The sequence below is a fragment of the Polypterus senegalus genome, chromosome 1 (assembly GCF_016835505.1).
Source record: "Polypterus senegalus isolate Bchr_013 chromosome 1, ASM1683550v1, whole genome shotgun sequence".
Classification (NCBI taxonomy): domain Eukaryota; kingdom Metazoa; phylum Chordata; class Cladistia; order Polypteriformes; family Polypteridae; genus Polypterus; species Polypterus senegalus.
In genome coordinates, this window is record NC_053154.1 from 255724386 (window position 1) to 255775647 (window position 51262).

The 51262-nt window shown below is 37.5% G+C and overlaps 2 protein-coding genes across 2 annotated transcripts; both read left to right on the forward strand.

Moving 5' to 3' along the window:
- The first annotated feature begins 19797 nt into the window (after positions 1–19797).
- Positions 19798–24144, forward strand: lrit1a (leucine-rich repeat, immunoglobulin-like and transmembrane domains 1a). Its single transcript, XM_039776559.1, has 4 exons — positions 19798–19919; positions 20989–21455; positions 22308–22613; positions 23085–24144. The coding sequence occupies exons 1-4, from the start codon at positions 19798–19800 to the stop codon at positions 24131–24133; spliced, it is 1944 nt and encodes a 647-aa protein (XP_039632493.1). The 3' UTR covers positions 24134–24144.
- Positions 24145–38360: 14216 nt separating this feature from the next.
- Positions 38361–40861, forward strand: lrit2 (leucine-rich repeat, immunoglobulin-like and transmembrane domains 2). Its single transcript, XM_039772337.1, has 3 exons — positions 38361–38428; positions 38818–39599; positions 40044–40861. Exons 2-3 carry the CDS (start codon positions 38831–38833, stop codon positions 40847–40849), a joined length of 1575 nt encoding a protein of 524 aa, XP_039628271.1. The 5' UTR covers positions 38361–38428; positions 38818–38830; the 3' UTR covers positions 40850–40861.
- Positions 40862–51262: the final 10401 nt, after the last annotated feature.

Consider the following 51262-nt stretch of genomic DNA (forward strand, 5'->3'; position numbering starts at 1 on the left):
GAAGTCTTCTACCACACAACACCATACTATTAATAATAATAACGCTAATTCTTGGATATTAATTTAAGACCTCTCCCCTTAAATAAACCATTAAAGCAAGCCATTTGTGAGTTTAGTCTATTGTAACAAACCATATTTAGGATTTTTATTTGACCTTTTTAAAGACCCCTTGGCATATTCTTCAGCTTTCTTTAGCTTTAAACCTGGATGATTAAAGTGTAAGCTGTGAATAAGTAACTTAAATATGCACTCATTCTAATGATGTAATTTGCTGATCTATCAATAACATGTCAATTTCAAAGTATTGCTAGTGAAATACCCCTAAATGTTGCAATAAATAGAGAACTACTAGCTGATAACAATAATCCTGTATATAATAGGAGTGGGGATGTAGTCCTATAGTTCATTTTAAAAAAATCTAAGGAAACAAACCTGCACATGCAGTCCCTAATAAATTTCATTTTATAAAATACATGCCAAGAAATAGTTAAGTTTTACGAATCAGTGACCATTAGAATACATTAAAGTGGCCAATTGATGGAGAAAAGAGCAACTTGGAATAATGCAATAATAGCACACAGTTTAAGCTCTAATCCCTGTTTATTCAGCATTGTCTTTTGGGTATGCAGGCTAAATGTCTCAGGGCCAACTAGATTTTTCTGGTATTAGGAGTTCTCAGATTTGTATTTTTTATGTGTTGTTTTTCTATTGAAGTGTTCTATTAATTGCAGAGTAGGTGATAATAGGTGAAATCTTAATGTTCCAGTAAAATGTCCAATAATGCAAGGAAGACTGTCTGTGAAGTTTTCTTCTGAAACTGCTGCACTGGCTGCTTGCCAGATGGCCTTATTGATTGAGTGCAATGTGTGAATCTAGGCAACAAAACAAGACTGTAACAAAGGAGAACACTTTAAATAGCCATCGCTCCCCGAACACCATTCATCTTAAAAGAAAGACCAAAGGCTGACAAGAATAGGTGATAGATGCCATTAAGGATTTTTATTTTATTGACAGTTTAAAAAATTTAAATAGTGTAATGAAACAGTCTACTCTTGAAATTAAGTATATGCTGGAATGGGCTGTGTGACCTCTGATAGCAGAACTGCTCTAACAAGGCTATTAGACCAACTTTTTTACATTTTTACGATACTTTTAAGATGTTTTTTTTTCTAATAGATTGTTCTCGCCATACATCTTTATTTGTTATTTGTGTGATTTAAGAAACAAGACAGGTAACTTCCTTGAGGAGCTGCAATGTGTAATGTTAAACACACAAGACTCGCTAAGTTTTTGGACTTTGTTCTGTATTTCTCTTTCATTGTTCTGCTTTATGAAGTGTGTTTTATTTAAAATAACCCAATGATTTTTTTTATAAACTGTACAGATCAAAGTATCAGGGTTCTCTTTGGTAATATCTAGGCACTGCTCTATTTAGAACAAAGGTCATGCTTCTAAAGGAAAATATTTCCAAAGGCCTGCTAAATGTTAACATGGAGTCAGTCATTTTTTTTTAACCTTTTATGTACTTTTGACTGAATAAATACTATCAGTTAGCTACACTAGGTCATTAGAAAATTTGTTGATTAGTTAAATATTAATACCCCGTCTTTATAACTGATGTGTACTATGGCTTTAAAAATGATATCAGGACTGCCTGGTACAGGTGGCATTTTAATATACCACTCTTCTTGTTAACATGATTATTAATAAAATTGTGCTGGGAATCACATGCCAAAGTTGCAGTGAATTATCTTTGGAACATTAGTTATGTTCTGGTTTTGTAATAGTTTAATTATCCAAAGATTATTATCGTTATTATTTACCATTATTGTACAAAACTATTTTGTTTCTTTGTTTTGATTTGGGTGCCATTATTTGACAAAATGTTAGTTGACGGCCACAGCCATACTGTTGTGAGGAATGGCACCCGATTTTAAGCCTGAGAATGACACCAACATGACATGTGACATCACACTGCAGACTGTTGAAGAATGTGTCATCTCATCTCATTTCTATATTATTTGATAAAAAAAACTACTAAAAACCTTTTGTTCAGTTAGCAACTTTGTGTTGGTTGGGGACTCAGAATCACCCTAAAAAGTTAGGATTTCTTTGCTTTGAATATTTTCACTGTGATTTTTTTGGATTACATAATGGCTTTATACCTTCCAATTTCTGTTGTTCTAGTTTTTTGACTTAGTTCATGTTTATTGTCACCTGTTCTTTGTGTGCCCCTTGCAACCTAACGCCATCTCCTTGTCTTTGTGTTTTTTGTTCTCTTTTTTTCTTCTTCCAGTTGTCCATCTGGCCACTAATAGAGGCTTATTTCTTTTATGGGTCTTTGTTGGAACAGACAAGAGATACTATCAGGACAAAAACAGTAAGCCTAATCAAAATGATTGCACATGTCTCAATAATGTTATTCCGCATTTATAGTTTAGAGCCTGCATCTGCCAAAATAATATAACTTGCCTTTTTATAAAGCAAAATCTTACCTTAATGAGATTTCACCAGCATACATCAAAGCTCATTAAAGGATGACAGAAAACAAAGAATTACAAACTACAAAAAATCTAAACTGTGAACCTAAATAAATGCATTCCTTATCCTATAAATAATAATTTGTAAATTGCAAAAACAGTGGATATAATTCTGTAGAAATGACATAAATCTAAGAATTAAACTGCAAAAAGAGAGAGCCAGAGTAAAGACATGTAATGCTACTTTATGGTGAACATTTTACATTTGGGCAAAAGTTCAAATGCCCAGTTTCATCAGTATACTTAAAAATAAATAGGGACATTCACAAATAAATGTTCATTTGTGTTGGCATGTAGATACTGTGATTGTATCTTATTTAGTGTTTTACACTTTTTGAAAATTTTGTAATTTTTCTCCTCTTCCTTTCACCACAATTAAGCTAATACGGCCTTCAGTAACCCAAGGATTTCTATTTAAACACGCTGTTCTTGCTGAGCACCTAGCCATCCATTGCTTTTGCTGTTTGGCTATCCTCTTGTGTTTCCCTGTGTACTTTTTGTAAGTTTTCTTGGTACTTGAATATTTTAATTTTGCTCTTGTGGTTTTTGTCTCTTTTATCCTTTTCCTGATTTTTTTCCCCTTGCTTTTTGCAGACAAGGTTATTATTGTTGTTCATTTGCTTGTTTCGTTTTAGCATTGAGCAGTTATTTATAAAATTCATTTTTGTTTTAGAATTTTGGTATTCATTTTGACTTGTGTTATTTTATGAATACATAAACCAACAGCTTGGTCTTTATGTTCACTCTTAGGAATTGAAAATGAGTGAGTGGTATGTGGAGATTTAGAACTCTGTGGTGTTTCACATCTCTTGATTGACCAAGAAGGTTGTGATAATGAAAAACTCATTGAGAGTCTAGTGTAACATTTTTTTCTGATGGTGACAGCTGAAAAAGCTAATTATGTGGAAGAGTGATGTATTTTATAATATTGCCTAGGTGCTTTTTAGAGTTCTCTTCTAGGCCCATATTAACCCATATATGAAGTTTATATTTTGTGTAGACAGATGCACTGCCAAATTAAATTATAACAGAAGTATTTGGGATGCTTTCGATGTTTGTGCAACAACCCTGTACCAATAATGTGTCATACAGGACAATTTTTTAAGAAAATGAAAGGATCTTTTAAAAACATTTTATTAAATGATTTCAGTTTTCATTCCATTGTAAATGGAGGATTCAAGTACAACCTAGAAATTTGGATAATGCTTCTGTATTGAAGTGACGCAGTTATTTAGAGATTTTTAGTTAGAGAGGTGTATCTTATGAAATTCTTTAACATTTAAAACATTTTCAGGTAGAAATGTTCAAGACTCACCCACTGACATGCTAATCCTCCTCCATTTAATGGATCATATTGAACATTGGAAGTGTCATCAGGAAACTTCAGCTTTATACATGGAACTGTGCGCAGGGTCAGGCACTCTGAGTAATTTCTGCCCAACCACACAGCCTTTTACTGTTCTTTAAATCAGAGACATATAATTCAAATTTATCTATAGAAGTGCATTTTAGAGCAGTTCTTGTAATTCTGTATTAAGGTTAAAACTAAACTGGTGCAGTGGTTATAGCTTCTGCTTTTTGGGTTCATTGTCCTAGCTTTGATTACTGTACCCAATACTCTATTTGCCAGTGCTGATTTTGTAAGTTGTTCTTTTATCAATCCAAGTTTTCCTTTGGAACTCCAGTTTTCCTCCCCCAAAAGGTTAAATTACAATTTCATATTGTTTGCATGCATGGGTACTATGATGGCCTTTCCAGGGCTGTTATTAGTCTTCTACACAAGGTAGTCAGGGTTAAGCTCCAGCCCTTTGAGACCTTGAATTGGATTCATATGGTTTGAAAATGGTATTTATTGTTATGTTAACTATATAAGAAACATTACCTGGATGCACTAGGACACATCATCAGTGATGTATCCTGAGGTCATCAGGCATTTTGGGTCTCGCAACATCATACACCCTCACTCAGGCGACCCAGCCGGGGTTGATCAATCCCCAACTTTTATCCCAATAGCAATCCACAGATCAGCCCTCTTCACCGAAAGCCACCTTGAGGCTTTCTCTGCGGCTTCACTTGCAGATTTAATGGCCCTCTCCTTGGCAGCTCTTGTTATGCCCAACCGTGTGAGGACTCTGCAAAGTGAGCGTCCTGCAAATCCTCTGCAGCCAATCTCTATGGGCTCATAGAGTACCCTCCAGCCTCTGTCCCTGCACTCCTCCACCAGCTTCTGGTACTTGGCGCGTTTCCTCTCTCTAGCTTCCTCGATACGTTATGTTAAAATTTGTGAAATAATGTAAGCTCACTGTAGTCCTGGGCCAGTTCTAGACAGGCATATATGAGGTGGCAGACAGAAATGTGAAGGGGGCACATAGTGGCGATGGAGGTGGGAAAGGAGTGGGGGTGCTCTGGATAACTGTTTTTGTCATGTAATTGGATTGCACTTTGTCAGGCCTCTACCCTAAGACCTGTCCAACTTGGATGTCCCACCTGAATACTAAGCTTCTGCTGATGTAACTCTTAGGGTCACTGAGGCACACAAACCCCCTGACCACGATAAGGTGGCAATCCCTCAGGAGGAAAACTGAAAAATTAAACAATAAAAAATAAAATACAATATTCCTCATCAGATTATAACAACTAAAAACATGACATTTACCTTAATTGGATGGCCTATATCAAATATATTCAAACCCAACAATAACACTTCTCACTATTGCCAATATTAACAAAACTAAAAAGGGTAGGCCAAGTTATAAAAAATAAAAAAAAAATCAATTTACCAAAATGTATCTTAATTAGATTGCTTAATTCTCAAATAAATTTGCAAAATAAAGTAAGAATAAAATAAGACCTCTCAATATAGCCAATATTTACAAAACTAAAAAGGGTTGGCATAGTAATTAAAAAACAAAACAATTCACCATGTCTTTTCCTACAATTCTCAAACTAATTTGTAGAACATAACAGATTTAGAACAGAACCTTTTAACTTTTTTCTTCTTTTTTTGTCTTGTCTTTAAGCTTGTTTGTTTTGCAAGCAACTGAACATCTCCACTCTCCTTTCTCCTCAATCCACTCTACAACAACAATCTCCTGTTTCCCTTTGCAAAAACCCCTACAAATTCATCATATCCAAGTTATTTGTTATGAACTTCTCATGGGCCAAGATCACCAAATTCCTCTTTCTTTTATGTAACATGGTGTGACGATAGGGGGTCAGGACCCGTGACAAAGTGGAGAAGGAACTGTCACACGATGCTGAAGACACACCAATTACCAGGGCTGTTACATATAATTTATTCAACTCAGGAAAGGCTTCCTTGTACTCCTGCAGGAGTTTACACACAGTGGAGAGGTCTGTTTCCTTTGAACGGTTTTGCCACAAGAACTTCATTCTTCAGACTTTTCAGAGACTGATGGGGGGAAATGGTAGGGTCACCAGAGTCTGTATGGCTCAAAGTTGAGAGCACAACACTTTGACCCAGGTGTTTGCTCATTGTTCTCCTTCTCTTTGTTGGATGTGACTCATCCTCACTAGGAGATGACACTCCCTAACAGTCATCCTCACGGATGTTTTTTAAGGAGTCCAGTGCTGCACTAACAACTTCAGAAGCACTGCACAGATCAACTGACTGAGACTGTAGAATAGCATTTGCTGGTTTCAAGACACCAAGCACCCGCACTAGGAACTTTCCAATCTCAAAGAAGTGATGCCTCTTAATTTGGCATAGCAGGCCTGATGCCTCGGTGCACAGGTCAACTGCAGCATCATCATCCTCTCTCATCTCAGATAGGATACTAAGGATTTGTTCTTGATTGTCCACAGTGCACCTTGTCACCTCATAGTGGCTTGTCCATCTGATGTCAAGCAGGCTTTTTAGACAATGTGCATCATGTTCATTGAGCACATAGTGGTTGTGAAAAAAGTTGTAGAGTGAACTAGATAGGCTAAAAAATCTTTTTGCACACGGCTCACATATCTGTCAAGCCTCTTTTGGAGCAGAGCTTGTACACCACCTCTAACCCCACTCATCACAGAAGCCCCATCATAACACTGGCTAAGTGTATTGTCAGCACTGTAGCCAGCATCAGAAATGTGTAACAGCATCTCAGAGGTGATGTACTCTACATCAAGTTGTTGCAAGTCAAGCAACCCAATAAGATGCTCCTCTGGCATGGAATTTCTGACAAACCGTATTATCACAGACACATTTTCCACATTGCACCTATCCCTGGTCCCATCACTTTTGAGGCAAAACCCTGCAGAATCAGCACTTTCATATTTTTTCCTAACCTCTCCAAGCACCATGTCAGCCAGTGTTTGGATAATTTCATTCTGGATATCCTTAGATGTGTATTTTGCATTTTTTGGGATACCCTTAGCTATTTTTGCTAGCTTCTCATCCTTCTCTAAGGTATATTCCATCAGTTTTAGAAAAATACATGAAGCAATGTCATCATCATTACCCACTGCATCATGTCTCAAGGTTTCTGCAGTCCCACGGAGCCCCAACGCATTTACACAGAGAAACCTTACAGCACCACCAATACTCTTGACATAGTAATGTTTTTTTTTTCTAAGTTGTCTTTTACCAACCAACATTGAATCCACAGTCCCCCTTGTGGCCTCTCCGCTTTTATGCTCAGTCCAGATGGTTCAAGCATGCACAAGGTTGTGGCTGGACACATGCCTCTGTAGCCCCTTGTCTCGGGCAAGTGCTGCTTTCCAGTTGTTAAAACCAGTTAAGGTAAAAACTACATCCCTCTCATTAACAGTGCTGCCATATTTCCGACAGGGGAAACAGAAGCATACGTCCCGCACAACAGAGTACTCCAGCCATGGTCGTGTGCGGTACCAGGCAGGATTGAATGATCTTAAAATTGTACCGCCAAATACACGTTTGGGGTAACTTCCCAGCATTGGCTGGGATGGTGTATTGCCATTTAAGTCACTGAGTAGCTGAGCAGGTTTTTTTGGGGCAGCAATTGTTGGCAGAGGTACATGAGAAGCAGTGCCTGTTGATGCCACAGGAGTTGACATGCTAGCTGCTGTCCCTGATGTACCAGCAGCAGCATCATTGCTACTGCTATTCGTACAGGCAGGAGGAGTGCAGGCTCAAAGCCTCCCGCTGTTGAGCAGCCTTGCCTACTGAGAAACCTGACACCGGGTCATTTGCATACTAACAGTGATTGGATGTTTAGCTGGGGGGAGGGTGAGTGGGGGATCTCTGTCGAGTGCTGTGTGAGCTGCGCACAAACAGAGCACAGAGGGAAAGATCGAACAAGCGGTGAAACCTATCATCTCATTTGTGCTTTTTCTAGTGGATTTTTCAACTACTGTAGTAAATCTTGTCCATATTCAGTTTGTGGGTTATCTATTATTTTCTTTCTCAACTTCTAAAAGTTTGATTTAAGGGGGCTTTGCCCCCTCTAGCCCCAGCGTAGAGCCGGCCCTGCTGGATTCTAAATACAGCAAGATGTAGAAGAGAGCAATGTTTACTACAGTATATCTTCTACAGTAAAGAAAATAAAGAAGGGTCAAGTACAGAATCAGGGCAGATTTCATGTGCTGGAGAACTGTGTGCTGAGGTTATTCCAATTATTGGAGACCTAAACTCAGTAAGGCACTTCTGAGTGTGTGGACTGAGATAGGTGTGGCGACCATAAAATATGTGGGACTTTCAATTATGGTGGAAAAATAACAATAAATGCTGGTGCTAGCTCTCCTGCAGGGATTTTAACTATAAAGGAAGAACAGAACTATTTTATGGCAGGTCTGCTTCTGGAAAATAAATCATAATGTGAAGGAGAAGAAGAAGAATGGGAGAACAGTACAAATAGGCCCAGAGGTGCAGGTCCATAAATGTGCTTCCGACTAGTATTGAAGTTTCTTTGAATGCTGGAGTCGAATTCATTAAGTACACAGGTGGGAGGGGATGCATTCATTGGAAAGTCATGTGGACAAAGGTAGAACATGCAGCCTGCACACAGGTAGTGATAAAAGCTGCCATTTTAATCCTGGACTTGGGATCTATGAAGTGTCTGCTTTAACCACTACACCAATATGCCACTGCAGTTTGTGGTTATTTATTTCATAACTGTTAGAATGTGGCTTTCTGGCTAAAACTTGCATATGCTGGTGCCATAAATATGCAGTCATGTTTCTAACAATTTCATTTCACCCCTATGTCCCTGAGAGCTGACAGAAAGACACTATGCAGTCCTTATGCATTTGCACCAGTCTACATTGGCAGGTTTCTTATTTCTGATAATTTGATTTTAAGTTTGGGTCAGTTAGGAGGAAACATGAAATCAGATGTTGATTTGCTTTCCCAAGGAGTTCTGTGAAACAATATGGCAGGCAGGCATTTAACATTGTGATATAGCAGTGATTTAGAATTTTTCTATCTCTGGTAGCTCACATTAGGAGCTACTTATATATGAGGAGATAATATCTTGAGTTGGGATAGTTAAAGTCAACTAATGATGATGAGAGTAGGGTCTGAGTATTTATTTTCAGTATCTGATACAATGGTTGCACCTTGGTATATATTTATGTGAAGAAACTTATACAATTGAGAATATCTTGATTGTGCCTCACTGGTACTCCATAAATTAGATATGTCTGTTAACTTTTATGAAAACCTGTATCTTCTCACCATCTCATTAATTAGGGCAATATTGACTCTAGACAGTTCAGAAAATAGCCATCCAAGGTGTTTATTTCAATATATTGTTGAGTGGACTGGCATTCTTTCCCAAGTAGGTGCCTGCATTGTGCTCATTGCACAGGTTCTTTGTATTTTTCCACAGCCATCATTCACTAATACTGCTTTAATATTTTAGTAGGCTCTTTGCACATTTGCCTGCTTTGTTCACCTGTCCTGCATCTTTTTGACTGTATGTCAATTTTGCCATGTATAATGCATTCAGATGTCACAGTTGCCTTCAATTCAAATTCCAGGTATACCACTATGATCTGTCTGTGTCTTAGATATCCTGTCATTTTTTTTAAAGTTGGGAATTAAACATTAATATGATAATATTTGCATTGCTGGTAAAGGAACCTTTGCATCCGAATTCCCTGAAATGAAATAAACTGACTCAAACATTTGTTGGATGGATGGACATTTATTTTACTGTACATTTATTTATATACATATTAGCTCCCCAGTTACAGTCAGATTTTACTTTAAAATACAGCTCATGTAGCTGCTTGATTTTATTTCCTGGGGAATCAGGTCAGGGGCGGCATGGTGGCGCAGTGGGTAGCGCTGCTGCCTCGCAGTTAGGAGACCTAGGTTCGCTTCCTGGGTCCTCCCTGTATGGAGTTTGCATATTCTCCCAGTGTCTGCATGGGTTTCCTCCCAAAGACGATTCTAAATTGGCCCTAGTGTGTGCTGTTTGTGTGTCCTGTGGTGGGTTGGCACCCTGCCCGGGATTAGTTCCTGAGTTGGCTGGGATTGACTCCAGCAGACCCCTGTGTTTGGATTCAGTGGGTTGGATAATGGATGGAATCAGGTCATCTATCCCCATAACAAAAATTTGCATATTACATTTTTTGGCATATTTAAACTAATTCTGCATGAGTGAGAGTGTGTGTGCACGAGTGAACCATTGATGTTCCATGCTCTGTCCCGGGTTGGCTCTTGTTCTGTGCCTAACCTGCCAGGATGGGCTCCAGCACCCTGTGCTTGGATTACAGTATAAGCGGTTACTTGTGCATTTTAAATTTTCAAATCCTTATAACTTCTTTGAGGCTTGTGCACTGCTACATATCAAATCTAAATTCAGATTTGAACAGGCACGTCTTTTAAAGTGAGTATACTTTCACTTGCTGAAATATAGGTTCTTTTCTTTTGAAGGTATTGTTAGTCCAAAATCATGCAGATACACTTGCACGTAGGCTGCAGAGATGAAATCACATGAAGATTAAAGAAAAAAAGGTTCTTAGCTTTAACTTGCAGCAAAGAGCTTTGATGAAAACACATTAATATCATCCAACAGGAAGGTGAAGGAAATCAAACCAATGGGTTTGTCACACACATGTGAGTAGGAGGAAGCTGTATGGACCAAGTGAGGGTAATTCCATGCCAGGCCAGGGGGTGACGGGGTGCGCTAAACCTTCTTCTGTTATCTCTATAGACCAGACACGGGAAAACCTGTCTGACTCATCCCTGAAGATGTCACTTTCGGTTCTGGTGCCTAGAAGAGCGTCACTTCTGATTATGACGTAAGAAGGAGGCCATTTCCAGTTCACATACATCACTTCCAGTCTTGCCATTTAAAGCCGCGATCTTACAAACTATTTGACAGTTCTTACTTAGACTCCATCGAAGACACTATTGTCTTATTTTCGAAACCCATCGCAGCCAGTATTATTATATTGGTGGCTGCCCCAAACCTTTTTAAGTGTGTTGAGTCTGATCATTTTCACAGGTTGAACTGATGGATGTAGCCATGGTATTGATGAAAATGAAAAGGTTCTGCATAGTAGTGTACACAGAGTGATGGGCAGATTTCATGAGACTATTTTGCATACCAGCTGGAAAAAAAAAGTAGCTTGGACTGTTGGTAACACACTGTATAGAGATACAGGAACAATTATGGAAGGAGGATTCTAGAGGTGAAATTTTAATTTCCATGTAGATTCATACGTCCCACTGGTATCTCCTCAAGGACCCTATAATCAGGAAATTGACTTGATGGATCCTATTTATTGTGTGTTCATGAATTAACGTCCGAGTCATTTCTTGTTGGTAGACATAAAACCATCTATTCTTTGAAACTTTTTTTCAAACTAATTCACCTTTTCACATGCAGAGAGAAATATCCTTAACCTCAAACTAGTAAATTGCCCTTGGCCTGTTGTATTAGAGACTTTTGCTTGATGATGTTGATGCGCTTTGTTCACAAGTGTTTGTCTTCAGAAGTAAAATCAAGTTTAAAACTTAAACTAAATCCTTTTTTCATTCTAATGTTAAACTGTTTTGTCCTCCAGCACCTGTTTTGTAGTGTGTGTGAGTGTTTTTGGGGTAGCATTTGACTGAAAGAAAAATAATCTAGTTTTCATGGTGTTTGAGTGCCCTACAAAATGCAGTATGCAGGCTTTTTCAGTGTGGTTTCATTTTGTGCATGGAAGTTTCAGCTCGGCCAGTTCTATTTTCATAAACTTGATGAAAAAGCCGGGTGAAAGACTCGTGAGGAGTATCTGTGTATCTCTCTCTTTCTCATTTGTGAAAATCCACACATGATCTGTTAATAGCAGCAATACATTTGTAAGATTTTCTAAAGTGGTTTGCAGACAGAATAACACAAGCAAATTCTGTCTTTGTAGTTCTTCCTAGAACAGCAACATTGTCGAAACATAGGCTGCCTCTGAAATTATAAGAAAATAATATACATTGCAACCAGTGAAGGGTATTTAACAATACTGGACACAAACTCTATTATTAAAGTAACCATCCTCCAAGTCATGATATGCATGTCATAAGTAGTGATGATTTGCTAAATAAATTGAGTTTCACTTCTAGCTAAATTCAAGCTTTTCACAGAAAAAGAAATTAATTTATTTTTCATGCATTAATATGTGCACATCTGCCTGTTATACCATTTAAATGAAGATCTTGAGTGACAAATAACATAACTGGTAGTGTGTATATCCTCAGCTAGGACAGGGCAGTTGTTAGGGAATGTTGGGGATGGTGAGTGTTGGCATTGCTGACTTTTCATATACTGAGTTTTCCTATGGAGAACAGACAGAAATGTGTACAACAGGTCATTTTACTGGGTCTTCATGTGGAAAATATGCAGCCTGACACATTTTTAAACACTTGCTGTATTTGTTCATGCTGAACTGAACAAAAGGCTCGAGTTTAACTGTGAGTTATGGATTATACGCTTTACGGGGCTACGGAAAAACATATGTAGGTAAACATGTGACAGAGGCTTTCAGGAACACTATTCTTTTCCTTCCATCCAAAAAAAAAAAAAAAACTTAAAAACTCAAAAAAACTCTTTAGTGAGTTTTAAGTGTTAAAACAACAAAATCACGTGCAGAATAAATGTTAGTGTCATTTTTGTTAAATTGTATGCAAATCAAAACCTGCCATTTCATTCAGCTCTTTAATAAGTAAAAATTATTTTTTCCAGTTGAAGTAGGTAGTGAAGATGACCTTTTCATTAAACAAAAAAGTTCCAGTTTAGTTCCTTTATAGCAAGTGAGCTTTTAATTCTTGTTTCATTAAGAAATGTAGTGCCTTCTACACTTATATTCTATGGGTAAGTACCCTCTTATGCCATATATTGCCTTTGGCTCCTGTGGTAGAGTTTCTTCTCTTGAGGTACCTATACATTTTCACATTTACATGTATTTGCTTAGCAGTCACTTTTATCCAAAATATCTTCCAAGAGGTCACTATAAATGAGGAAACATCAAATCGAGGGGACTGTTTATGAACAAGTTTAACAGGACAAAGTTATGAAATTGATCACTATAAGTGAAGAACTCCTCTAAACCAAACAGAAGACAAAACCAGTTTCTTTTGTTACTTACAAAAACCTATTGAAGCTATTATCATTTAAACGAATAAGAACAAGAAACAAATTACTGTAGAAACAAACTGCCCATCTGTGGTCTTGTCCATCCTTTATAGGGCTTCAATGACATTTTATTTGAAAAAGTAGCACTCCAGTAACTGACCTTACTGGGCATGTCAGACTCCTTTAGACAGCCGGTGATCTTATGAGTCATGGCCTTTTCTTGAGGTGTTTCTGCTTCTCTCCTGAAAAGAGAGAGCGAAAACATGCTTGGAGGCATTCTGAGGTCCTCATCTTTATAGCCAGAGTTTTTTTTCTAAATTCTCACTTGGTCCTTACTGGTCCTTGGTTCAAAACAGACCAAGGTATGACAATAGGTATGAAATCCAACGTCTACCTGTATGTCAGTCTGCTTTTCGTAAGATAACTACTTAATGGATTTAAATCTGTTTTTTTTTTTTTTCTTTAATTTCCTTGAACATTCTGGTTCATTTTAGACTTCTGCCATCGCGCAAAGTATCATTATTTGTTTGCAGGAGTGATTTATTGGCACCATTCTGAGGCTGTGGGCCGAGGTGGGGGGAGGCGTGACGTCAGGAGTGGGGAGCGGGGCAGGGCCCTCCTCACTCACGCACCAGCCTCGGACTATACCTTGCCTCTGCTTAGCTAGCAAACGGGAGAACTACTTAATGGATTTAGATCATTTTTTTTTTTCTATAATTTGCTTGAACATTCCAGTTGATTTTTGTGACATCTCTCATCATGTCATAGTTCACTTGCAGGGGTGATATATGCACATTAATCCGAGAGAGAGGTTGCAGGGCAGGGCCCTCCTCACTCATGCTCCAGCCTCAGTTCGAGTTGGTCTACCTCCGGCCACGTTTTGGAACGTACCTTGCCTCCACTTAGCTAGCAATACCTGTTTGTTCATTGATTTTTGAAATTTGTCCTCTTTCACTACTATGTGGGCAGAGCTAAGAGAGACAGCTAGTTTTTAATAAATAATAGAATATCACTACATTTGTGGTGAATTATCACTTTAATTTTACACTTTGATAGTGGTTTTGCCTCACAACACTAAGCCCGAAATTCAAATAACTTTTACATGGAGTTTGGATGGATGGATGGATGGAGCTTGTATGTTTATTTTTCTAGGTGCATTGTGGACTATAAATTTGTCTAATAGTATCTTGGAAAAGATTGCATCCCTCAACAGGATTCCGTCTTACTCATGTTCTTTCAAGGATATTATTCAGATCCCCACAATTCCCTTCAGACGAGTGGATTGTAGGTTTTCTCACTGAACTCATCTTAAGAGCTCTCCTGGTTGCAATGTTTTGTTTATATATTTCAGCCACGTGAGCCAGGCTGTCTTATACATGAATTGTTCCTTACAACCTACATTACTTCCAAATAGCTCTGTCTCAATCCCTCTAATTGAAAAGAAAAAAAAAATCACCCGAGGATTAGTGTGAATGCACATCTGGGTTTGCTAGGCTGGCTTCTTCCCAGATTTCATTCTTACTTTTCAGCTGTGTACATATTAAACAGAAAAAAACATAGTCTGCCCTTTTTTGTGTAACAACTGTCAGTTACATTATTTAAAAAAAAAATGAACGTATATTTGAATACATAAAGAGGAATGCAGCTGTAGAAGCATTACATGAGGGGCAGTCATGTACAGTGAGAGTTTTACAGTAGACGTAATGTTTAATTTGAGTATTTGGAAAAAAACACCCTGAAATACCTCATGTACTATATTGTTGGTATTGTTTAAATGTTATCACACATAACAATGCTGAATTTTCCACTTCAATTTCACTACTGTTTTCACTGTAGTATCTTAATTTGATTTTAACAATCACTCATACTATTTTTCTGAATTTTGTGTTAATAAAGAGCACAGGCAGCTTGCACCACAGAAATTTTCAGTGTTTTTATTTTTGTTATATCCTAACCAAATAATCAATTCAAAGACACACCTTAAATAACAAGGCATTAAAACTGTTTAGTGGAGTAATGGTATGATGAAATAAAATCTACTGAAAAATGTAACAACTAAAATATGCATGAAGCTCACTTACTAACATCCATCCTTCTTTCACTCTTCTCTTTGATTTGTCTGATTAGCCCTCTCTTCAGAATGCAGATCAGCGTTTCTCAAACCTTAAGTATTTGCGACCCGAGTTTTCATAACAGTTTTACTTGCGCCCCCCCTAATGTTTTTTTGAAACCCTAATAAAATGTATTCCTATATGTTTTGCTGCCGATATACCGCTACAAGTTTTATTATACCTACATAACTTTTATCGACATTTATCTAACTCTATATTTATGTTTCTAGTATCAGAATGTAGTTTAAGTTAATTTGTTTTGGTTTTCAGTAGATGTATTTTTCATATTTTCGATTCTTGTTTTCTTTTTTCACATCTTTGCACCCCCTTTTTTGTTACTTCGTGCCCCACAGGTTGAGAACCGCCGATGTACATTGATCTAAAAGAGAAAAGAATCTCAGACAAGCCATACTTACCCACATGTCCTTATCCAGTGTACTCTGTTCGGTGCTCTTTTTGTCCTTCACTTGAAATTAGAAAGACAAGAAGGATCCTAAAGTTTTAACAGTAGAACCATGGAAGTAAAAAGAAATGGGATAATGATCAAAGTATTGGCATCTATTTCCTGTTCTACACACATATGCTGTACATGAAGTTATACGTTTTTTTTTTTTTAATATTTCCACATGACACACTCAACATTTTGTCATTACATTTCCTAAAACAGATTGGCCTGACATGTTTTAGGTTATGTAACAAGATGCAATTTGGAGATTGGAAATGTAGAGTTTCCTACATCAGATCCCTATCATGGATTTGAAACTAGAAGGGAAATGGAAATTAAATAAATATATATGATATTTTAATTATCTATGCAATGATAGTTTTTACATTCGTATAGACTCCACTACAGTGGCAAATTTTAATTGCACAAAATATTGTTTTGGGAATCTTCTTAGTAGAGAAATCCAAACATCTCTTTCATATGATTTAGAACTTTGGGTCGCTGTTGGTAGTAGTAGTTTGCAATTGTTAGCCTTTAGATTGACAGGACAGAAGCACTGCACACTAAAATGCAAACTAATACTGATCCCATACGTATGGGCACAAGGATAACATGGGTGCTTTGAAGCAAGTTCTTGTCTGTATGCCCTTATAAATCAGTATAAGTCATCATTTCTATATATACTCGGCAAAAAAAGAAACGTCCTCCGACTTTCAACTGTTTTTACTTTCAGTAAACTTAATGTGTAAATATTTGTATGAACAGTAAAAGAGTCAACACCATAAGACATAAACTAAAAATGTTTCACAATGTGTCCCTGAATGAAGGGAGGCTCAAAATCAAAAGTACCAGTCAGTATCTGGTGTGGCCACCAGCTGCTTGAAGTACTGCAGTGTATCTCCTCCTCATGGACTGGACCAGATTTGTCAGTTCTTGCTGTGAGATGTTACCCCACTCTTCCACCAAGGCACCTGCAAGTTCCTGGACATTTCTGGGGGGAATGGCCCTAGCCCTCACCCTGCGATCCAACAGGTCCCAGATGTGCTCAATTCCTTCGACGATAAACACGAATCCGTCCATCACCCCTGGTGAGACAAAACCGTGACTCATCAGTGAAGAGCAGTTTTTGCCACTCCTGTCTGGTCCAGCGAAGGTGGGTTTGTGCCCATAGGCGGCTTTGTTGCTGGTGATGTCTGGTAAGGACCTGCCTTACAACAGGCCTACAAGCCCTCAGTCCAGCCTCTCTCAGCCTATTGCGGACAGTTTGAGCACTGATGGAGGGATTGTGTGTTCCTGGTGTGACTCGGGCAGTTATTGTGGCCATCCTGTGCCTGTCACGCAGGTGTGATATTCAGATGTACCGATCCTGTGCAGGTGTTGTTACACGTGGTCTTCCACTGCGAGGATGATCAGCTGTCCTTCCTGTCTCCCTGTAGCGCTGTCTTAGGCGTCTCACAGTGCGGACATGGCAATTTATTGCCCTAGCCACATCAGCAGTCCTCATGCCTCCCTGCAGCATGCCTAATGCACGTTCACGCAGATGAGCAGGGACCCTGGGCATCTTTCTTTGGGTGTTTTTCACAGTCGGTAGACAAGTCTCTTTAGTGTCCTGCGTTTTTAGAACTGTGACCTTAAATGCCTACTTTCTGTAAGCTGTTAAGGTCTGAACGACCATTCCACAGGTGCATGTTAATTAATTGATTATGGTTAATTTAACATGCATGGAAAACATTGTTTAAACCCTTTACAATGAAGATCTGTAAAGTTATTTGGATTTTTAAAACATTATTGTTGAAATACACAGTCCTGAAAAAGGGACGTTTCTTCTTTTGCTGAGTATATGTGTAACTGGAAAAACTCAGCTAATACCACTGACTAGGAGGCACATTTGCTAGATTAAAAAATAGCAAAAATGTCACCTCAGCAAATAATTCACAGAAGACACAAGTCAAGGGTTCAATACCTTTGGTCAGCAAAGTAATATTTGTAGCTTTTTGTGGTTTAGATGTATGTGTATAGTGAACATGTCTATGATAAGTGGAACAGTGACCACTGAGACTATCATTAGTAGCCATCTGTACAATACTTCATGCCACAGCTGAAAGTGTACACAAGTTGGACTTAGGAGAAGGAAGCAATTTAAGGGGAACTGTAGAGATCAGACATTTGTTAAAGGGTAAGCATTATGGCCACAAAATCAAGCAGCTTTGCCTCCTGGAGAATATACTATGGAGCCTGGAGATAACAGATGTTAAAAATAAAATTTTGTCTGTTTAAATATGTTAGAAAACAAGAAGCACAAGTTGTTCCATTTCATAATTGTCATAATTAATTTACTATTTTTTTTAAACAAAGCAGGAGACTCACCTGCAATTAACAAGAAACATGCAATATTTACAGCTTTCTTAGAAAACATATGTGATTATCTGTTGTGATGGACAGATGGGGATCTTGCCCGGACGGTACGCCCTTTTTAGAAGAAGATCGGGGGAATGGGCATACTGCCAGGAATACCTTCCCCGGGACACGAGAGGGCAGCCCCCTTGGTTTACATTGGGGCCACGGAATTGGAGCTTAGAAGCTCAACCCGGTGTGGGCCACCACCAGGGGGCACCTGGACAGCTCCAGAGTCTGGACATGCAGCACATTCGCCACACCCGGAAGTGCTGCCAGAAGAGGAGCAGGGTTTTGGTGCAGCACTTCTTCCACACCCGGAAGTGCTACCGGATGTTAATAAAGGGGCACATGGAGCACTTCTGGGTGCACTATAAAGGAGGCCATCCCACTCCACTCATGAGCCAGAGTCGGCAGGAGGAAGACAAAGCTTTGGGAAGGAAGTAGTAGAGGAGAGACGGCAAGAGAAGGACTGAATACTGTTGGGAGCACTGTGTTGTGTGCAGGGTGCTGGAGTAAATAAATGTGTGTGTTTTGGACATATGCTGTCTGTCTGTCTGTGCCCAGGGCCTGATCTTCTACACTGTCCATAATTGAACACAGTTAATTCAGTTCAGGGGCTGTGGTATGTCTAACTTTGGACACAAGGCCAGGACTAATCCCAGAGTGCTAGTCCATCACATTGCACACTTATTCACACCATCACCTTGCTGATGAACCTAAATAAAAAACTATTTCTTCAAAGAGAAAACAACACAGACAGTAGAAATATAAGCAAATGTTACACACAGAGTGACTGGGTCAGAATTTGGAGCCAGGACTCTGGAATGAGAGGTAGCTGCACAAACTGCTGCCTCACCATGTCATTAAACACACACGCATGGATACATAAAGCACCAGTAAGATTACAGATTTTGAAATGAGTGAGTGTTATATTCCTTTAACAAAAAATATATTGTAATGAAGAAGATATTTAAACATTTTAATGTTTTATTATATTTTACAAATGACAATTTCATAATGCCTGTTTATGCTAATACATATGCTAACGAAATTGTTGAATTAAAATAATATATTAGTTCATTTGTTTTATACAATAATGAAAAAGTAGCACATCATGTTGATGAGGTGCTGTAAAGTTTCCAAGTAATCAGTGGCACCACGAAATGTCTCTTTTCTGTGTGTACACGCTTCAATAAACCTTGCCTTCTTCATGGAGAGACGAACTTTGAAGGATACGCTATAAAAAATAAAGGCGTATTAAAAAAACAATAACCATACAGTGCAAACATCCTGTACATGTTCGGTTCTGGTGAAACATACTGTAGAAATGGAACCGAAGTTTATAATGTTTTCGTTACCATTTATACAACACGCCCGTTCACAGAAATAATTATTAACAGTCCTACAATGGAGTCTATAAATATTTTTTTTTATCTTGCATACATAAACATTACTTATGAACCTTAAGTTCTAGAAGTTCTGCCAGACAGCCGTTACAACTTTTGGTCAGATTCTCCTCTTTTCCAGCGTCCACGGGCCACGTGACATTTCCACCTATAGGATTCGAGGAAGCAAAGCGCATCGAAATTAAAATAACTCAAGTCCATTCTCTAATCCCCTTCTATCCTTTTTATCTGGGGATTCAGAGCAGGCAGATCACTATGGGACACCAAACATAGGTGACAATGTGCTGCCGCTGATGTTCCGTTAAACGAGACTCAGATATTTCTTGTTTCCGTAGTTTAGCCTAACTGGGAGGCAAAATGTTTCTCAGTTTTAGTTGGTTCTGCTGTGTGGCACTGGCTGGGCTGCCTTTGGCATGGGCTTCGTGTATTTCTCAGTGCAGCTGTTTCTATCATAATCTCAGTGATGGATCTAAAGCTAGGTAAGTTGGGTTCTATTTATTTTTTAACCTGTTTAGTGATACTATAAAGAAAAAAAAAACAATCAAAACCAGAACTGTCATTAATATTCTTTGATCATTTATTTATCAATCACAAATCAACTACATTTTAAGATATGCATAGGTATTGCGTGATGCATTTCGATTTTGATTTTGCAGAAAACTAATTAAAACAATAATATGTTGCCCTTATTTGCTTTTAATATATGAGAGGAATTTTAATTATTACTACACAACTGAAAATTATGTTATATATACAGAAAGGAAGCTTAAAACCTTCAGCTCTATGCACTCATTGCGGCAGGTTATATACATTTATCCAGGCCAGTTAAGTAGTGTAAATTTAAAAATATGCAGCACCCAAATCCTTCTTATTGTACTTGTCACAAGACACCACATGTTTTTTGATGCTATCTTTTACATCTCTGTTAGTTTGCGAGCTAACAATGAGAAGTGATCGTATAAATAATACACTCTTGCCTCCATCACTGCAAGAAATAAATGTGTTTGTTTAATAAGGCGCTGCTTTAACTGCTAGGCATTTGACAATGTGTGCATCACATCTTACTCTAGGCGAGGGTTATCTTGAATTTAGCTATAGGTAGCTTATGGTTGACATTATTATCTGCTGCTTTCGGGACTGCACCTAACCATTACACATTTCGTCATTCTGTAGAATATTAAAGGGCGCCTTCAAAACATTTTTTTGTTCAGGATTTACTCTGACACTGCAGTGTTTTGTTTGTTGTCACGTTAATTCAGTTATTTCAGATACGTCTTTAGAGAACTGTGTGAATCAGGCAGTTTAAACACAAAATGGGTTCAGTTTCTAGACTTTCTTTCATTATAGTCAAAAACCCAAGGGGCTTACGAAAAGTTATTTGCTAAGCAAAGGAATAATTCTAACCATCTTCATAATGTAGGATGTCCCAAATAGCTTGGTAATTTAGATCAAATCATTAACCATTCTCAGACCAAGCCTGCCTTGCATGTAATAAACATTTATTCATGAGTGTATTTATAATATGGATTTACTTTGCGTTGGGTGCAGGAGTGTTCTGTGCAACGATCCAGAAATATCATCAGTTCCGGCAAACTTCCCAGCAGACACTTCCAAACTGCGCATCGAGAAGACAGCGATAAGGAGGATCCCAAGCGAAGCCTTCCATTACCTGTCCAATTTGGAGTTTCTCTGGATGTCATTTAATTCCTTGTCTACTATCAATGTGGATAGCTTTCGCGGGCTTTACAGCTTAGATGAGCTGAGGCTGGATGGCAACGAACTCACTTCCTTTCCATGGGAATCTCTTATTGATATGCCAAATTTGAGACTGCTCGACTTGCACAACAATCAGCTGACTGCGGTGCCGGCGGAAGCAACGGTGCATATGAAGAACATCACCTATTTGGACTTATCAAGCAATAATCTGGTGACTGTGCCCTCGGAGGTCCTCGCCGCTTGGCTCAGCGTGAAACCCAGTCAAGGAGCCTACAGCGAAAGCTCAAAGATGATTCTAGGTAAACAAAGATGCACTTGTGTATGCGTAGAACATGGCAGAAAGAGACAGACAGAGAGAACAAAATACCTCCACCGGGTAAAAACCTAAACCAAAGAGATATTGTACATGCGTGCAAACAAATCCCTCTGACGCTACAAGGAAGCCACTTCTTTTAGGATTAAACTGAACAGCATTAAAACCCTTTCTAGGTTGATTCAGTTTTTAATCATAAGAATAAAACCATAGTACTAGCAAGTGGAAGGGATAATACATAAACTGATTAACTGTAAACCGTACTCACGGGGATGCTGCGCACTATGCGTATTATTCATAAATCTAAGAAAGCCCTTATATTAATACTTCCTTGATAGTTGCTTCACTTGACCACCCCTCTTCACTTAAAACACGTAAAGTAAAAGTCACTCTGACGAGATGAGGCTAAAAATATGGCACGTATTTCGACAGCAGGAATGGCAGGAACTATCGACGGTGTGCTCATCTCGTCTTTAACGAGCACCTGCCAGGTATTCTTAGCTGAAGTCACGAGTAAGCAGATTACTGCGCAGCCGGCTGACAGTGCGGGGGTAGAAAGGTGATCAGCCCCTAATGAACATCTGCTCAAGGATGTACACAACAGGGCGAAAGAGAAGCCATGGCTCAAGTGTCACACTCTATTTTGAATAACCCTTGAGCAAGTAATTTCTTCACGTGAAAGTAATAGCACAGTTACTATGACAGAACTGATGATTAGTCGGGATTCACCAATATTTTGTGTATGTGTTTTTTTCTTTTCAGAATATTATTATGTAACATTGCTCATGGATAATAACTATTGAACAATGCACTAATACACGCTTCTTTATTTTGGCAGGTTTACATGATAATCCCTGGTACTGTGACTGCAGATTGTATGACCTTGTGCATTTCCTGAAGTCTCCATCATCCTCACTAGCATTTATTGACGGCAGATTAAGATGTTCTGACCCAGAAAGTCTATCTGGAGTTCTTTTTAATGAAGTTGAACTAAGAAAGTGTCAGATCCCCACAGTGCATACGGCAGTAGCAAGGGTCCGCAGTGCCGTGGGTAACAATGTGATGCTACGTTGTGGCACCATTGGTGTTCCAATCCCAGACCTCACCTGGAAAAGAGTTGATGGAAGACTACTCAATGGGACAGGTATGTAGCAGAGTATGTAAAATGTGACATATGTGGAGCCCCAGTCTTATATTAAAGCGTTGGAATTAATCAGTTAATTATCGTAGTTAAACTTTAAGGTATTCAAATTCATCTCATTAACTACTTTGTTATAAAGCACCACGGACGTTTTATGCTTTATATGAGGATGAGAAGCAGTAGCCGGTATATTTCTACTTGACAATTCTATTTAATTGTTTTAACATTTAAATTTATGGATATAAATAAAAGGTTCATTTTTTAAAATTTATTTGGACAAATACTATAAAACGATCAAGGTACAAGAAATTATTGACAAAGTGCTAGCACTTAAAGGGGTTTCCATATATACATTTTTAAAGGTTGTTTTAACACTGTAAGAGCTGTTTTAACACAGTCTATTTCTGAAATAATATTCAATTATATAGCATATGATATTTCATTTTGACATTTAAATTTTTTTTCTCTCTATAGTACAACAGGAAATCTCAAAAGAAGGAATAATTTGGTCGATATTAAATGTGCCTGTGGTATCTTACCGGGATTCCGGCAAATACATCTGCAGAGCGACAAACTTCATAGGCAGTGCTGATGCTATCATTTCTCTTGTAATAACAGACTTCATAAAGCCTGAAAATCAGACTAGTATGTCTCCAAAAAGAACCCGGAGTAGGCGACCAAATGGAGTAGTAAAAGCTGCATATCAAGAAAAACTTGTTGCTCGATATGTTGTTCCAATGACAACAACAGTGACGCCAAACATCCAGATAAATGGCTATAGTGACAAGTACCCCGACCTTGAAAATTATAGCCTAGCAAATGGGCAAATCCCAAACCCAGACAGAAGTAATGGCCAACCTGATGGAGACAAAACCAGTCTCAGCAACCTTGCTTCCAACACCTCATCACTCCAACAGGAGCCAGAACGTGTGGTAAGGTCTGTAAAAGTGATTGGGGACACTGATCACACAGTTTCTTTGACATGGAGAGCTCCTCAAGCAAAAAATACCACTATGTTCAGTGTGCTCTATGCAGTGTTTGGAGAGAGAGAAATGCGCAGAATTAATGTTGATCCAGGAAAGAACAGGATAACCATTGATGGACTCATGCCAAAGACAAAGTACATTGCCTGTGTGTGCGTCAAAGGGCTGATCCCCAAAAAAGAGCAGTGTGTAATCTTCTCAACAGATGAAGCTGCCAGTGCTAATGGAACTCAAAAGCTCATTAATGTTGTTGTAATCACTGTTGCCTGTGTAATAGCTGTCCCCCTGACACTGATTGTCTGCTGTGGGGCCTTGAAAAGGAGATGCAAAAAGTTGTTTAGGAGAAAGGCAAAAGATATTCAAGACTCATATGTGACATTTGAGACTTTGTCTCCAGGGCCTAAAGCAAAAGGTCTCGAGGGAGAATATCTGACACGGTCCAACCCCGAGGAGTCTAATCGGCTTTTGTCAGCCAGGTCTAGCTTGGATTCTGAAGCCACGGCTAAGATTGAAGGGCAACCCAATGAGTACTTCTGTTGACATCTGTCATCCTGTGCGATAAAGATTAATTTTATTTGCCCTCATGGTGCTAAAGGTCACTTTGATTTGACCATTTAAAGGATAATTGGCACAAATCTTGGAATGACTGAGTCAGAAAATTGCATTGTAAAGACATATGGTGGAAGAAATTGACTATGTCAAAAGGCGAAGGCAGCCTTGGATTTCAGACAGGCAAAAATCTTTTTCAAATTAATTGTCCAGTACTTTTAGACTATTAGTTTGTGTACACTTGGGAAACGATTGGCATTACAAAACTTTGCAGAACATTTTCTTCATGACATTTTTAGAGGAAAATTGAATCTTTGACTTTTTGGCAATTATGACTTTGTTGAAATTAGTTATTCTAAAAATAATTAATATTTAATTTGTGTGTACTGCAATCAATGAAAGCTAAAGAAAATGCTGTTTTCATTCTGATAAAATGCTTTGTAGAAGACATTATTCAAGACACCTTCGCTGCATTATCATTATGGAAACTAATTATGCAATGCTTTTCTGTCGGGACCAAATTGTATCTAAAACTAAGACTCTTATCATTAACTTCGACTTCCATTTAATGCACCAGAAATGGGCAAATGGTAGTCAAATAAAGGTGTAAAATAATATAGTAATGATAAGCAGCAAAATTTGACTGTACTTGTGCATACATTATGTATGCTGTATATGTCACTGATGTACAGTATATGTACATTATATGCGTGTACATATCTGTGTCTGTATATATTTATATATAATGTATATTGAAAATATTATATGTACTGTAAATATACAGTATGTGTTCATAACCATATACAAACAGAGGTGTATTTATATACTTTATATGCAGAAGGACTAAACTAAATTGGGTGAATTCTGCATACTTTCACAAAACAAGTACTGGACTGTCACGTATAGTGGAAGATCATTTAAAAATGAGAGAAAGGGAAAAGAAATATTGAAAGTTTGAGTGCTATCTTTTCAGCTGGGTAAATGATGACATGGTGCACAATGAAAGAACCATATTTGCAACCGTAGTATTCAGTGTGGTCCTTAAATGATCATTTCACATTGAACAATGACATGCAGTGTATTAGTGTATTTTGCTTGTGTATAAGGGTTGAAGAACAAAAGGTCCGATTCTGGTGATGTCTGCACAATATACACACTTTGACTTAATATATGCAAAGTGAATTCAACAGCACACAAACATTTAAACATTAAATGTTTTCATTTGTCCACCTAATTATGGTGTAATTGGTGTCACTATATAAAGTAAATGCATTTTATTGCAATACGATTAAAGAGTTTGACACACACAGAGCCTGGTGTTTAAAGTAATTCATTTTCACTCACATACACTACTTATAGAGCAAAATCACTAGCTTCTGAAATTAACTCAAAAAAGGGCACATATGGTCACATTCCATCACTTTTGACAAATACAGCACCTTTGATTTAACTGTGAGTTACACCATAATAAATGAATACTCCTTACATTTTTAAAAGAGAAGGACCTTTTGTGATGTGGGTGGTATCTTTGTGCAGTATGGAAGGGAAAAATAATTATGCATTACGTTCTTAGTGGAATTGCTACTATAAAATTGCAACAAGATATGCAAGTGCCAAACAAATGAAAATATAAAATGCTAATATTTTTCAAAAACTCTGTAATACTAGATATGTATTGTTTGAGTTAATAAGGGTATACAATTCTTTGGTATGTATTTTCAGGATTTTCCTAAAGGGAATGAAAGTCAGTGGTTGTCTTTTTTTAAGAAAAGTTGTAAGTAAATTTTTATTTCAATTGAGTTATAGAAATTAATATGTATACCTTTGGTAATGTGAATCTGAAACTAAGAGCATTCTTTTCATGTGCTGGTTTTATTGTACGATCAGATGTTATTCTGTACCATTAAGGACCATCACAATCTCATAAATAAAATGCAAGAAAGGAACCATAATTACCATAAACCTCTTTTTCTGTCTGTTCTTTTTTGCTGTATATTACTTCCCATTTTACTTACAGAATACTTTATGCAGCAAGTGGAAAGTAAAATACACGCATCACATAAGAGATAATTAAGGCATGTGTGTTATGTTAACCGACAACTTAAAATTGGTCGGAGTGAGTGTGCGTATGTATGTGAGGGAACCTTGTGACAGATTTGTGGACTTTCCATGTTTGCTTTCTGCCTTTGGGGTAAGCCATGAGTCCGCTTGACCAATTTTTCAAACAAAGTCCAAATAATTACATATATCTTTTCTCAGTTACACCTTCCTAGAGTATTATCAGATGAAATACTTCTTTGAATACTGTAAAATTAAATAATCTATTACACCATTAACTGATATTTTGGTCAACTAAATTTAGTTGAATGGGAATAAGAGTTATTGTACAACTAGAAACAAGAGACATTTTTCTGTGTTTGGAAAAAATGTAACCATGTTGTACTCAACTAGCAATCTTTAAACCAATAGCTGATGGTATTCAAAACCTGTAAACTTTTGAAATTAATCAACTGAGAAATTTGTTTCTTTTTTTCTGTTTTTTGTTTGCTTTTTTGGTGAGGAAAGAAGGTTAAAACTGTATTTTAAATATGACAACCCATTAGTCTTCAGTATATTGTAATACAGTGGTGTGAAAAACTATTTGCCCCCTTCCTGATTTCTTATTCTTTTGCATGTTTGTCACACAAAATGTTTCTGATCATCAAACACATTTAACCATTAGTCAAATACAACACAAGTAAACACAAAATGCAGTTTTAAAAGATGGTATTTATTACTTAGGGAGAAAAAAATCCAAACCTACATGGCCCTGTGTGAAAAAGTAATTGCCCCCTGAACCTAATAACTGGTTGGGCCACCCTTAGCAGCAATAACTGCAATCAAGCGTTTGCGATAACAATGAGTCTTTTACAGCGCTCTGGAGGAATTTTGGCCCATTCATCTTTGCAGAATTGTTGTAATTCAGCTTTATTTGAGGGTTTTCTAGCATGAACCGCCTTTTTAAGGTCATGCCATAGCATCTCAATTGGATTCAGGTCAGGACTTTGACTAGGCCACTCCAAAGTCTTCATTTTGTTTTTCTTCAGCCATTCAGAGGTGGATTTGCTGGTGTGTTTTGTGTCATTGTCCTGTTGCAGCACCCAAGATCGCTTCAGCTTGAGTTGACGAACAGATGGCCGGACATTCTCCTTCAGGATTTTTTGGTAGACAGTAGAATTCATGGTTCCATCTATCACAGCAAGCCTTCCAGGTCCTGAAGCAGCAAAACAACCCCAGACCATCACACTACCACCACCATATTTTACTGTTGGTATGATGTTCTTTTCTGAAATGCTGTGTTCCTTTTACGCCAGATGTAACGGGACATTTGCCTTCCAAAAAGTTCAACTTTTGTCTCATCAGTCCACAAGGTATTTTCCCAAAAGTCTTGGCAATCATTGAGATGTTTCTTAGCAAAATTGAGACGAGCCCTAGTGTTCTTTTTGCTTAACAGTGGTTTGCGTCTTGAAAATCTGCCATGCAGGCCGTTTTTGCCCAGTCTCTTTCTTATGGTGGAGTCGTGAACACTGACCTTAATTGAGGCAAGTGAGGCCTGCAGTTCTTTAGACGTTGTCCTGGGGTCTTTTGTGACCTCTCGGATGAGTCGTCTCTGCGCTCTTGGGGTAATTTTGGTCGGCCGGCCACTCCTGGGAAGGTTCACCACTGTTCCATGTTTTTGCCATTTGTGGATAATGGGTCTCACTGTGGTTCGCTGGAGTCCCAAAGCTTTAGAAATGGCTTTATAACCTTTACCAGACTGATAGATCTCCATTACTTCTGTTCTCATTTGTTCTTGAATTTCTTTGGATCTTGGCATGATGTCTAGCTTTTGAGTTGTTTTTGGTCTACTTCTCTGTGTCAGGCAGCTCCTATTTAAGTGATTTCTTGATTGAAACAGGTGTGGCAGTAATCAGGCCTGGGGGTGGCTACGGAAATTGAACTCAGGTGTGATACACCACAGTTACGTTATTTTTTAACAAGGGGGCTATTACTTTTTCACACAGGGCCATGTATGTTTGGATTTTTTTTCTCCCTAAATAATAAAAAACATCATTTAAAAACTGCATTTTGTGTTTACTTGCGTTATATTTGACTAATGGTTAAATGTGTTTAATGATCAGAAACATTTTGTGTGACAAACATGCAAAAGAATAAGAAATCAGGAAGGGGGCAAATAGTTTTTCACACCGCTGTATATTGCAACATTTTAACCATGAAGGTAAAGTCTGGTAGAAAGAAAGAGTAAACCTCTCACTTCAACAACAGCCAATAAAGTCATTCAAACCTACAGTCAGTATTTTTCTCTTCAGACTTCAAACTTCTGGCCGTCAAATACCTGTGTTACATTCATAACATTAGATGGCCAGAAATTATATAAAACATCAGCCAGTGGGAAAAGTCAAACCAGGCTCCTATTATAAAAATATCAAGGAAACAGAAATGGCTACACCTTGTGCAAGCTCCACAGTATCCTCACCAGACAAAGCACTTGAGTAGAATGCCCATAGAAAGAGGAACTCAAATAGATCTGGAGTCAGGGCAAAGAGGATGAAATGAAGATAACTGGCTGAACTTGAGCCCATATCAAGAGAATGGCCCAGAAAGGTTGATGGAAGAGTGCTGTCTTGGCCCCAACCTCCCTAGGGACCTCAGCATAATACATAATAAAATACATTTTTCTATTACTTCCTTTTCCTCCTATTTATCTTTAAGGTTATTAGTATTAAGGTTAATATACAGAGGTGGGCAAAAGTAGGTTTATAATTGTTTGTATGGAAAAACCTGCAGGTTATGATTAATACAATAGCTTTATTAACTCAAAAAATGTCACAATGGCACAGTGCACATAGGTACAGTCTCATAAGTGCCAACCTTGGGTATTCACAAAACCTACTTTTGCCCACCCTGTACATACAAAAAGTACCAAATAAATTAAATCAGTAATTACTGAATTAGTAAAATGGATACAAGGCAGATACAGTACATATGTTTAGCATGCACCTCTACACATAAACTACCCTAGACTCAGCTAACTGAAGGAAGAAGAAAAAGCAACAAAGGCACTGGCATTACATTGGGTGAACCTCAGCTTTATGTCAGTAATCATATAGTTGACATACCTTTGTATATACTTAAATAACTATTTAACTTCACTATTAAAACATCTGGCAGCATCTGTACAATGAATTTCGAAAGGAATTTAAGAACCCAACCCATGCATTTAATTCTGCCCATTACACAGAGTCGACTAAAAATAACAAGTGCTTGGCTCTGGTCTTGGTAGATCATGTGCAATTAGAGATCATGCATAAAAGGTGCATACTCAAAACATATTTTGAGTTTAAAAAAAGAGATAATATTGCTATTTCTTGTTCATGCAAGTAAGTGAAGAGTTACTTAATAATTACAGAATCATCACTCTGGTCTGTGTGTGTGTGTGTGTGTTTGGGGGTGGGTACTGATGTATTTATACCAAACACCAAAATTACTAAATAAAACAGATAAGTGAATCTAAAAATTGTACACCAGGAGTGTCTTAGCTCACCTCACTTACATGTTTAATCTAAAACTGAAATGCCAAATGGAGCAAATTTTGTTCTGGAGTGATCAGCCTTGTGTATACATCAGCAAACAAAAGTGATGGAATGCTGTTAAGTGTCTTAAGGCTCCAACATGCTGTATTTCTCTCCTGAAATTTCATTTAAGGTATCAATTAAACAATTAACTTATATTTTATTTGCCAGAATATTCAGCTGCTATTATTTTTCAGCAATCAATATCTACTTTTCAAAAGAAATTACATTTAGTTGCTTTGGCAGGATCTAGCATGATGGGGTTAATTGGCATAAAATTGATAATTGAAGTTGTGTGGCCAGTTTAACCCCTGGAGATAATTTAATTTTTAAAGTCTTCTTATTTTCAGTATTTGCAGACATCATTTTTTTCATGTGCTTACTGTACAATCCTAGATTAAATCATAATCGAGATTCTTCTCTTGCTAGGTGGAATCAAAATCAAGAGTTTCATCCATCCATCCATTTTCTAACCCGCTGAATCCGAATACAGGGTCACGGGGGTCTGCTGGAGCCAATCCCAGCCAACACAGGGCACAAGGCAGGAACCAATCCTGGGCAGGGTGCCAACCCACCGCAGGACACACACAAACACACCCACACACCAAGCACACACTAGGGCCAATTTAGAATCACCAATCCACCTAACCGGCATGTCTTTGGACTGTGGGAGGAAACCGGAGTGCCCAGAGGAAACCCACGCAGACACGGGGAGAACATGCAAACTCCACGCAGGGAGAACCCAGGAAGCGAACCCGGGTCTCCTAACTGCTACCACTGCGCCACCGTGCCGCCCTCAAGAGTTTCAATGAAAACTAAAAGCAGTGCAGCTATCTGACCATTTTGATAAGGACAGGAATGTTGCTCCCTATAAAATAATGAATAGCCACAAGTTCATATGTTCTAACTACTAACTGTTGAAATTAATAGTCTCAGAAGGTGACAATTTTCATGGATCCTAGATATTTTTTTATTTCCAATTTGACTTACTGCTACGGTGTCCATTTTTGGCCATCATATACTGCAGTCTAACTAACTATTGGCAAACACCTGATTTGCATTGGTTGAGCTTTTGACAGGACAACATGCTACACACAATTTCAAAACAGGTACAGATGTGCTTGAAAGTTTGTGAACCCTTTAGAAGTTTCTATATTTCTGCATAAATATGACCTAAAACATCATCAGATTTTCACTTAAGTCCTAAAAGTAGAAAAAGAGAAACCAGCTAAAAAAATGAGACAAAAATATTATACTTGGTGATTGAATATTACATATTTGTGAGTGGCTAAAGTACGTGAACCTCTAGGATTAGTAGTTAGTTTGAAGGTGAAATTAGTGTCAGGTGTTTTCGATCAATGGGATGACAATCAGGTATGAGTGGGCACCCTGTGTTATTTAAAGAACAGGGATCTATCAAAGTCTACTCTTCACAACACATGTTTGTGGACGTGTATCATGATATGAACAAAGGAGATTTCTGAGGACATCAGAAAAAGAGTTGTTGATGTTCATCAGGCTGGAAAAGGTTACAAAAACATCTCTAAAGAGTTTGGACTCCAGCAATCCACAGTCAGACAGATTGTGTACAAATGGAGGAAATTCAAGACCATTGTTACCCTCCCCAGGAGTAGCCGACCAACAAAGATCTCTCCAAGAGCAAGGCGTGGAATAGTCGGCGAGGTCACAAAGGACCCCAGGGTAACTTCTAAGCAACTGAGGGCCTCTCTCACACTTTGGCTAATGTTCATGTTCATGAGTCCACCATCAGGAGAACACTGAACAACAATGGTGTGCAGCCAGCATGGCAGGGTTGCAAGGAGAAGCCACTGCTCTCCAAAAAAAACATTGCTGCTCATCTGCAATTTGCTAAAGATCATGTGGACAAACCAGAAGTCTATTGGAAGAATGTTTTGTGGACAGATGAGACCTAAATAGAAGTTTTTCGTTTAAATGAAAAGTGTTATGTTTGGAGAAAGGAAAACACTGCATAAGAACCTTATCCCATCTGTGAAACATGGTGATGGTAGTATCATGTTTTGGGCCTGTTATGCTGCATCTGGGCCAGGACGGCTTGCCTTCATTGATGGAATAATGAATTCTGAATTGTATCAGAGAATTCTAATGGAAAATGTCAGGACATCTGTCCTTGAACTGAATCTCAAGAGAAGGTGGGTCATGCAGTAAGACAACGACCCTAAGCACACAAGTCATTCTACCAAAGAATGGTTAAAGAAGAATAAAGTTAATGTTTTGGAATGGCCAAGTCAAAGTCCTGACCTTAATCCAATCGAAATTTTGTGGAAGGATGTGAAGTGAGCAGTTAATGTGAGGAAACCCACCAACATCCCAGAGTTGAAGCTGTTCTGTACGGAGGAATGGGCTAAGAATTCCTCCATGCCGGTGTGCAGGAATGATCAAAAGTTTCCGGAAACGTTTAGTTGCAGTTATTGCTGCAAAGGGGGGTCACACCAGATACTGAAAGCAAAGGTTCACATACTTTTGCCACTCACAAATATGTAATATTTGATCATTTTCCTTAATAAATAAATGACCAAGCATAATATTTTTGTCTCATTTGTTTAACTGGTTTCACTTTATCTACTTTTAGGACTTGAGTGAAAATCTGATGATGTTTTAGGTCATATTTATGCAGAAATATAGAAAATTCTAAAGGGTTCACAAACTTTCAAGCACAACTGTATGTGGGGGAGTTAAGTGAGTGCAAAGCAAGAACCAACCAAGGAGAGGACACCAGTTCTTTGCAGGACATATTCAAGTTGACAAGAATACTGGAACAGTTTAGAGTAGCCAGCTACTTTAATGTAAACATATTTGGCATGGGTATGGAAACCACGTCACCCAGAGAAAACTCCCACAGACATTGAGAAACATGAAAACTACTTGCGGTGAAAGTCTGTACAAGCCTGGAGCTGGTATGTGAGCAATTGCACCACTATACACTTTGAAAATGTTTTCTTATATTTAAGTTTTAAAGAGACTATAAAATATTATCAGGATTATCCTTTATCAGACATATAGATTTCTGGATAACGGTAAGACATTCCTCGTTCTCTTTAAGGTGACAAGGATCTACTAATTTGAAAGGATGATTTTGTTTAACCGGAGTCTTATAAATTGCCAGGAGTAATGTCACTGTCACCATACACACATTCACAATGTAGGTACTAGTGTAGAAGGAAAATTTTTTATTAGCATAAAAGAATAGCAAAATTAACATATAGAGCCATAAAAAGTAATTAAAAGCTTCTAAAACATTAGATTAAGCATAAATTAGAATGTTAAGCAAATAGTTAACTAAAAATCAGTTATATTGCATTATTTTATAGGCTTGCATTAAAATTTCCAAAGTAAAGAAAAGAACAGTTAATTGATACACTGAGACCAGTTTTGGACAGGATAAGAGTTTGAGAACACCTGCGATTCAAGGCTAGGAAGAGATAACATACAGAAGAGGCCTCTAAGAGCAGCTGGGTTGCTGAATCAGCAGAAAAGCTTTTACTATAGGCAGAGTCACGCTGACCCAATGCATGAAGAGAAAATCTTAGTAAATGCAGGTATTAGCAGAAATATTATAAGAATATATTAGCAATTAACTTTAGTTTAGAAATTAAGACAAATCAAGCATGCTAAGCAATGATCAAATGAAAGCACATACTATACTTCTTTTTAATTAAAGCCTAAAAGCTTCAGGTCAATATTGTAAAAAGTTGGGAAGGCTTAAGAGAGGAAACCCATATATGGAATTGAAGCCTTGGCCAGTTAGAGAAAATGGAACAGCATAGAAAGATTACAAATTCCATAAGGGGGCCAGTAATAGGAAAAGTAAGGAGATAATAAGGAAACTCAAGGTCTGGTCAGACAGGAGTAAAAAAATGGAGCCAGGAGAGGTTGGGAGGAAACCATCCACCCAGTCATAGACCAATCAAAATAGGCCAAACAGACACCAAGAGGAATAATAGACAGTAAACCAGGTGCAGAATGAGCTAATCGAACGCAGCCAAAATGATAAGAAATTGTTATAAATACTTCAATTGTTGTAATGATCAGGGCTCAATCTCATTCGGCCGAATTGGGTTGAGTCCGTGTGGTTGATTTATTGCAATAAAGCCTTAAAACTCTGTCTGTCTATCTCGAGTCCTAATAACCTTTATTTTTAGGTTAAAAGCCTTCTGATGATGAATTTTTCACCACGACACTAGCAGTTCCCCCTCACTGATGATCTGGTGTCAATACCTTAACATGACTATAACAAAACTCTTTGGTGTTTTGGCAAGAATATAACAGCTAACAAGATATTTTGTTGAACCCTTCAATAATAAACTTCAATTTGGCTTTAACAAGTGAGTATGTATAATAGTTTGCAGGTTATTTTTTAAAAAGTAAGAAAATCACTTTCTAATAATAGAAAAAAATAATATATAGAAAATTGCAATGGAATGCAACAATAACCTGGATCAGAAAATACAAGAGAAATCAGATACATTAAGTAAATTGATTTATTCATTGCCAACACCCCATATTTTTTAAAGATGAAAAATTAGAACTCTCTTCAAAATGTAAAGATTAAAACCCCAAAGAAGCACAGCTAGCATTTAAAAAAAAAAAAATCATGTCTCGGGCTTTATGTATTAATCACTTCCATTTGTGTTTGCATTATGTCAGTAGTAACTCTTTATCTGGATAAGGTATGCCTTTTATCTAATTTGTTTCACCATAAAAAAATTAATCTCAGTCAGGATATTTTACAATTGCATAATCACTGAGTTACCTTATGTCATCAATATATGAGAGTAAACTGAGCAGTCAAATCACTGTGACTATCTCTCTTGCGTAATCCTGGCTATGCTATTTAAATTAACAAGAAGATATTCTGAGGAAAACCTTCTAAATAAATATCAATTAATAATGCATAATGGATAATTAAAAGCTGATATTTTAGTCTGTCTGCACCCCAAGATAGTACTGGGTTTCAGTCACCAAGTACAGTTTGTATTATGTTAAATGTAGGAAGACCATTATCTTATTAAATACTATAAAAAATTATAAGTGGATTTATAGAAGCATGAAACAATCCTTAGACATTATATGTCCATTCAACAAACCAATATTCTATACTGACAGTAAACAGATGTAGAGCAGAATCATACAGTATATAGAGTCACTATTTGCTGACAGTTCTTTGCACGTCTCCACAGCCCCTTGAATTTCTGACTGACTTTTACAGCTGGTCAGATTCATAAGTGGACTTCCTGATAGTTGTACGTAGTATATGTATTATGGCATTGGTTATGTCATTTTCAGTTTCCTCATTGTCAAGACACAGCAAAAACCTGCAATTTCTTATTTTTAAATGAAAGTGTAAAGTTCTGTTGTCACATAAGCATTAGAGAAGTAAATGTTCTTTATATTAGAATGAGAATTGGAATATACCTACATTTAGATCTGCAATGTTAATATCTCTGTTAAGTTGTAATGTGTTAGAAAGTAGTGTTTATAAAGTTAAGCATTCAAGATCTGTGAGGATATGTGAGAGGAAGATTGTTATTGGGTTTTTTTTTTTTGGTTTTTTTTTTGGCCTGACCATGTGCTAGCAGCTGTAGAGAATACAGCTTGTATTTGGAACAGAAATCTGCCTCCATCCAGTTCTTTTTGTTCCCAAAAAGGATTCCATCCATTTTAGAAGAGAAACCTTGTTACAAAACCAGGATTATAGACCTCCCCAGGCACTCATGCATGCTTGATCACATACACTTACTTCCCTTGATAAAAACACGACGCTTGTCTGTAAATTAGTGTGTTATTTGGTGCCTTTAACCTGCTTACCAAATAAAACAAGAGATTATCTTCACAACTGCATGAAAGGTAACCTCACGGACGAGAATTACAATTTTCTCCTAGAATGTGTTAAACTTTAAATAATTAAGATCTAGACCGGTCCGTAGGGGAGCAGTTATCAGTGAATGAAAAGTAAGCAGAACTGTACAATCTATAGGTGACGGCTGGTATGCATAGCTTTTGCAAACCCGGTTGATAAACACTGTGAGATATTCGGGGCTTCAAATAAACACGATGTATTCAAGTTCAAGGAACAATAAAGATCAGTTTAGGTTATCGGTCAAACACGTTTTAATCTTGCTTTTTAGCGTGTTACTCGACATTGGATGTTTAAAAACAATGAACACAATACCATGGCACGGTCAGGAAGAGTATTCATTGTTGGAAGAATAGATCGATTTTTTTTTTTTTTTAAGCAAAAGTTGTATAATTGAACTGCGCGATCCAGATTAAATAGAAAACATTGAGCATGAATGACCAGAAGAGGTCGCCAAATGCATGGTTGAATGGCTTGTTCCTTTCAAATTCGGTCTCGACCAGTTCTAGAAAATAGCCAAGGATAAAGCAAGCGAATAAATGCAGCAGAAGGGTGTAAAACATCACACTGCAAAATCATTTTTTTGTTTTTTTAAAATATTGTATTTCAAGTAGATACAAGGTGCCTTGCAAAGCAAACACAAATAGTGTGGACAGAGCCACAGAAGACACCTAGGCAAAACAACATTAAATTAAAAACCAAGAATAATCTATAATACGCAAGAACAATCATTGAATGAATTAAGGCTGATTATATAGGACTCCATACAATTTGTTACTGTGTGCCATTTTTACCCTTTTTAGCTATGGCTATGTCAAATACTGTTTTATTTCAGTTTTGAAACACTGACAATTATTCGTTAGTGCATTCTTTACTCATAGTCTCAAATATTCAAAAATTCAAATACATATCCATGTATCATTTTATTCATAAATGCATTTTTGAACTATAGGATGATAGATAGTTAGACAGCAAATGGACAAGATGTGAACCACCTGTGTGAATCAAACTATCCTTCCCCAAGCACAATCACATAAAATCTTTAGTATCAGGTGAATGACAGGAAATAATCTTGGACAGGATGCCAGTCTATTTTAGGGAATACTCAATATACGCTTTGGCCTGTAGTGGGTGTAACAACTCCAGGCACAGCTCTATAACAACAATGGTTCAAATAAGTTATTTGTAGTATGCAAAATACCTTCTTACATCTTTCATACTTCCTTTTTGTTTACATCTCCCAGACAAGTTTGTCCTCCTCCTCCTCCCAACAAGGACATGCTCGAGTGAGGTGGAGCAGCTCCTTTTATACCCGACCCAGGAGTTCTTTCGATGCCACCACATCGCTCCACGGAAGCTCTTCCATGACAGCTGGATCAGGCAAGTCTTCTACTACTAATAGTGCACTCTAGCAGCCCTGAAGGAACACACCAGAACCTCCCTTCAGAAAGATGACTCCCATGCAGCCCCGCGGCTAACCAAGTGAGAGCTACATCAGATGGATATTGCCGTCAATGTGGACTGGGGAAGCACATGCTCCTTGGAGGCAGTTATCCCCCATCCATCATGTTAACCTTCTGATTGGGCAAGGGAACAGCAACCATCCATGTTGGGATGCCAGTCCATCCATGATGTCCTTTCCAACACTCACTCTTAACAGTTAACAATGACCTATATGGTTAATATTGTAAAGTTGAGGAGGTGATGGGTAGTTCAAGAGTTCATAGAAACAAATCCTTTCAGAAATATGAAAAAAATGTGCTCGCTCCCTAAATTTAGTTACTAGGTCACAACTCTAGTACTATCGACTCCAACTACTGTGCAACATTTAATTACATGTAAAAGCAAATTGGAAATAAATAATTAAACAGTTTAGTAGGTTTAAATGAGTTTAGTTCTGGGCAGTATAGCGACATAGTAACTGTGTGATTTTTAGTTGTTGGGCCATTTTGAAATGGGAAACATTTTTTTGGTTTCTGTGCTTGCACAGTGTTCATGGGAATTTACTACAATCAAGATACTGACCATCAGGTTATCTGGTGCCTTTAAACGTTTCAGTGCCAGTGACCTTTCATTTAACTTGATTTGAAAAGCACTATCATTAAAAACTAAATAATAGCTTTATTCATCCATCCACCCATTATCCAACCCACTATATCCTAACAACAGGGTCATGGGGGTCTACTGGGGCCAATCCCAGCCAACACAGGGCGTAAGGCAGGAAACGAACCCCGGGCAGGGTGCAAGCCCACCGCAGAGCTTTATTCATACAGGATTAAAATCAACAGCTTAATGTTTACTTTTTGAAAGATGGAAAACAAAGTGCACATGATTCAGGCTTTCCGATTATGTTATATATATTCACATTTTCATCTGCTATACAACAGAACTGTCCATGCTTTGACATCTCTAAACATTACACAGTCTTGTCATCTGTGTTAGGTTACTTGCCTAAGGCACAAGACAAAGATTTTGCTACATATGTCGCACTAGCTGCTGATACACACATTGCTAACCTATAAATATCAGCTTCCTGATTTGGCTGCCATTTGTTTTCTTATAGAGTTAAGAACTGCGTCACAGAAGATTACAGGTAATAAGCTTTACTAGACTGAACCTTTGGACATGACTTGAGCAAATACTGTCCATGTATTTCTTTTAACAGAATATGGCCACCATTTACATTTTGTTAACATTAGGGTTTGCATTTTTACAGATAAATACAGTTACTTCCTTTTGCTTGCCAGGCTGCACCTGCACAGATGACAGTTTTGGGAGGTAAGCTTTTATTGTTTTCTTATTTCTTGTTTGTACGGGCAACGTTATTGCAATTGTTGTTGTCAGTTTATAAACCTAATGAAAAAGCATGTCGATATGCTTTTTTTCATCTTATTTAAGTCATGAATTACTTGAGGAAAAACAGTTCATTTTTCACTATAACCAAATTTTGCACCTTTTAAAAGATGCACACTTGAAAATAAATTGGAAGCCTTTTCAAGAATTTATCAGAAGTATGAGAGCCGGGCATGTTGCAAAGAGTGCATTTTGCACTAATACACTGTTAAGGATGTTAATTGTAATTTATAACATTGCATAGTTACTGATTTGTTTGTTTGTTTATTTGTGGTACAAATATGTTTATATGTGCTTTTCTATTTAATTATCAGGTCTCTGCTTTGTATGGCTACCGCCCTAAGAAGGATCCCCAACAACATCCCGCATGATGTAAAAAAAATAAGAATTGAAAACTCTCATCTGACTGAACTGCCCCAAAGGTCATTCTCTGCAGTTAGTGCCTTGGAATTTCTGTGGCTAAACTTTAACAACATAACGGTTATGCATTTAAAAAGCTTAGAAGGCTTGAAAACATTAACAGAGCTAAGGTTGCAGGGAAATAAACTGCGTTCAGTACCATGGACAGCTTTTCAGGACACCCCAATTCTGAAAATTTTGGATCTCAAGCACAACAGGCTTGATGTTCTTCCAGAGTACGCACTGAGATATTTACCAGCACTGACCTACTTAGACTTATCCATCAATCAGCTTAGCGTAATTTCAAAGGATGTCTTCTTGAACTGGCCTCTTTACCACGCAGACGAGCAGCCAACTAAAAAAGAGGACAGCTCTTCTAATGTTGTTTTAGCACTCCACGACAATCCTTGGTTATGTGACTGTCGTCTTAAGGGTTTCGTTCAATTTGTCAAGTCCGTCAGACCTCCAATTATACTGATGAATTCATACTTAACTTGTTCAGGTCCACAGTTCAAGATGGGCAAGTATTTTCATGAAGTTGAATTAAAGAATTGTATGAAACCAGAGGCTACGTCTCCGGTTCACAACATTTCCCTCCCTTTTGGTTTGAATGTGACACTCACGTGTTTGGCCAAGGCCAGGCCATCTCCAGCTGTCTGGTGGACATATGGCCTCAAGCTTGTTAAAGGCTTTAATGGTAAGTTTGCTTCATTTTTACAATATTAGTCCCGCAGTACGCATTGCCCATGTCATATTCGGCATTAATCACAGTTATACACAGTGTCTGCATCTTTAATCTCTTTATTAGTAATTGGATCCAGTTGCTCCAAAGTAAACTTCTAGTCTATTCTTTACTTTTATAATAAGTATTTTCTTTTACATTTAGTTACTTAATAATAAGTACATTTATATACAATATACAGTACTTTATAAATAAATATTTACCAGTCTTTTGTATGCCATATGATTTAATACTTAAGTTATCTTTACAAACATAATAAACAGTATAATCTGAAACTTACTTTAACTTTTACAGAAACTTACTTTACTTTTACCTTTCCTTAAATAATGGCATTGCAATGCTGTTGTGATTACTGGCTGAAGTCTTAATTTTTCTCTTTTTTTTCTTCCCCACATATAGTGTCTCAAACATACATTGATGATGATACTGTTAAATCTGAACTGGTTATACCCTCATTACATCTTCGAGATAGTGGAACATACACCTGCACTGCCAGTAATTTTATTGGCAATTCCTCTGTGAATATTTTGATGAGGGTTACATCTCCTGAATCCTTCTCACTATATTCATCCATGTTTCCAATATCGTCCTCTGAAGAAAATGTGTACATTGAGATAAGAATAGCCAAGCAGACCGTTTATGGGATAACTATAGAATGGTATGCAACAACAGATAACCCTGCAGAAACATGGTATACCCTGCATTTTGGCCGCTACGAGGACACAAAGAAAGAGCTCCTCTACATTGGACCTGGAATCAACACGTATTCAGTTGATGACTTGTTGCCAGCTACAAAATATGAAGTTTGTGTCACACTGAAAAACCTAAGCCCCAGAAGGGGGCAGTGTATTGTGTTTGTGACAGGTAGTGACATCAGTGAACTTGAACAAAGAGAAAAGCTGATTCATATCATTGTTATTGTGTGTGCCATGGTGTTGGCAGTGCCAGCGGGAATGTATGCCTGTACCACGGAAACAAGATTTAGCTGCTTTGAAAAGTGCAGTGATCGGTTCAAACGGTCCAAGCGTTCAGAAAAGAGTTTGAAACATGCTGGAAGACAGGGGACCTTTGACAGTCTCCAAGCAGGCAGTGATGAGGGGCTTTGTAACAGAGATTCAAGTGAAGACAAGCAAAGAAGACGACGATCTGATGATAGAGCCCTGAAGGCCAGAACAGAGCAAATAAACAGTGCTGAACTTTATTAGAAATGATTTTTGAAAAACACAGGTATAATGATATGTATGTAATGGTATGTATATATATATATACATACATACATACATACATACATACATACATACATACATACACATACTGTAAAACATATGTAAATGTTGCACATAATTTGGTGTTGAATAGTTGGCTGCTGAGTGTGGCTATGAATGTGTTGTATTCCAAATGGATGCAGCTTTCATTTTTACTCTCGTTTCTTGTACAGGCAGAATTGTTTCTTTGGAGTATTGCAGTTTGGTTCTCTTCACATTCTGAGGACAATTGCTGGATATGGCTGCTGTTTCTTTGTGACTGGTATTTAAATGCATTTTATAAAGTGTAGAGGTAAAAAATAATGTCCAGTATGTCAAAAATAGTCTTTTGGAGTTACCCCTTGTGGCAGGTTCACCCAAGATGTCTACATGTTCAGGGAAAAGTTCAAAGAGTACATGCTTTTTAGAATTGATGGCAGCCAAGAACAGCTTCTCTATGGAAAATGATCTGGCTAGCATGCCCAGGTAGCCTTTAGCTATATGTGCCATGTTCTTGTATTTTTTTTTTCATTATCAATCAAGAGGTTCTGCTGTGAGTTGGATGATTTCATTGCTCAAGTAATACTCATGTAAGCAATGCCATATTATTTAAAGATTAAAATTGTGATTGCTTTACAAATGTAAATATTTCTTTTGTTTTAACTTGTTGCTATAATCATATTGGAATAAACATAAAAATAATAATCCAATATTCTGAAAAAGTACCAATGATTTCTTTCCTTATAGAATTTTAAAATCTTTTATGAATACAGCACTAACATGTATGGCTACTGAGGACATGTGGTCCACTTCTCAAGAATCTTTTCAAGTTGATGCATATTTTGACGCTAAAATAACAGGACTGCATCCTTAGAAGTGATAAATGATCCATCTCTCCTGAAGCTGTTTGACCCTAGAAGGGTAGCCATTACAGTTTGCGTTTACAGTTGTTCAGTTACAAGTGACCATACCTCCATGTCTAGAGAGAGTTTTAAAAAACTTTTTGAATACTTTCTTGACACAATCTTTGATTTTTAAACATGTTTAACATGATCCTATTGTTTCCTATCTCTCACACATGTTGTTTAATTATCATCCCAATATATATTATATAAGAGCTGTATAATAGCCCTAAGAAAGAATGCGATTCCTGTTGACATGGAATGCACAGTGAATCGCTTGCTGTACCTCACATTTAAACATTGCTGTAGTTATGTAGTTACTTGTAATAAAGGGACTGCAGTTCATGTCCCAGGTCCTCCGTGTGTGGAGTTTGTATGTTCTCTCTATGTCTACATGGGTCCCTCTGGGTGCTCCAGCATCCTTTCACATCTATACACATCAAGGTTTGGTGGGCTGGTATTGCTAAATTAGTCCTAGTGTTTGTGTGTACATTTACCCTGCGATGGTCTGATACCCAGGGATTGATCCTGCTATGTGCTGTGTGCTTGCTGGGATAGTCTCCAGCCTCCTGCAACCTAGCTTAGGATTTACAGGCCTTATACAATAGTATTGTATATAAATAAATAAATACATACATACATGCTAGCATAGAGAAATAGCAGTTTAAAAAATAAAAATGTGCTTAATGTGCATACAATGATAACTCTGTCTGTTTTGATTATATCATGCATTTACAAACCTCTGTTCACCAGATATGCCGTACATTCCTCTTTCTTTGTACATCATGTTGCCTTTTTTCTTCAAAGTTTCTAACCCATTCATCACTCTTTTTTGTGTTTTTTTTGCCTTTGTTCTTAACAAATTCCAGCCCTGTTGTGGACGTCAAATGATTTGACGCACTGATGTACACCGATCAGTTTACTAATGCGCCTGTCGCCTGACTTTGTTCAATGGATACTCCTGCCCTATTGTGGATAGGGCCACAGACGCAGGATGGATGGATGTCTTCTCTTACTGTAATATATATAGAAATGTGTGTGTGTGTGTACATATTATATGCATATTTGTAGCTAGAAATCCACAAAGGGAGAAAATAAGTCACGTATCTTAAAATGGCTTTTTATACCTAAGCTTTTCACAACCATGGCAGGTGTCATCATCAGAAAAAAAAATGGTTAGACATATAAGAATCAAAGGCAATATACAACAAATGAGGAAAGTGGGGAGTGGGTGTAAGGGGGGTGGATTAATAAGATAGGGTTTTGAGAGTGTTGGTGATAAGTTTTTTTATCTTATATCTTATATTATATATATATAAGCCGTTTCCCCCGCCTCCTCCCACATAGTAGTGAAACAGGAAAAACTTTCAAAAATCAATAAACAAAAAGGTATCACTAGCTAAGCAGAGGCAAGGTATACTCCAAAACTCAGAGGTAGACCGACTCCCCACTCCTGACGTCACACTTCCCCCTCCCCTTGGCCCGCAGCAAATATATTGTTCCTGCAAACGAACTATAATTCTTAGTGCAATGAGAGAAGTCGCAAAATCAACCATAATGTTCAAGCAAATTCTGGAAAAAAAACACGATCTAAATCCATTAAGTAATTACCTTGTTTGCTAGCAGAGGTGAGGTACATGCCCTAAGGCTGGCGCGTGAGTGAGGTGGGCCCCAACCCCTCTCTCCATCTCTCGGAATCACGCAAATAAATCGGTACTGTAAGTGAATTATGATACTTAACATAATGAGAGAGGTTGCAAAATCAACCGGAATGTTCAAGCAAATTATAGAAAAAAAAAACCCGATCTAAATCCGTTAATTGTTCTCTCGTGAAAAGCAGATAGACACACATTGGATTTTATATTACATATTATCTATATATATAAAATTCTTTTCGCGCTTGAAATGGAAATTACGTATGACCACGCGAAAAATAAAAATACGTATGACCATAGAACATATACAGGAACTAATCACTTTGTTTGTGGACGCCATTTTTATATCGTGTTTACGAATTGTTATCATTTGTGTGAGAGTTACTGTACTGATACTGAAAAGAAGTAAACACAAACACAGTGAACAATCCCATAGAAGTGTGCCCCGTGTCACCCTCTCCCAGCCCTCCTCTCTGGACTCCAGCGCTAAGCTGTTCGCCGCCAGGCGTGTTCTGACAGAGAAATTTTATTTATTCATCCACTTGACTGTCACGGAAACTGCCACATTATAACTTTTTTTTAATTGCCAGTACTTGATAGTAGAAGAGATGAGGAAAACAGCTTTGCATCTTTCTACTTTTTAACTGCGCTGAGCTGTAAACAATGAGAAAATGACACCGCCTTCAGTGGCGAGGGGTTGTGAGAACAAAGTGGACGCTCAGAGGCGGAGAATGTCAGGCTGCTCTGCCGGGTCGAGAGCTTCGCAGTTTCGGGTGGCGTCCTCTCTTCTCGCACTATTTGTGACACTTCGAGTGCCCTGTCGGCTTCTGGGAGAGTGGAAATCATTGCGAATGAGTGTGATCGGCGCCATGGAAAAAAACTCTCTTTGTAAATTGCGCTTCACAACTACTTACTGTTTTTTTAAGGTGAGTTCAGGTCACTAAAACCCCGCAACATTCAAGGTTGCTTTTGTGATAAATTCTTTTAAGAAGATGGAGGGTTTACATCTAAGAAGATGTACCGACCTCTTAATGTTAAGTTTTGGACTTGGGAATTGTTTGGACCTTCTGCCCGTTAAGCACAGAAGGGAAGCGTCCACATTTCTCAGAATAATTTTTCTTTTAAATCACAGGCACGTAGTGCAAGGTTGTCAGGCAGAAATTTGCAGGATCGAATAGAAAATGTAATTTCTACACCACAGCGATCGTGTAGCACCTTTCACAAGAGATCTGCTACAGAGAGATGATCCAAATACATTTAAGCTGCTGTTAGTGCTACTTACCTGTTGTGTTATAGCACCTTTAAAATGTACTTTACCCGAAAGCACTCCAGTACTGCTCAATGTATCTTTACTTCTTACATGTTAATGTTTTACTGTTTAATACTTTATATACTACATTTTATTTTTTTTCCCCTTGTACTCAGTGAGCAAAGCCACTGGGTAATCAGCTAGTATAATATATTATACCATTATATAATATTATTTTATTATATACTAGGGGGCTTTGCCCCCTGCTTGCTCTGCTCGCCAACCCCCATTTTTGTTTTTCCGGATACACACTTTTAGGCTTTTTTTTCTTTGAATTGTTGCTATTTCATTAGTTTCACTTTTATTTCAGAACTTCTGTTAAAACAATATTTGGAATCTTTTTAAAGAGGTCAGTGAGACGCGTTTAATGACTTTGTACCATAATTCAGGATTGGTTTCTCTGTTTGGAATTTCAGAACAGACAAAGCGATCTATATCATCAGCAGTTAATAATTTTTTTGCAAAGTAACCAATAAATGCATGTGAGGTAAACTCCGTTTTTGAAATTCTCTTGACTTAAACTTCAAAGCCTTACAATATTTACATACTTCTGACATATCACCTATGTCCATATATTCAATCTCTATTCGCCTTTTCGTTACTTCTCTGAGTAATAATTTCTCTTTCTTTGCGCTAATGCAATGTTTTACTTTTTGTTTTGACACTGTCGTTGTTTGCTGCTTTCATATTCTGTCTCTTGCTCTGCATGTGTTTGGCCCCCTTGTTTTTTAACTTCTTTATGACGTTTTACTTTGTTTTCTACTCTGTCTGTTATTTCTCACCTTGCTTTGTCCTGCTTTTGTTTCAATGACACCTGGTCCGTGGTAATTATTTTCCCTTTTTCGAGTAATAATTTCCGTTTGTTTGTGCTACTGCGATCTTTACTTTTATACTTTCTAATTTTCCTACTTTCATATTCTTTAACTTTCTCCACATGTGTATAGCACCAATGTCCGGATTGGATATATATTTTTTTCTCAATACCACTTGTTCCGGGCTGATAATTACTTTCCTTATTTTCTGAATTTGCACCTAGAGTATTCTTTTTTGTCTCTCCAACACGTTTGAGTCTCTTTTCTCCACGCTGCTTTCTTCTTCGCTTTATTTATAACATATTGTCCTTATACGCTTTATATGCGCTGAGAGCCCTGGATCTGTTTGTGCTCAAAGCCTAAACACAACTGAGTGTTTAGCTGCCCGTGCTCTTATTTGATTGTAAGTAGGGCGTGTCTTGCAAGAATCTCATGTTCTATGTCATCGTGAGACGGTCCTGGGTCAATCTCTTGGCACAAAGTCTCATGTTTAAGGTCCCTGCGAGATGCTCCGTGGCCAATCTCTTTAGTCTTGCGGGTCTTTTAAGTGTCTTTCGTGATCTTAACGTGAAAATCACATCTCATCGCCCTACTGTTTCTCTCCAGGATTTTTTTTTTTATAATAGAGAGATATGGTTGGTAGAAGTATGTGATATGTTGGGTTCCCTTTACAGCCTAGAAGTTGCCAACTCAAAAGCAGAACAATGACCAACTATAAACACTAAATTTCCAACCAGTGGGTGAATGTACTGTATGTGTCTGTATGAAAACAGGAGCATCAATTGAATGAGTGTAATACATTTAATCAAAATATTTACTTACTGTATCTGTACTGTACAAGGAAATACTGTATTCTGCACATCACTTCTCTGAATTTCTAATTCAAAGTTTTGCTAAATAGAACAAGTCTTTTACATAGTAAAGTTGCCTAACAAGCAAATGAAGTATACAGTATAAACTACAAGGCACAATATCATAATTTGAAAATTAAAAATATAAATAAAATATTTTCAAAATTAAGAAACAATATAAGGCTCAGTAACTATAAAAAGAGGAACCTAATAGTATAATAATGCAAATTAAAATAAAAATCTCTTATTTTTCTTTTTTAAAATATCTTTTACTATAGAGCAATGTGTCATTGGTCGGCCAAATATTTAGAAATATAATCCTACAAAAACACAGTGTAAACAAATGCTTAGACAGTACCGATCCATGAAAATCTTAACTCCCAGGTTCACGGTTCTGGAGTTGCTGATCTTGTCGCCTATGTTTGTTACATGACTTAAAATCACAGAGAATGGCAAACTGCATGACTCCATTTCAACTTTTAGCATAGGTTCACATTTCCAAAGTGTTGCGGGCTTGCACCTTTTTCTCAAAGCCAAGAACGTGCTTCCTGACCATGCGATGTTGTACGAATACTTTCCAAGTACAGAGAGCTTAACTGCAATTCCAAGCCTGTTTTGTTGCGGGCGCATAGTCAGCCTGAGTAACTGGAGATGTCAAACTACTTGACTGAAAGTCATCAGCTCAATAAAATGATGTAAATGAAATCTGCAATTGAAAACCATTAGAAAAATTGTGTAGAATGACAGGGACTTAAGGATATCTTACTCACAAAAAGAAAAAAAAAAAAAAGAAGTGGCCTTTTATGAGGCCAGACTGCTGTTTGGAGCTCTGCACAGAGAATGAAAGGTAAACATAATTTCCTGGCAATTAAAAAGACAACTAACCTTTTATTTAATCAGCTCCATCAATGGGCCATTAATCCCACCCCATGTTTCCTGTAATACTGTGCTGCATCAGAACACATTTTGCTACAAAAACACTCTGTATGCCCTGGTTACATAGATATACTTGATCACACCTTGTCTGCCACATCACAGGATACATGGTGCCTCTCTAGGTGCGGTTTTCAAAGCTGATATACTCTTTCAGTCAACAAATATATCATTCTTCTTCTTTGTAGATGGTGGCTTTTACATTCATTTATAACACTATTTTCTTGTCACAGAGTTTAAATTTTTGCTTAGTATGTGGCCATTCCTTGTCAGGCAAGATTCCCATTTTTGTGAAGGTAATGTATTTTTGTCCTTATTTCTATGATTGGAGCAATCACAGATTAGTTGGGTCACTATGGGGTTACTCTGTGGATTTTTTCACCTGAAATGGTTTTCAATTTTTATTCTCTTAGAACATTAGATATAGTTTGATGAGAACATGCTATTCAGCCCAACAAAGCTTGCCAGTGTTATAAACTTAATTTTTCCAAAATAGCATCAAGCTGAGTTTTGAAGGTTCTTAAAGTCCTACTGTCCACTACACTACTTGACAACTTCTCACTTTAGTTCTCTGCTTGAATAAAAACTTCCTAACGTTTGTGCAAAATTTCCATTTTCCAACTGCGTTCCTATGTTCTTGTTGAACACATTTTAAAATTACATCCTCAATCCAATGTACTAATTCCTTTCAAATATTAAACACTTCAGTCATGTCATCTCTTAACGTTTGTGTGCTTAAACTGAAAGGATTCCACTCCCACTGTTTAGCTTCAGACATTACAAGATATATTCAAATGTTTTAAATGGTGCAGGAGAAAGTCACTTAGGGCAGGATGGACTTAAACATTATATTTGTTAAATATTTACATATTTACATTAGTTGTGACTTTAAAAAATGAACAAAAGAACTGTGGAAAAAAGTACCCTTTATTGGACATTAATTTTAGTAACACAGTATTCCCAAGAATCCCCTTAAACTTCACCCATTGTGGCTGACTTTAATCAGTTAGGTAAAAGGCCCTAAGAGCAGTTCTGCGTGGCTTTAAAACTTTACACATTTTATCTGCCCACGTACAGTAAACCACTACAGACGGAATTAACAAGAAGTTGTTACATGCAAAGAAAAATACACAAAAATTAGATAAGAATAATGCATAAATATTATACAAAAATAATGCACTCATACATAAAATAGAAAAATAAAGTGCTTAAATAAATTATCCTTTTTTTTAAGTCTGTAAATGACAGTTCGATGATAAGGTCAGTTGGCCAGGGTGGATAGAAAAAAAAAGTTTTAAAAACTCCAATTAAGCTGGAGAAAAAAAAACTAAATCTGTAGGTGTTCCAGGTCAAAATAAATAGCTTTTTACAGATTTGCCTCAGGCAGATAAAAAGCCGGCCCTGGTTTCACCCTCTCAATATATTTTTAGAATAAAATACACATTTTAGCATTAGTAGATTCTGGCACTGTTGAAATTTTTATTAGTTGTTCTTTTTTCTTTTTATTAGTTATTCTATAAAACATACAATAAACACTCAAAAAAATGACAGGATTCCCTTTGATTCTGAATTTATTGAACTATTTTTTTTTAATTATTCCGCAATTTACTGATATAGTTTGTGACAAAAGTATTTCCTTCTCATTTATTAAGTCACACTATCATAAGATAATTCTGGAATCTCCCTGAGTAACTTGGCAAATCCCCAAAGTTAAATGGGAATGAGATTTTTTGTGTTTTCTTAGTTCTATTTCTAGATGTAAATCTACATCTTGGTTAACTTCCTTTTCTGTTAGTTCTATTCTCTAAGCCTATTTAGACTTACCTGATTTTTATTGTTTGGAATGCATTTACCAAACATTAGGCTCTTTGTGTTATCAGAACCAGAAAACAATTCAATGTGGTATGATATTATGGAGAATTTAGTGATTTGGATTTGTTCACCAGTTAAACAGTTCAATTGGATTTTTCTTTGACCATTGACTATATGGGAACTCAACAAGATTACCTTTAAGAATAAGTAGCCACTTTCTCTAATCACATCTCTACTAAACCAAATAAATAATTCAACATTATTTTTTAAATTGGATATACAAAGTGCTTACAATCTCATCTGCAGCAGGGAAGGTGATGAAAGAAAAACTACGCTTAACACTTCACCTGGGGCCTCATGTATAACGCCGTGCGTAGAACTCGCACTATAACATGGCGTAAGCACAAAGACCGAAATGTGCTTACGCACAGAAAAATCCAGATGCAGGAATCTGTGCGTACTCCAACTTCCACGTTCTTCCGCTACATAAATCCCGATCAGCGTGAAATGTAACGCTTGTGCACGTGCTTTATGTAACGCCCCAACTCCTCCCCGAATTATGCCTCTTTGAAAATGCAAATCAATATAAATCGCCCTTAAGCGCAGCCTTCTGTGAAAAGACAACGGGAAGAGCACGGGGGAAAATATAAGAATTTCAGCGAATACCAAGTGGAGGCCAAGGAAAAACATACTATTTGTTCAAATTAACTGTGGTATAATCAACAAAAGGAAGCTGATCGAGTGACAAAGCTCACGTTCACAAAATCGCTCAGTGCCGGAAATAAAAAAGAAGTAACATATCAAAGTCGCCGTGAAAAGGCGAGTTGTAGCCCACTGTCTGAGTGTCATATGAAAGCTTATTAGGGTACAGAGAAAAAAAAAGCACACAGTGGGGAAAAAGCACGAAATGTCAACTTCAATCTCGACATTTCCACTTTAATCATGTAGTTTATTTTGTCATTAAAGTAGAACATCATAAACTTCATCTTAAAATCGTTTAATTAACCAGTTTCTCAAATCACATCATAATTAGTAGCATGTTAAATGCTTAGTTTTGCACGTGATCTTCTATGTGCTCTATGTGTGTGAATCACTACTTTCTTCTTAAACCGGCTCTCTTCCTCCAACTGGACACACAATCAATTACATTCGTGATATTACAGCTCTCTGAATAACTAAAATACTGAGATGTATACGTGATATCATTTTCATGATGATAGGAGTTAAAGCACGTTATTAAACATGTGTTTCACTTTGATGAAATTATTTATTGCAGCAGTACTCAGGGGCGGCTCTAGGCTTGTTGTGGCCCTGGGCAGAGGAAGAATCGGTGGCTCCTTTGCCCCCCAATGTCAATAAGGAAGCTTATGCACGGTGGATGGCCACGTCCATTGCGGCACTGCATAGCCGCCTCGTGCTCATGACACAAGCATTTAACTTTTGCCGAAATTTGTCGCTGCGTTTTTAGCTGTGTTGTTATTTTCTCTTTCCGTTTTATATTCAATATATATTGGCGTAGCCGCCCCTGCAGTCCTTGCTTTTCTTTCTCCAAGTAACCGATCGCCACACAATCAGCTCTGTAATAAACGTTAAGCCATCTGTAAGCTTAGAGCGCCGAATCTTCAAAACATTTAAGGAACATTGAAATATCTTTGTAGTACATGTTTAATTATTCTATCCTTCACAACAGTCCCAGTGAAGAATATAGATTATTTAAATGAAGTTAAAGTTTTATTTGTATAATATAATACACATATTTTGCTGCATTTCATCTTAAAAATGATATCGTTATCATATGTAAATACGTGCTTTATAAAGTGGCTCAGGTTGTGCGATATTATAACTGTAGTGCAAGTTTACAGTGGGGTGATTGTACTTATAAGTACAAAAAGTTCTACAAGGATGGCTGAGACAGTGTGCTTGAAACTGTATACCGATAATTCTCTTTCCGATCAGCTGCTGCTGTGATTCACACTCAGATACAGTGAAATAAATACTCTGAGTGGTGCAGTGAGAGTAATATGGAAAAAGATGATCCGATGTGGCAACCCTAAGGGAGCAACTGAAAGAAGAAGAAGAAGGTGCAGTGAGAGTAACAAC

What these genes read in the sequence shown, in the direction of transcription:
- lrit1a (XM_039776559.1), top strand. Translation starts at nt 19,798, where the DNA reads ATGTTTCTCAGTTTTAGTTGGTTCTGCTGTGTGGCACTGGCTGGGCTG. An exon ending in AGTGATGGATCTAAAGCTAG is followed by an intron (nt 19,920 to 20,988) that starts GTAAGTTGGGTT and finishes CGTTGGGTGCAG; the next exon opens with GAGTGTTCTGTGCAACGATC. An exon ending in AAGACTACTCAATGGGACAG is followed by an intron (nt 22,614 to 23,084) that starts GTATGTAGCAGA and finishes TTCTCTCTATAG; the next exon opens with TACAACAGGAAATCTCAAAA.
- lrit2 (XM_039772337.1), top strand. Translation starts at nt 38,831, where the DNA reads ATGGCTACCGCCCTAAGAAGGATCCCCAACAACATCCCGCATGATGTA. An exon ending in GCTTGTTAAAGGCTTTAATG is followed by an intron (nt 39,600 to 40,043) that starts GTAAGTTTGCTT and finishes CCCCACATATAG; the next exon opens with TGTCTCAAACATACATTGAT.